Source organism: Nomascus leucogenys, chromosome 5 (genome assembly GCF_006542625.1).
Source record: "Nomascus leucogenys isolate Asia chromosome 5, Asia_NLE_v1, whole genome shotgun sequence".
Taxonomy (NCBI): Eukaryota; Metazoa; Chordata; class Mammalia; order Primates; family Hylobatidae; genus Nomascus; species Nomascus leucogenys.
The window spans coordinates 108,717,892-108,789,980 of NC_044385.1; positions in this window are offsets into that span (position 1 = coordinate 108,717,892).

Genomic DNA, 72,089 nt, shown 5'->3' on the forward strand with positions numbered 1-72,089 from the left:
GACTTTCATGTATAAGTATAACAGGTTCATTTTGTATATTTAAATGCAATACTTTATATTTATATGTCATAATAAAATAATTTGCATAGATTTAGGGGATTTATTTCAATTGGTAAAATTTTCATACCTTACAAGATTCAGTACTTGCTATTTCCACCACTAAACATCTGAGAGTGCTTTCCAATGTCCTTGGTATTGTATTAAGTATTGTATAAATTAACATTATAAATGCTTCAATAACTGTCCACGAAAATAATGCAGTTATAGTTAAAGCTTTTTGTTTAACCTTATATAACAACTTAGAAAGTTAATCCTATGATGTGGAAATTTACCAGTCTATTTCTATACTTATCTTGGCCACCCTTAGGTAAATACAATTTTCATTGTCTCTTTCTTTCTACCAGATAAACTAAGAATCTTTGAAAGCCTTAACTCTATTCACACCCTTGTGTTTTACTGTCTACTCTTTCCAGTTTTTAAAATCTACTTTTACTTAAAATTTTATGACTCTCATTGCAGGCATTTCAATTGTGCTTCAATTTACCTGCATAATTGACAATACCTTTTCTAACTGTTACTGTTAGCAGTTTATTCTTTTAAATTTAATTTCTTTCTTTCTGAAGTATGAACTTTATAATCTTTTTTGTTAAGGGCATGCTTTTTAAAAATTATCTCTCATTATTTTATCTAAAAATGTTTTTTCCCCAATATGCAGTCATACTTAAGTGAATAAAAAGTTTGTGTTGCAGATTTTTCTTCCAATATTTTAAAGATATTATGCTGTATGAATTGTTTATTTGAAGCATCTGCTTTCAGTATACTAATTACTTTTCTTTACAACTTCCTTTAACACATTCAATTTGTCATTGGAGTTATGTTTCCTTATTACTTTAGGAATTTGTTTGAATTCTTAAATCTAAGTTCATTTCTTTGCTAAATTTTGCAAAAATTCTTGGTCATTATGACTTCATTATTTCCCCCATTCTTTACTTTTCTTACCTTCTAGGAGTCCTATGATCTATCATTTTGTCCTATTCTGTATGTCTCTTATACTCCATTATATTTTTATATCATTCTCATATATATATATATATACACATATATATATAAAATCTCAGAGGAATTATATATAATTTTAAAGATATACTTCAGTACACAAATTCTATTAGCAGCTGTGTTAATTTGTTTTATACCCATCACTGAGCTTAGGTTTTAATTAAATTAGTGTTCATTCTAATTGCTAGAATTTCCATTTTTCCAATTTTGCCTTTCTTAAATACATCTGATAGGACTTTGTTCATTTGAGATTATACCACTGTAACTTAATCAAGGTAAATATGCTTATATTCTTTTATCCTGTATTTTAAATAATTAAACTTCCTGTAAGCCTACCTTTGCCACTTACTCTCTCTGCTGATTTTCATGATAGATTATTTCCTTTTGAGTATTATAATTTATAATTAACGTTTATATTCAGTAGGGCTTTATCTGTGGAAATCTTTATGCCTGATATAAGGGTGTGTCCCTCCAAAGACATTTTTGTCTCAGTTTCTGTTTGATTACCTAGGTGTTATCAACAAAAATTGGCATTAGTATATATTTTGTTGCTTGGAATTAACCGAACCATTTATCTTTAAAATGAAAACCTCAAAACTACCTGTATTAGTCTGTTCTCATGTTGCTGCTAAAGACATACCCAAGACTTGGTAATTTATAAAGGAAAAAGGCTTAATTGACTCGCAGTTCTACATGGCCGGGGAGGCCCAGCAATCACGGTAGAAGGTGAAGAAACAGCAAAGTCACATCTTACATGGTGACAGGCAATAGAGTGTGTGCAGGGGACCTGCCTTTATAAAACCATCAGATCTCATGAGATTTATTCACTATCATGATAACAGCATGGGAAAAACCTGCCCCCATGATTCAATTACCTCTCACAGGGTCCCTCCCATGACACGTGGGGATTATGGGAACTACAATTCAAGATGAGATTTTAGTGAGGGTACAGCCAAACTATTTCACCCCCTAAAGTGTGAATAGGATATATTAATTCTCATATAGATTTGTTTTAGTCACCCAGACAAGCATTCATGTTTTCCTCATTGAAAGTGGGTATGTTTTTTGTAATTCCCAATTTTATAAGTGATATAATTTTGTGTCTTTCTACATATTTTAGTTAAGTTGCAGATTTTTTTGTGACAAATATTGGCAAATATAGAGCAAATATATACAGGCATACTTCAGATGTATTGTGAGTTCAATTTTAACCCATTGCAATAAAGTGAATATAGCAATAAAAGGAGTAAAATGATTTTTTTTGGTTTCACAATGTACATAAAAGTTACATTTACAGTATACTGTAGTCCATTAAAAGTGCAATAGCATTAAAGTAAAAAAAAAAAAAAAGCAATGCCCAAACCTCAGTTAAAAAATACTAAAAAGTAGCTAAAAATACTGATGATTATCTGAGCCTTAGTCCTATACTTTCTGCTGGTGAATGGTCTTGGTCTTGCCTTGATGTTCAGGAGATGGTTGCTGAAGGTTAGAGTAGCCATGGCAATTTCTTAAGACAAGACAACAATAAAGTTTGCTCTATCAATTGACTCTTCTTTTCACAAAAGATTGCCCTGTGCATGCTATGCTGCTTGATAGCATTTTATCCACAGTAAAACCTCTTTCTAAATTGGACTTGATCCTCTCAAACTCTGCCACTGCTTCATCTACTAAGTTTATGTAATATTCTAAATTATTTGTTGTAATTTCAACAATATTCACAGAATTTTCACCAAGTGTAGATTCCATCTAAAGACAGCACTTTATTTGCTCATTCATGATGAGCAACTCCTCATTCATTCATGAATTTTTATTAGATTGAAGCAATTCACTCCCATCTTCAGGCTCCACTTTTAATTCTAGTTCTCTTGCTATGTTCACCTCATCTGTCATTATTTCTTTCACTGAAGTCTTGAATCCCTCAAAGTCATCCATGAGGCTGGTAATCAACTTCTTCAAAACACCTGTTCATATTGTCATTTTGATCTCTTCCCATGAATCATGAACGTTCTTAATGGCATTTGAAATAATGAATTCTTTCCAGAACGTTTTCAATTTATTTTGCTGATATCTGTCAAAGGAATCACTATACATGGTATCTATAGCCTTACAAAATGTGTTTTTTAAATAATAAAACTTGAAAGTTGAAATTACTTCTTGATCCATGGACAACAGAATGAATATTGTGAAGGCAGGCAGGAAAGTAATGTTAATCATTTTGTACATCTCCATCAGAGTTTTTGAGTGACAAGTGCATTGATAATAGCAGTAATATTATAAAATAAATATATTTTTTTTCTGAGCAGTAGATCTCAACAGTGGGCTTAAAATATTGAGTAAACTACATTGTAAGCAGATATTATGTCATCCAGGCCTCATTCCATTTATAGAGCACAGGCAGAGTAGATTTAGCATCATTTATAAGAAACACAGTATTTCAAAATGGTAAATGAGCATTGGCTATAACTTAAGGTCACTAGCTGCATTAGCCACCGTGTACCCAGAAAGTCTGAGATAGGTCTCAGTTAATTTAGAAAGTTTATTTTGCCAAGGTTGAGGACATGCACCTGTGACACAGCCTTAGGAAGCCCTAATGACATGTGCTGAAGGTGGTCGGGGCACAGCTTGGTTTTATACATTTTAGGGAGACATGAGACATCAATCAATATATGTAAGGAATATATTGGTTCGATCTAGAAAGGCAGAACAACTTGAAACAATGGCAGAAAGACTTGACGTGGGGAGGGAGCTGTCAGATCACAGATAGGTGAGATATGATCACTTGCATTCTTTTGAGTTTCCTCATTAGCCTTTCCAAAGGAGGGAATCAGATATGCATTTATCTCAGTGAGCAGAGGAATAATTTTGAATAGAATGGTAGGCAGGTTTGGCCTAAGCAGTTCTCAGTTTGAATTTTCCCTTGCCTTAGTGATTTTGGGGTCTCAAGAAATTTCCTTTCGTATCTCCAACAAGAATCAGATTATCCTTTGAAGCTTTGAAGTTTTGAAGGCAGCCATTAACTTCCTCTATGTTGCCAGGAAAGTCCTAGATTTCATCTTCTTTCAATATAAAACTTTTTCATCTACACTAAAATCTGCTTAGTGTAGCCTTTATTAATTATTTAAGCTAGATCTTCTGAATAACTTGCTGCAGCTTTTACATTGACACTTGCTGCTTAACTTTGCACTTTCATGTTATGGAGACAGCTTCTTTCCTTAAGCCTTATGAACCAACCTGTGCTTTCTCCAAACTTTTCTTCTACTTCTTACCTCTTTCCACATTGATAGAACTGAAGAGAATTAGGGTGTTGTTCTATATTAGCCTTTGGGTTAGGGGAATACTGTGGCTGGATTGTTTTTCCATTCAAATCAAGAACATGTTTTCCATATTAGCAATAAATCTCTTTCATTTTCACATTGCTTGTGTATTCAATGTAATTGCACTTTTAATTTCCTTCAAGAACTTTTCCTCTACATCTACAACAACCTTTTAGCATAGAAGCTTAGTTTTCAGACTACCCCAGCTTTCAATACGCCTTCCTCACTAAGTTTAGCCATTTTTAGTATTTGATATAAAGACATGAGAGACATGAGATTCTTCACTTGAACACCTAGATGCCATTTTAGGGTTATAAATTGGCCTAATTTTAATATTTTTGTGTCTAGGAGAACATGGTTGCCTGTGGTGAGGTGAGAGACACAAGAATAGCTGGTGGGTGCATCAGTCAGAACACACACTTATTGATTCTATTTGCCTGTACTATATGGGTGTGGTTTGTGGTGCCACAGCACAATTAGAATTGTAACATGAAAGATCACTGATTTCAGATCACTATAAGAAGTAACAGTATTAAAAAAGTTTAAGACATTACAATAGTTGATAAAATGGCATTTAGAATGGTAAATTCTTTCCATAAAATTTTCAATTTACTTTGCTCATGTCTATCAGAGGAATCACTATACATGACAGCTATAGCCTTATTAAATGTATTTCTTAAATAATAAAATTTGAAAGTTGAAATTGGTTTTTGATCAATGGGCTATGGAATTAATGTTCTGTGTCTCCATACTGAGACATGCTCGCCCATGTGGTTGAAAAACCAATGTTGATAGACTTGCTCAACATGGGGTTGCCACAAATCTTCAATATGTAAAAAGTGCAGTATCTGTGAAGTGCAATAAAACAAAGATCAATATAATAAGGCTTGCCTGTATATTTTTCTGTTTTTCAGCTATCTTTTAAAATTTGGACATTCGGTATTTCCCTGAAATTTTGGTGATTTTAGCTTTTTATTTAAGAATTTATCTTTTTATTAAATGTGTTTTGAGTGAAGATTTTCAGAAAAGTTAGTCTATAAAATTCTTAAAAAGGGGTTTATTTAACTTTAGTAAACTTGATAACCATTCAGTCATTAGCAAACTTGCATTCATCACTTTTGTATACAGCACTGTGAAAAATTTTGAAAATATAAAATGTAGTTAAAAGTGAGTAACCAAACAACTATACCATGTAACAACTCACAATATCTGATACAATGGTTGATATAAACTATATTATTTATCTCTATGTATACTTAGATTGATATTGACAGAGCAAGAGCATTGCCATCTTGGACAAGCACTGCCATTCTAAAGTTCACCTTGATCAAAAACTGCCTAAATCCAAAGGGCATCAGCCTAATGGCTAAGTCAGCATGACCATAAACCACAAATGAAATCTTAGACCAGAAAGATTCCAAACTCCTCCCCAACCAGAGACATGCCAGCCCCAAGATAACCTCCCCTCTGGCCGTAGAGATGTCAGCCCGAAAATAACCTCCCCTCCTACCAGAGACATTCCAACCCAGCCATAAACTTCTCCCCCACATGGAAACATTTCAAGCTGTCTTATCAATAAATACTCTTAGTCTGTAAGAAAAAGCACTCCTGGCCAAAATCGGCCAGGACCCCCTCTCAGGTTTATTTTCCAAAATAAACCTGTCTGACTGTTAAGCCGCTTTTCATGTTTCATTCCTTTCTTTAACTCTTACAGATATAAATGTATATATGTGTATTTTGAGTATTTATGTTTATTTACATATTAGAATTTATGTTTCATGCATACAAAAACACATAAACACAAAGAGAGAGGATAATCCAAAGATGATATTCTCTCTGAATATGAGATTTAAATGTGATGGGACATCTTACACATTGTCATTTATTTTAGCTATTCTTGCTTTCTTCTATCAAAACTATAGCTGTTGCCTAATATTAATTTTGTTTTACATTGTTTAATATTTTTACTCACTTATTTTACTTACCTTAAGACAGACCTTAAATTCAGACTATAATCTGAAGTTTAAACTTTGACAGTAGAAAGTACGTATATTCTGAGTAATAGTAACAAAAATTTATACTGATATTAATCATAATTATATTAAATAAATAACAATACTATGATAAGTTAACCTTCTAATACAGTAATAATTACAACATTTTCAGGGAATATGTGACTTTTGTTTCTGTTATTTGACAACCAGTATTGTTTGTTACAATAAAACTGTCAAGCATCAGGAATCATCTCTGGGTGAAGGATTAAGTAAAGTTAATCAATCAGAGTGACAGTGAAACCTGGCTATATGTGGATTTTACCTGACTGATGGTCAGATAATAACTTATTTTCTATCCTAAGGAAAAAAAATGCTGCTATGCTGTCAATAACCCGCAGTTAATTCCAGTTCCCACTGCCATATCAGAATGTATTTGACCAATTTAGACTTTGTTAGCTGGATTGTATTCACATAATAAGATGAACAGCATCAGAAAATGATACCTTGGTAAGAGGACTCTGGCCTTGCTACTCTTAATATGTCTGTTATTTGCAGAAATGCACAAATATATTTATATATGCAGTTGCATTGTTTTTTCTATAATACTGTAGCGCACAGCACTGTGCTTGGTTTCAAATATCAGGAAAGGACTCCAACTACATAGAAGATAGCAACATCATTATTATCCCAGCCACCAGAAAGAGCAGTCCAAACACTTTTGCTTACTGTACTGTGGTATTGGAGTTATCAAGAAAAACAAAACAATCACCATGTGAAACAATGCTTTTCTCACATAGAGAAGAAACAGCACAAAATCAGTTGCAATAGCATCAGTCCCCCAGGGCTAGCAGGTAACCTCCCACTTCGCTCTCTTACACGTACCTCCCTCATTCTGCAATAGAAGTAGTCTGGCCATTCCCCTGTGGGGTCTAAAACAATAAAAACTGGGGGTATGCCTCAAGGCCATTGATGACATGCTTAAGACAACAAAGGAGCACACCGTACCTGAAACAGGGAAAGATATTCTCACACAAGTCGATAAGGCATGTGCAGGCTGTGTGCATGCTGTCATTCTTGTTAAGGAAGTGTTCCAGGCCCAAGGTCTATTCTTACATCATTAAGCAGGGTTGAAACACTGCTGCATGAAGCTGCCTTTCCCAACAAATACGCTTAATAAGTAGCAGGAACACGATCTGAAATACAACACAACAAGAGCTGTTAAACTCAAGGGTGAGAGATCAGGATACTTACTAGAAACATCAGGAGAAAAAAATCAGTATGGGTCCCAAAATGACTTTAGCAAAATAATAAAACAAAATAATTTTTTCTAGTATTTCTCTAGTAAAAAGAATTATAATTTTCTCTAATTTGAGCAAATAAATTGAGAGTTATAAGCATGCTTTACCAATGAGTCAAGCACAAACTTATGTTGAAATAGTGAATCCCAGAAAGGCAGAAGCAAGTTAGCATAAACTGTAGCATTATGTGGCATTTAGGAAGAGATTATCAAAGCATTGTAAGGTAAATGATGGATACACACAAATCTAGAAATATGTAATTAGTAAGTAGGATGTTTACCAGTTTTAGATACATGATGATAGATTCTGGTAAAAACAAAGCAAATAATATAAAAATTTCTGTGGAAAAATCAGATTATCCAGATAATCTCAGCAGGATTATAAAAGGCAAATTATTTAAACCTAGCCTGATACCAAGAATCAAATTGTATGATGAAATTAATATAAATATTAAATGACACAGAGGATGGTTATTATTATTGATATATGAAATTTTAGAGGTGTAAGACCCATTTGCCATGCTATTCAATTTCTCCACAGTGATCAAGAAAAAACTGAATTATAGAAACTAAAAATGACAGAGTTTACTTGTAAAACAATGAGGAACAAAGTACAGAATGTTGCACACATTTTCATCAGGTAGTTTTACTATCACCTATTATTTATTGAAAGGATTGCAGTGCTCTCACTTGTGTTCACTTCGGAGATAAGAAGAATGTGTATATGACCCTAAATAGTTTCTATGTGTTTATTGGTCTTTGGAAGAGCTTAATCAAACACATGACTCAGAAGATAACAGAAACAGCCTTATGTTCAATTCATTCCAAGTGGGAAAAAGTTACCAGCTCCATTTCAGCAATCATAAAGATATATTAATAATATTTTGAGTCAACCTTCATTAACCTTCTGCAAATCCAGTCACCAATTCCAATTTCTAACCATCAGGAAATGAATATTAAAGCAGACAGTTTGTGCAGTGAAGTCTAAAAACAAAAGAGAAGCAGAACAAATTCTTCTGTGCCTTCAAGGAATTTTAATCCACTAAGAGAGCTAAAATATACTCCAATTTAATTGCTAGAGAAAACAAGCTGAAATGTAGAATTTATGTTTTAACTGAGCACAGAGAACTGTTGAGTGGACATTAAGGTAATCCAAGAAACAAATTATAGTGGACTCCTCTATGACGTGAATTTACACCTGTATATTAAAGAAAAGAGGGACTCAAATAGAGAAATAAAAATATTTCAATAGGGAGAATTTTATATGCTAAGACTCAAAGTGAAATACACAATTTCATAAAGTTGGTAAAAAGAAAGTAACCCCCTAATTTGACATTAAAGGGGAGATGGTTAACACAGAAAATATTGAATTTTTAAAATAAAGTTGATGGATTATGTTCACACTTACATATCATAAATCTTAGTCATCTTATACAAATGCAGGCATAACTTTTAAAGTTATGCCTGTATTTGTATTTGCATTTACAGTATTCCCCTTTTATAGTCACTCAAGATCTAAAAGTATTCAACGGGAAATTCCAGAAATAAACAATTCATGACTTTAAATTGTGCAACGTTGTAAGTCGAGTGAGGAAATCTTGCAGTCCTGCTCTATCCCATTTGGGATGTGACTCATTCCTTCATCCAGGTCGTCCACACTGTATAAAATACCCCTTAGACATTGATATAGTTACTCCTGACATGCAGCCGTATGCATCTTCATGGCTGGATAATTTAGAAGCAAATGATCCCCCATACTTACCTAATGCTAAATCACAATGCCTACCATCATTCACCTCACTTCATGTCATCACATAGGCACCTTATTATCTCACATCATCACAAGAAGTAGAAAGATGATTACAGTGAAATATGTCGAGGAGAGAAATGTCATATTACATAACTTTATTATGGTATATATTTATAATTGTTCCATGTTCTATTTTATTATTAGTTGTTAATTTCATGGTGTCTAATTTATAAATTAAACTTTATCATAGGTATGTATGTACAGGAAAAAAAAAAATGTATAGGGTTCTGAACTACCTGAAGTATTAGAGAGACACTGCTGGTTTGGAAACCTATTGCTCCCCATACTCCCTCAGATAAGGATGAACTACTGTAGACTTACCTGGATTTTGGCTTTATGAGCACTAGAATTTTGATTTTAATATTTATTATCAGCCGGGCGTGGTGGCTCACGCTTGTAATCCCAGCACTTTGGGAGGCCGAGGCGGGCGGATCACGAGGTCAGGAGATTGAGACCACAGTGAAACCCAGTCTCTACTAAAAATACAAAAAAATTAGCCGGGCGTGGTGGCGGGCGCCTGTAGTCCCAGCTACTCAGAGAGGCTGAGACAGGAGAATGGCGTGAACCCAGGAGGCGGAGCTTGCAGTGAGCCGAGATCGCGCCACTGCACTCCAGCCTGGGTGACAGAGCGAGACTCCGTCTCAAAAAAAAAAAAAAAAAAAAAATTATTATCTAAATTTTTCAGTTAACTATGAATTTTGTTGCTTTTTAAAAAGAATTTCGACCTTCATTTTAGATATGGGGGTATGCATGCACATTTGTTATGCTGGAATATTGTGTGGGGTTCAGACCCTGTCATACAGTTAGTGAGCATAGTACTCAATAGGTAGTTTTATTAACCCACTTCCCTTCCCTCCACACACAGTGTCTATTGTTCCCATATTTATGTCCATGTGTATTCAATGTTGATATGGTTTGGCTCTGTGTCCTCACCCAAATCTCATGTTGAATTTTGATATTTAATATTGGAAAAGGGCTTGGTGGGCAGTGATTGGATTATGAGGGTGATATCCCCCTTGCTGTTTTGATAGTGAGTGAGTTCTCATGAGACCTGATGGTTTAAAAGTGTCTGGCACTTCCTCCATTGCTTTCCTTCTTTTCTGTCACCATGTAAAGGTGTACTTGCTTCCCCCTCTTCACTTCCCACCATGGTTTTCAGTTTCTTAAGGCCTCCCCAACCAATCCTCCTATACAGCCTGTGGAAATGTGAGTCAATTAAACCTCTTTTCTTTATAAACTACACAGTCTCAGTCAGTTCTTTATAGCAATGTGAGAACAGACAAATACAGACAATTGTTACCAGGAGGTGGTTATTGCCATAAAGATACCTGGCAATGTGGAAGCGACTTTGTAACTGGATAATAGGCAGAGGTTGGAACAGTTTGGAGAGCTCAGAAGAAGACAGGAAGATGAGGGAAAGTTTGGAACTTCCTAGAGATGTGTTAAATGGATGTGACCAAAATGCTGATAGTGATATGGACAGTCAAGTCCCATCTGAGAAGGTCTCAGATGAAGATGAGGAAGTTATTGGGAACCAGAGCTAAGTTCACTCTTGCTATGCTTTAGCAAAGAGACTGGTGGTGGCCCTGCTCTAGAGATCTGTAGAACTTTAAACTTGAGAATGCTGATTTTGGATATCTAATTGGAAAAGTTTCTAAGCAGCAAAGCATTCCAGATGTAGCCTGGCTGATTCTAAAAGCTTACACTCATTTGCATAAACAAAGAAAGGACCTGAAACTAAATCATATTTAAAAGGAAAGCAGAGCATAAAAGTTAAAAAAAATTTGCAGCCTGACCATATGGTAAACAAACAAACAAATAAAAACATTTTCTGGGGAGGATCTCAAGCCTGCTGCAGAAATTTGCGTAAGTAAAGAGGAGCTAAATGTAAATACTCAAGTCAATGGGAAAAATGCCTCCAAGACATTTCAGAGACCTACTCAGTAACCCCTCCCATCACAGGCCTGGAGGCCTAGGAGGAAGAAACAATTATATGGGCCAGGCACAAGGCCCCATTGCTCTGTGCAGCCTTGAGACATGGTTCCCTGCATCCCAGCCACTCCAGCTTTAGCTGTGGCTAAAAGAGGCCAAGATACAGCTGAAGACATTGCTTCAGAGGGTGAAAGCCCAAAGCCTTGGTGGCTTCCATATAGTCTTGGGCCTGAAGGTTCACAGAAGGCAAGAGTTGAGGTTTGGGAACCTCCACCTAGATTTCAGAGGATGTACTGAAATGCCTGGATGTTCTGGAAAAAGTTGGCTATGGGGTAAAGCCCTTATGGGGAACCTCTACTAGGGCAGTGCAGACAGGAAATGTGGGATTGAAACCTCCACATAGAGTCCCCACTTAGGCACTGCCTAGTGGAGCTTTGAGAAGAGGGCCACCATCCTCTAGACCCCAGATTGGTAGATCCAACAGCTTGCACCATGCACCTGGAAAAGCCACTGGCATTCAATGCCAGCCCATGAAAGAAGCTGCAAGTGCTGTATTCTGGAGACTTATGGGGGTGGAGCTGCTCAAGGCCTTGGGAGCCCATCTCTTCCATCAGTGTGCCCTGGATGTGAGACATGAAGTCAAAGAAGGTTATAGCAGAGATTTAAGATTTAATGACTGCCCTGCTAGGTTTTGGACTTGCATGCAGCCTGTGGTTTCTTTATTTTGGCCAATTTCTCTCATTTGGAACAGGAGCATTTATCCAATGTATGTACTCCCATTGTATCTTGGAACTAACTTGTTTTTTTGTTTTTTGTTTTTTTTTTTTTTTTCATTTTACAGGCTCATAGGCAGAAGAGACTTCCCGTGTCTTAGATGAGACTTTGGACATGGATATTCAAATTAATGCTGAAATGAGTTAAGACTTTGAGAAACTTTTGGGAAGGCATGATTCTGTTCTGAAATGTGAGAACATGAAATTTGGGAGGGGTCAAGGATGGAATGATATGGTTTGGTCCTGTGTTCCCACCCAAATCTCGTGTTGAGTTATGATCTTAAGTGTTAGAAGAGGGACTTGGTGGAAGGTGACTGGATCATGGGGGCAGATTTTCCCTTGATCTTCTCATGATAGTGAGTGAGCTCACATGAGATCTGATGATTGAAAAGTGTGTGGCACTTCTACCTTCACTCTCTGTCTCTCCTCTCACATGTGAAGATGTGCTTGCTTCCCCTTTGCCTTCTGCCATTTTTGTAAGTTTCGTCAAGCCTCCCCAGCCATGCCTCCCGCACAGCCTGCAGAACGTGAGTCAAATAAACCTATTTTCTGTGTAAACTACACCTTCTCAGGTAGTTTTTTTTATAGCAATGTGAAAGTGAACTAGTATAAATGTTCAGCTCCCACTTATAAGTTAGAACGTGTAGTATTTAGTTTTGTTGCTGAATTAATTTGTTTAGGATTATGGCCTCTGGCCCCATCTGTGTTGCTGCACAAAAACATGATTTTATTCTTTTTCATGACAGTGTAGTATTCCATGGTGTATCTGTGCCACATTTTCTTTATCCAATTTATGACTGATGGACAACTGATTTGATTCCATGTATTTGCTATTTTGAATAGCACAGTAATGAACATACAAGTGTATGTGTCTTTATGGTAGAACAATTTATTTTATTTTGGGTATATGCTCAGTAATGAGGTTTCTGGGTCTACTAGTAGCTCTGTTTAAGTTATTTGGAAAATCTCCAGACTGCTTTCCACAGTGGCTGGACTATTTTACATTCCCACCAACAGTGCTAAAGGATTCCCTTTTCTCCACAGCTTCACTAGCATCTGTTGTTTTTTGACTTCTTAATAATGACCACTCTGACTGCTGTGTAATGTTATCTGATTCTGGGTTTGATTTGCATTTCTCTAATAATTAGTGATGCTGAGCATTTTCTAGTGTTTTTTTCTTGACCACTTGTATATCTTCTTTTGAGAATTGTCTGTTTTTGTCTTTTGCCCATTTTTTGATAGGGTTAGTTGTTTTTTGTTTGTTGATTTGCTACGTTCCCATATAAATTCTGTATATTAGGTCTTTATCAAGTGCATAACTTGCAAATATCTCCCTTCATTCTGTATGTTGCCTAATTGCTCTACTGGTAGTTTATTTTACTCTGCAGTGGCTCTTCAGTTTATTTGGATCCCGCTTGTGTATTTTTGATTTTGTTATAATTGCTTTTGGAAACTTAGCCAAAATCCTTTGCCAAGGCTGATGTTGAGAAGTATATTTCCTAGGTTATTTTCCGGGATTTTTATTTTATGAGGTCTTAACATTTAAATCTTTAATCCATTTTGAGTTTATTGTATGTAACAAAAAACAGAGGTCTAGCTTCAATCATCTGCGTATGGCTAGCCAGTTATTCCAGCACCATTTATCGAATAGGAAGTCCTTCCCACATTGCCTTTTTCTGTTGGCCTTGTCAAAGATCAGATTGTTATACGTGTACGGCTTTACAAGGAGAACTACACAACACTGCTGAAAAAATAAAAGCAGACATGAATGGAAGAATATTCCATACTCATGGATTGGAAGAATCAATATATAAATGACCATACAGCCCAAAGCAATTTACAGATTTGATGCCACTCCTATCAAACTACCAATTTCATTCTTCACATATCTAGAAAAAACTATTCCAAAATTTGTATGGAAGCAAAAAAATCCCAAAGAGCCAAAGCAAAAAGAACAAAGCTAGAGGCATCACACTACTCGACTGCATACTGTACAATAACACCACAGACATGAAAACAGCATGGTACTAGTACAGAAACAAACACATAGACCAGTTAAACAGAATAGAAAAGTCAGAAATACAGCTGCATAAACATTTTGCATTTGTTTAAGGAGAAATGTGTGGGAACAAAAAGGATTTGGCTGATAATTGTGTCAGTCACATTTTGCATTGATAGCCAGTTTTAAATGATCTTACCCTACATTATTTTATTTCATTCCACATGAAATTTTTTGGAGAAATTGGTGCTAATCATATCATATTGTGTACATTTTATGACCCAGTAGTTAACAAATTTAGACAAAAGTTGCAGACCTTGAGAAGCTTATGCCTTAGTGGAAAGAGACAAAGAGTAAATTTACCAGAGTAAGTGAGTAAATAATGGTGACAGGGCTATGTAAAAGAAAGTGGGAGATCATGATTGAGTCCCAGGGCTTTCAATTATAACCAGGGTTTTCAGAGTTGGCTCTGATCTACTTCTTCTGCCTTTGCTCGGATGTTTGAAGAGAAATTATAATTGCCTTCATTGCTGCAAAATGCCTTATTTTCTTCTAGTATATTTTACAAAATATTACCTTTTTGCTGAACTAGATCTGAAAATAGTGCATGTTGCTAAAGTTCTTTAGCAAATTGTTCTCTTCACTATGCTCAATAAGCAGTTTATAGAAAAATTACATAATTTTCTCAAATAATACATTTTTCTAACTCCAATTATCCATTTATTCGTAAATGTCTGACATTCATTCTTCTATTGTCTGGATAACAAACTATTGTAATATTTTAATTACATTATATTTGTTTTTATGTGTCATCTAAACTTAGTTATTAATGGCATGCCTCTGTTTATAGAAACAAATGTATGCAGCATCACACATTTATTATTAACATTATATGTTAATGATATTGAGCCTACACAAACTTAAATGTATTAGACCACAGTGATTCTTTTTAAAACATCGTGTTTGCTGTGTTTTTCTATCTGTACTTATGGTTTTTTAAATTATTTTTCTATGTGTGGTTTGGGGCTGCCTGTCTGTGATCTGAAGAATTTACTGAGAATGTATTCTCAAAGCCAAAGCCAGCAGAAAATCATCTGCTGTACTCTCTGACCTTTGCTTCATTCTCTTCTCTCTCCCTTTGACCCTCTGTTTTGATCCTCTGACCTACATTTATAAGGGCCTTGTGAATAAATTGAACACACTTGGGTAATCAGTTTAATGTCATTTAAGTTTGACTAGCAAACTTAAATTCTTTCTTCAGAGCCAGCAATGACAGGTGAAGTCTTTCTCAAATCCCCTCACTTTTTCTCCATTTCATCTTCACATCTTGTTCTTTGATTCTCTTTTTTTCTGCCATCCTCTTCCACGTTTCAGGACTTTGTTATTATATTGGCCCCACCTTGAAATTCCAGGTTAATTTCTCTACTTTAAGATTAGCTGATTAATAATCTTAATTATAACTTCAACCTTAATAACTCTTTACTATGCCACCCAACATGTTCACATGTTCTGAGAATTAAAACATGAACACTTTTGGGAGGCATTATTCCAATTACCACATGGTTACAACAAAAGTATGGAAACTTATAAATAGTTGTTAAGCACAGTATTTTTCAGAATTGTAAAGAAATATTATTTTAAAATTTTCCATATGGTTTTCTTCTTAATGCATGAGTGATTCTACAGCATTCTTGACATATGGCTTTCCTGAGAGGAACATTTTGCAAATATTCTTATCCATCTTGTTAACACTATTTTGATAAAATTAAAATCTGTATTTTAAATTTCATAAAATATCTCTTTCACCTCTCTTCTTAGTTTGTATAAATTCCTTGTGCTTTATTCCCTCTGCCACCATTTCTTGTTTTTTTCAAATTATTTCAGCAGAATATTTATTTATTTCAGAAATATTTATTTATTTGAGTAGATCTATATAATAGTTAATCCATTAAAAATCCAGTGTAATTTTCTTATTGTCAAACTTTCTTCTGTGAAATATTTTTCTATTAGAAGTCTTACAGTTTTCCATGTTCAAAGATATCTGACCTGCAAGAAGCCAGGGATGGTCCCATTCAGATAGATCTCTAGGCCTCATTACGTATGATCCTGCCAAATAGGCCCAAGTTGATTAGAGATGTGGCCTCCCAATGTTATCAATCTATAATCTGCTTATTGTCACTTATGAGAAAAAGAATTCTGCTCAAAGAGTTTGCCTATACACTATACGGTAGTGATTACCTACCCAAATCAATCCTGTCTCCTGGGCACTTATAATTAGAAACACAGATAGAGATGGAGACTATGTTGATTAAAGAGATGGAGCAAACAAAAAGAAGTGGTAATAAAGAAAAACTGAATCAAGGGTGACAGAATTCACAGTATACAGCTAAATTGACATGTTACAATAACAACTTGTCTACACAGCCTGAAAATGAACCACCCTTAACTGTTAAAACTCAGTATTTTTCTCCTTACCAACAAAATGAGTTAAATTTACTTATATTTATAGAAAGATAAAAGTTAAAGTGTTCAAAAAATGGGGACAGGGGTTATATAGTCCATAAATGATGAATGGATAAAGATGTGGTACATATACACAATGGAACATTATTCAACCATAAACAATAATGAAATTTTGTCATTTGCAACAACATAGATGGAACTGAAACACATTATGTTAAGTGAAATAAGTCAGGCACAGAAAGACAAATTTTGCATATTCTGATTATGTGGGAGATAAAAATTTTAAAAAACTCAATGATATGGAGACTAGAATGATGATTAGCAGAGGTTGGGAAGGTAGTGAGGAAAGAGGGTAAAGTGAGAATGATTAACGTGTATAAAAATAAAATTGGATAGAATAAATAAGATCTAGTACTTAGTAGTGCAGTGGGGTGGCTATAGTTAACAATACTTTATTATGTATTTTTAAATAACTAAAAGACTGGAATGGGAATGTTTCTAACACAAAGAAATGATCAGTGCTTGAGGTGATACATACTCTAATTTCCCTGAATTGGTTATAACACATTGTATTTCTATATCAGAACATCACATGTAGCCGATAATTATATACAACCATGGGGTATGTATAATAATTTAAAACTAAGAAATGTGGAGCAATGGCTTGAAAAAATTTTAAAACCAAAGAATATCTAATTCAGTAAAATTGAATGAATATTTATAGTGTGCTAATTCATCTTCTACAAGTGTTCATATACATCAAACTTTATTCCTACAAAAACCTTTGAGATAGGCTATAAGAACATACTTCAGTTTCTCAGTTTTAGGCAATATAATATATACTTTAGAGTTATACAGAGGCAGAATTTGAAAATAACCTCTTCATTTCTAATTCCATGTTCTTTATACATTTTAAATGTTATACATATTTCTTCAACTGGAAAAAATAAGAACAACAAAATTTTAGATGAAAAACAAGAGACTCTTTCTAACTTTCTAACATGATCACCAACTAAGCATATGCAAAATAAAAGAGAAGGCTATAGAGGAAAACTATCTGTAAGTGCTCTAACAATTACTATCTTTTTAATTCAGTATCTTTTTTTTCAGTATCAGGAAAGAAATAAATCATGGAGTAGTTTGCATTAGAGAGCTGTCATGGTTACTTTTACATGTAAAAGTGACTGGGCTATGGGGTGCCTAGGTATTTGGTTAAATAGGCTGTGTGTGTCTGTGAGAATGTTTCTAGATGAGATTAATACTTGATTTGGTAGAGTGAGTAAAGAAAAATTGCCCTCCCTAATGTCAGTGGGCCTCATCAAATTCATTGAAGGATTGAACAGAACAAAAAAGCTGAGTTAGGAAGATTGCCTCTCTCTCTCTCTCTCTAATGACTGTCTTTTAGTAGGACCTCAGTCTTCTCCTACCTTTAGTTTGAGACTCAGATTGGGCCTTATACACATACACAATCAGCTTTCCTGCTTCACACTCAGGTTGAAACTATACCATACGTTTCCCTGTGTCTGAAAACCATGTAAACTGCAAATCACGGGGCTTCTCAACTTCCATAATCACATAATCCACACAATCTTATTCCTTATAATTTCTCTCTCTCTTTCTTTCTCTCTCTCTCTCAATCCTTAATTTTTTTTCTCTGAAGAAGCCAGACTATTACAGGGAACTAGTTAGAAAATATCCAGTGTCTGTCCAGACACTGTGGCTCATGCCTTAAACCCAACACTTTCCTAGACAAAAGCAAGAGGATCACCTGAAGCCAAGAGTGGAAGACTATCCTGAACAGCAGAGTGAGTCTTTGACTCTACAAATAAAAAAAATTAAACAGTCATGGGACACGTGCCTGTAGTCCCAACTACTTGAGAGGCTGAGTTGGGAGGATTGCTTGAGGCCAAGAAGTAAAGGCTGCAGTAATCTATGATGGCATCACTACACTACAATCCGGGCAACAGAGCAAGATAGAAAGAAAAAAGAAAAGAAAAGAGAGAAAGAAGGGAGAGAAAGGAAGGAAGAAGGGAGGGAGGGAACGAAGGAAGGAAGGAAGGAAGGAAGGAAGGAGAGACAAAGAAAGAAAGAAAAAGAAAGAAAGAAAGAAAGAAAGAAAGAAAGAAAGAAAGGAAAGAGAGAGAAAGGAAGAAGAGAGAGAAAAGGAAAGAAAGGAGAGAGAGAAAGAAAGAAAAAGAAAGAGAAAGAAAGGAAGAAAGAACAAAGAGAAAGAAAGAGAAAGAAAGAAAGAAAGAAAGAAAGAAAGAAAGAAAGAAAAGAAAGAAAGAAAGAAAGGGAAAGAAAGAAAGAGAGAGAGAGAGAAGGAGGGAGGAAGGAAGGAAGGAAAAAAGAAAGAAAAGAGAAAATATTCATTATCCAAGAAATCCAAAGAAATATCCAACAAATGGGTTCTCTTTAATTAAAAGCAGTTTAATTCTAAAGCTTGTAGCAAGAGATTAACGTGAATTTTTAATTCAAAGAATAACAGAAAATTTCTCAATTGTTCATGACTTGAAAAGACCTCTGTTTCACTGGCCAGACTTCATATACTGAAGTACTTATCTTGGAGCAGCTAATTATAGATCAAATTCCCATTAGCTCATTAATTAATCTACCCAAATCAATCTCATTAATATTTAGAAATATGTTCTCTGAACTCCATCTCTACTAGTTCAGGTATTTATCATTTGTTTCCTAGGTTACTACAAAAATTTCCCATATTTTCTTTATTCTATTTCCACCCTGTACAAATCGTCATCTACATTATCGTCAGAAAGAGAAACCAAAAATCTGAATCAAAACATTTAATTGACAAATTTAACAACTTTCAATGAGTGCTGTAAATACAGGATAAAATTCAATATCTTTTCATGGCATTCATAATCTTCTATGCTTTTTATTTTTATCTTCATTTCTATATAATTTTACCTCATAGTTTACTCTTTAACAAGTTTTTTTAGATATTGAAAGAACAATTCTTTTCCATATTCAATGCTCTGTTACCTGTATTTAAACATATTCCTATTAATACTTAATTTAAATTTTATGTTTTCATATCTCTCACTATAGACTTTCAACTTACCTAGAAGCATAACCCATGTCTTATATACCTTTCCTCTTTTGTCCTGCACCTAAAACAATGCCTGGCATATGGTTGGTGAACAACGTTTACTAGAATAACAGACTTGTGCACCCCCAAAATGTTTTCAAATAAATGCACATATCTTAGTTGTCATGTTAGAGTTCTTCAGAGAAACAGAACAAATATGACAAATATATGCATATTATGTATATATATATCTCTCTGTATACATCATATTTTCTTTATTAATTCATCATTAGATGGGCATTGAGTTTGATTCCATATCTTCGCTATTGTCAATAGCAGTGTAATAAACATGGGCATGCAGATGTCTCGTTTGACATACTGGTTTCATTTCCTTTGGACATATATACACATATTCAGTAACACGGTTAAATGTTATAAAAGCTTAAGTATAAAAGCTAAATGTTATATATTATCTTAAGCAAGTTAGCCTTTGTAAGATCTTTTTTTTTTTGCTTTATCTAGTATCTGATGATATTTAATCTTTCTCATAAATTTTTCACAAATACTAGCGCTTGGTGCCTTCTAATGACCTTAAATAAATACTACATACAACAAATGATTTACACATTTTCAAGTGCTGTACTTCTTTTTTAATGTAATTAAACAATTTATAGTTGACATGTAATAATTACATCTATTTCTGTGGGATACAATATGATGTTTCAATACATGTCTACATAGTATAATAATAAAATTTGGGTAATTAATATATCCACCACTTTAAACATTATCATTTCTTTGTGGTGACAACATCCAAAATCTTATTTTCCAGCTATCTTGAAAAGTACAGTACATTGCTATTTGCTATAGTGACTGTACTATGTAATAGAACACCAAAATTTATTCTTCCTGTCTAACTGTAATTTTACACCCATTGACCAACATCTCCACTGTATAAAACAGTATGGAGGTTTCTCTAAAAATTTAAATGAAAATATCATATAATCCAACAATCCCATTACTGGATATGGAAAGTTACACTTATTCCTACTCAAAGTAGAAGCAAGACAACTTTTTGGAAATGTTGAGTAAACCATCATTAAATTTTGCTGAAAAGTTGACAGTATTCACTTAACATGCCATTAAATATTTAATAAATGTTTGACATATTTTGACTCGTTTTAGAGAATTTAGATATTTGTCAATTTTAGAAATGTTTTCACATCAATATCACTTGATACATCACAAATAGAAGAAGGATTTGTTATCACAAAGTATCCATAAGGACATGGCTATGTCCTTAGATAGCCATGAAGCTTTTTGTTGCCATTCCCTTTTTGCTGTTCTATAATTTTGTCACAAAACAGGAAAACTGAGGTCAAGAGGAACCTTTTGGCAGACAATGAATCTGGTGTTTCGTATAATACAGATGTCATTCCATTCTAACAAAATGGTTTAGCTGCCTGATTTCTTTTGTATATTTACTATGTGCTCAACTATATAGAAATGCCATTACAATTGCTTATCTCTATGTGCATGTTTCTCTTTATCATAAATGACCTTGCAGGAACATTTTTCTAAACAAAATGTACATGGCTGTTTCTGTGTATACCAAGAGTGTGGATTCCAATAGTCTTTAATGAATGCTAGCTAATAATAGGTTCTAGCTAATTATGGTTTATAGTAATAGTTACTTTTCTGCTGCAAATATTGTTTGTTGCCTCAATTCATTTCAAGGTCCTATGATTTGGGAATTTCTGTACAAACTTGTATCCTGGGAATAAAATAAAATTATAGTTTTATTTATTTATATGATGTTTTATTTTAACTGAATTTAAAATTTTTTCCAGAAATATACATTATGACATGGTCAGTCATGGTGACTCATGCCTGTAATCCCAGCACTTTGGGATGCCAAGGCTGGAGGATCACTTGAGGTCAGTTCAAGACCAGCCTGGCCAACAAGGTGAAACCCAATCTCTACTAAAAAAATACAAAAATTACCCGGGTTTGGTGGTGGAATCCTATAGTCTCAGCCACTCTGGAGATTGAGGCAGAAGAATGGTTTGAACCCAGGAGACAGAGCTTGCAGAGAGGGTGCCACTGCACTGCAGACTGGAGCAAGATGCCATATAAAATATATATATATATATAATATATATATATTATATATGTACACACTAGCACACACATTATGACAAAAATAAACTAAAATAAAATGTCATAGGTCAAAAATGAAGATGAAAGTATAATAAAAATTTAAAATTAGATAAAGTCAGCAATGAAATTAGCATTCCAAATGTACTCTCTGTCATTTTTCTAGAGCTGATGGACCATTTAGTCTTTTTCAGAAGCCTCATGTAGAAGAAGCATGTTTCACACAGTGCTCGACATCTAAGTGTAATCAACATTAAATAATTGTTTTTAATGTTTATCTATTGATTTGCATACATACTGATGCAGGTTGAGCTTTATAAAGAAGAGGAAGAACAAAGGCAAGGATAAAATTTAACTGTTTTAGAATAAATTGTCATATACAATTAGAATGACTTGTCCCAAACAGAATTATTTAGATAATGTCAATGTTCCTATTTCATAATGTACTAAAAATAATCCTTACAAAATAATTAAAAGAGAAGTATATAAACATATAAAGGTGATACAATCCTAACCGATTCCTAATTTGTTACTAATAAAAGCAAATATATAAATCTTTCTTTTGTCAGTTTATATTTTGCATAAATCATGCGTTCTTCTTAGAATCAATAAAAAAATTGAGTGGTCATTTGACCCTTAAGAATTTAAATTCATTTGTCTTTTATTCACCCCATGAGTTCCCTTTTGGAGAATAAATGATCAAAAATATCAGAGTGTGACAAGACTGACCAATACCAAATAGAATATTTTGGGATGAGTTTAAGGCATGAGGCTGGCATCGTGGCATCAGATTCACTGTGGAGACTGAGGATATGACTTAGGTCTCCTCCTACAGTAACTAATTGTAAAACCTCATACATATGGCAAGTTATAATGGGCATATACTACCTATAATCTTTTCCTCAATTGAAAGAAGATTCTTTTATATATATTTTTGAGTTATCTACATCTTAACAGCCTCAATTAAAATCAACAAACAAAAATATCTCTGTATATCTTTGATAACATGAGTATTTTTGTGCAAAGGTAATTGTGGTTTTTCTCATTACTTTTAATGGAAAAAAACGCACTTACTTTTGCACTAGCCTAATATAGAATAATTAGATCATAACCCTGAACATTCTTAAGTCTTTTACTACATTCTGAGAAATTAACTCTGAACTGATAAGGGAGAAAACAATGCTATACACTTTAAGACTAATTAACAGTATATTTAATGGGTACATAAAATAAAACCTGCTTTCAAGTTCTCTATGAAACAATGCTCAAAGTTATTTGTGACCTTATTAAAATGTATGCATTAAAAATGAACTTATCCTTAAATATGTCAAGTAGGAAATTCACATTTGGATAAATGTGAACCGAGGCTGGATTTACTTCCCTCTATGTAAAATACACATGCCAAATTCACATTTGGATAAAGGTGAATTTATTTATTTATTATTTATTTATTCTACGTAGGGCAAAGTAAATCCAGCCTAGATTCACATTCATCCAAATGTGAATTCCCTACTAGACGTATTTAAGGATAAGTTTATTTTAAATGCATGTAATTTAAATTCACGTGAATTTGGAGAAATGTGAACGTGTGGATGTGTATTCCACATAGGGCAAAATAAATCCAGCCTAGGTTCGATTGATCAAGCCACATGTTTTGCTCTGCCAGGAAGAAAGAATAATTGTAATGCAACAAAAATATCTTATGCACGATGATTTGTCCCACTAGATTTATAACACTCAAGGGAGGGCCCTTTGTAACTCACCACCTTAGAGATGATATTTTTCTCTAATCTGCACAAAGACAAAAGTTAGCTTTGACCTAGGCTTAAATACAAGCAGCCTCATATGCCTAGAAAATGTGTATATTCCTCTCACACATTCTTTATGAGACAGTGAAACCTTCCTAGTTCTTATGAGAAAAATCTTTAAGCTCCATTATATACAAGGAGGGGATTCATCCTGTCTATATACTTTTTCCCCAAAGGATAAGAAGATGCCTTTTTAAGGGAATAAATCTATACGATCTCAATTTTTCTACAGTCTTAGAAAGACTTGGCAAACAGCCTGAGAACTGCCGTAAAACAAAACATTCCAGGGACTGACTTACTAGTCTATAGATCACCTTAAACTGCTCTGGAACTTTCAAGATTAAAGCAGGTCCTTAGAATGTCACCTATAAAAGTTTGTAACCTTCAGGCTGAGCCTGGAAAAGACCTACTGCTAGTAAAAGTCTAGGAATAAAGGCAGGGTTACATTGGTGCACTTACCGATCTTAGATGTTTCACTCTGAATTTCAAGTCTGGTTTATTGCTTTCTATCATTTTCGTCATGAGTGGGGAATTAAGAAGAGTCAAAGACACAGGAGATTGAGAGCATCCTGGCCAACACAGTGAAACCCCGTCTCCACTAAAAATTACAAAAAGTTAGCGGGGCGTAGCGGCGGGTGCCTGGAGTCCCAGCTACTCGGGAGGCTGAGGCAGACGCTGAGGCGAGAGAATGGCGGGAACCCGGGAGGCGGAGCTTGCAGTGAGCGGCTATCGCGCCACTTCACTCCAGCTTGGGCTACAGAGCGAGACTCCATCTCAAACACACACACACACACACACACACACACACACACACACACACACACACACACACAGAATTGGCTTCAGATATACGATAGTTTTAGAATCCCATTTACCAATTTATTGAAAAATAGTATTAACAAAATCGTAGCTGTGGTTACTGATAAAAACTACTAAAAGTGGCTAAAAACAATGGATATTCCCTTTCCTTTTGTGAGTTTGGTTGGTCATTTAAATATGAGCAGATTGTGAAAAACAATGAAACACATAAATAATGTCCAGAAAACTATACAACCTCTAAATGTATACATGCATTGAAATATCACATTGTATCTCATAAATATGTGCAATTATATATTAATTATAAATTTAAAAAATAAATGAAATTATATAGCCTCTGAATAAAGAAAATTATATAATTACACGGTCAGCCCTCCGTATTTGTTGATTGAGCATCCTAGGAGTCAACCAATCAGGATTGAAAATACAGTATTTAGGGAATTCATAGACCTGCAGATGTGGAGAGTGGACTTTTGGTATTCACGGGTTCTGAATTTGAGGGTTGAGCATCTGCAGATTTTGGTGGGTACACAGGGAAGTGACCTGGAACCAGTACCTCACAGATGGCAAGGGATGACTGTGTATTTATTATATAACAACATATAATGTATTATAATTGACTATCAAATATTAATAGTTAAATTTCAAACTAGATTATTACAAGCAGATATTTACTTGGGTCCTAACAAACCAATGTGAGCTCATGAAATTTGCATAAATAAAATAGCAAATACATCAGTAGAAAATGAGATTTTATTAAAAGTACAATGTACGCATTTACTTTGAATTCTCTGTTATGATAATATATATCTATTGCTTAATTAAAATCACCTCTTTATTTCATATTTTGGACATCTAATTAAATGTATAAATTACAAAAATCATGAAAGGTTTTAAAAAGTAAAATAACATTCCTTTTACTTACTTCTTAGGCAGTAACACTTTAAATTACATCGTTTTATTTCATGTAGAAGTCTCACATGCATATTGATACAAATTTAACAAAATAGGTATTTCCAAGCCCTGATATATTTTGTCATAAGTATTTAGAATAGTAAATATTTTTAAAACCAGGACATTGCTGCTAAAAGTACCGACTGTGATTTACTGAGAAGCAATTCAGAAAAATTATCTCCTAGAACAATTGCTATGAAGTAAACTTGGTCAAATAAATAAGTCATAAGCACATATTAATTAAAGTAGAAGAAACAAAATAGAATTTTGGACATAGAAATAAAGTATAGAGAGGAGAAAACTAAGGTTCACATTAAAAAAGATCAAGCAATAATCATCTGTTTAACAAGTAGGCTATTTTTTAGCATGATACCTATCAGCGTGTTTTTTTATGCAAAACATCGAAGTTTTCAGTGACTAAATATTACTTAAGGGTGAAATCCTCAAATACTTTTAATTACCTCTTTTAAAATAATAACCTCAATTAATCTTGTCAGTATATGCGTTTCTTTCACATAGTACTTATACATCAAAATATTGTTAAAGCTTGATGTACATAATTTGCAGGGCTCTGTCAAGAATGAATCCAGCTTGATTATATATGTTATTTTATGTAAACAGAACATGAAAAATTGCTTATTTTTAACCTTGTACTTCAGATAAAGGGTTGACTAAAATTTTCCTTGCAATGGATAGAAATGCAAAGAAATGACGGAAGAGATAACAAGTTCAAGCATCTTTAATCTTTGATCACTGTCTTGCAATATCCACCCTTATCTTAAGTGTAAAAGAGCATTAGAAAGGAAAAGAAGGAGGAGGAGGAAAAAAGGGAGAAGTGATGGCAAAAAAAGAGATTAAAAAAAAACAGAATGTAAATTCCAACCTCAGTGAGATCCCCTATATAATGTCAGCTAGATGACATGATCAGGACTATTTTTCCCTTGTCAGTAGGCTGTGGAGTCAGAGGCAGACAGACAGTATCTTACATCTTTTCCTCCAAAACCAAACCAACGTCTTCCCTCTTGCCATTCAATTGACGTGGAAAGGCTAGCCTAGCGAGAAACTAGCAAAATAAGACATAAGCTAGTGACTGAGAGCTTGCTCCAGCCACAGAAAAAAGCAGGCCTAGCACCAATTCCCAAATGAAAGCAGTCTCCAGACTGAACATGGCTGAAATGATAGAGTGACCAATGAACCTTCTCCGCCAAGCTGTATGTCCCAGCATCCAAAAAGTCACATTGCTCAGACCCAGATTCATCTATGCTGCTTGGCTGAGTCTTCAATCTCAACTGTAACAGTGTTTTGAATTTCACTAATCTGTAACAGTGTTTTGAATTTCACAAATCTAGAGCAGTTTTTTGGGGGCCTTGGAGTAGAAAAATAATGTGATAGAAATATTTACCAACATCGAGATTGCTTTCCCTAGAATTCATTGCAGTAAGGGAGAATATTATCCTGACAGTTTTAGCAGTATCTCAAAAAAGGGAAATCAGAGGGAGGTTTTTATAGGATTTGGAGATTTAAGTTTAAATGGTTTAATTTGGATCTTTCAGTGGAGGGTTAGCCAGTTTTGACAATAGTTTGGCATGGTGGATTAGAGTAGTGATGGTCTTGAAATAAATGTTGGTAAGTAAATTATTGTGTGATAAGTGAACTCCTTGTCCAGCCCAGCAGACTACTCTGCATGAGATGCCTGAAACAAAAAATAAAGTTATGTGTACGTTTATAAAGTATTATCTTTTCTGGACAAAGGGCATAGGAAATGAACTAAATCATATTGATAAAAGTGGTCTCTATTCTTAATCTTAATAAGTGCGATGTTCTGGTGTAGTTTTTCACAGTTTTCAGATGAAACTAATGTTTTGGTTTTGGATTATAAGATTGATAACGGACAATTCTCAAACCAAATGATTTTCATTGTAGAAAAAATTTTAATTAAAAATACTGAACTTGCTCCTGATAATGTTTTAAATCCTAATGTGATATCTTAAGTGTGATTTTGTGAACTCCTGAAATTATATCACAGCAGGAAAACTGCTTAACCCACTGAAATATGATGCATAAATTGTTCTCCCTTATTATAAATTTCTTATCATTATATAATGTTTTAATAAATGTAATGCTTATCAGAAGTATTTTAATTTATTAGAGTATGTGTAACTTTTAAAAGTCATTTAAAAGTTAATAATTAAAATACAGTACATGTGACCATTTAAATTATGCTTAGAGATATTGTTAGCAGAGAAGAAGATTTATTGCATTCTATAAAAAGTCAATAGCAGAACTCAGATAGACCACAATCTACGTAAGGAGCACATATATACAACATACATGCACAAATAGATGATAAATTGTTTTGAGCAAGTAAGTAATGTATCTTCTAGTAAAAGCTTAACAATTCTTTTCTCCCTTCCTTCAGGAACTAGAGTTCACTAGGAAGTAGATAAGACATTATAGTGTTTCTGCATATTGAATAGTTTTAATTATCCATTATTAGTAAAGCCCTTAGTTAAGTACTTCTACTTTGTTGATATAATTTGGCTTTGTCCCCATCCAAATCTCAACTTGAATTTTATCTCCCAGAATTCCCACGTGTTATCGGAGGGACTTAGAGGGAGGTAATTGAATCATGGAGGCAAGTCTTTCCTGTGCTATTCCCATGATAGTGAATAAGTCTCATGAGATCTAATGGATTTATCAGGGGTTTCCACTTTTGCATATTCTTAATTTTCTCTTGCCACCACCATGTAAAGAAGTGCCTTTCATCTCCCACCATGATTCTGAGGCCTCCCCAGCCATGTGGAATTGTAAGTCCAATTAAACCTCTTTTTCTTCCCAGTCTCAGGTTTGTCTTTATCAGCAGCATGAAAACTAATAGTAAATTGGAACCAGTAGAGTGGGGCACTGCTGAAAAGATATCTGAAATGTGGAAGTGACTTTGGGACTGTGTAGGAGCAGAGGTTGGAACAGTTTGGAGGGCTCAGGAGAAGACAGGAAAATGTGGGAAAGTTTGGGACTCCTAGAGACTTGTTGAATGGCTTTGCTCATAATGCTAATAGTGATATTGACAGTAAGGTCCAGGTTGAGCTGATCTCAGATGGAGATGAGGAATTTGTTGGGAACAGGAGCAGAGGTGACTCTTGTTAGGTTTTAGCAAACAGACTGGTGGCATTTTGCCCCTGCCCTAGAGATTTTTAGAACTTTGAACTTGAGAGAGATGATTTAGGGTATCTAGTGGAAGAAATTTCTAAGCAGCAAAGCATTCAATAGGTGACTTGGGTGCCGTTAAAGGCATTCAGTTTTGTAAGGGAAATAGAGCAGGAAAGTTCAGAAAATGTGCAGTCTGACAATGCAGTAGAAAAGAAAAGCCCTTTTGTTTTTTTTTTTTTTGAGGATAAATTCATAAATTCAAGCTGTCTCCTGAAATTTACATAAGTAACAAGGAGCCTAATGTTAATCCACAAGACCATGGGGAAATGTCTCTAGGCCATGTCAGACCTTCAGGGCAGCCCCTCCCATTACAGGCCTGGGAGCCCAGAGGAAAAAGTTGTTTTGTGGGCCGGGCCCAGGGTCCTCGTGCTCTATGCATCCTCAGGACTTGGTGCCCTGTGTCCCAGCCACTCCAGCCATGGCTGAAAGGGGCCAAGGTAGAATTCAGGCTGTGGCTTCAGAGGGTGAAAGCCCCAAGCCTTGGCAGCTTCCATGTGGTATTGAGCCTGCAGGTGCACAGAAGTCAAGAATAGAGGTTTGGGGATCTCCGCTTAGATTTCAGAAGATATATGGAAATACCTGGATGCCTAGGCAAAAGTTTGCTGGAGGGGCAGGGCCCTCATGGAGAACCTCTATTAGGGCAGTGCAGAAGGGAAATGTGGGGTCGGAGCTCCGACACAGAGTCCCTAATTGGGCACTGCCTAGTGGAGCTGTGAGAAGAAGGCCACCATTCTCCAGACCCCAGAAAGGTAGATCCACTGGCAGCTTGCATCGTGTGCCTGGAAAAGCCACAAACACTCAACACCAGCCTGTGAAAACAGTGAGGAGAGAGGCTGTTTCTTGCAAAGCCAAAGGGGCGGAGCTGCCCAAGACCATGGGAACTCACCTTTTCATCAGCGTGACCTGCATGTGAGACCTGAAGTCAAAGAAGATCATTTTGGAGCTTTAAAATTTGACCGCCCCACTGGATTTCAGACTTGTATGGGCCCCGTACCCAATTTGTTTTGGCCGGTTTCTCCCATTTGCAATGGCTGTTTTACCCAATTTCTGTACCCCCATTGTATCTAGGAAGTAACTAACTTGCTTTTGATTTGACAGGCTCATAGACTGAAGGGACTTGCCTTGTCTCAGATGAGACTTTGGACTGTGGACTTTTGGGTTAATGCTGAAATGAGTTAAGACTTTGGGGGACTATTGGGAAGGCATGATTGGTTTTGAAATGTGAGAACATGAAATTTGGAGGGGCTGGGGCGCAATGATATGGTTTGGCTTTGTCCACACCCAAATCTCAACTTGAGTTGTATCTCCCAGAATTCCCACATGTTGTGCAAGGGCCCCAGGGGGAGGTAATTGAATCATGGGGGCCAGTCTTTCCCATGCTATTCTCATGATAATGAATAAGTCTCCCAAGATCTGATAGTTTCATCAGGGATTTCTGCTTTTGCATCTTCCTCATTTTCTCTTGCCACTGCCATTTAAGAAGCACTCTTTGCCTCCTGTCATGATTCTGAGGCCTCCCCAGCTATGTGGAACTGTAAGTCCAGTTAAACCACATTTTATTCCCAGTCTCGGGTATGTCTTTATCAGCAGCATGAAACTGGACTAAGACATTTGTTAAGTATGAATTGAACTCATCATTGAGGACAACTTCTTAAATCCAGTGTTTATTCAAGTGTTTATAAGAAATCTGACTTGATAAATGTATACTGAGTGCCTACTACATATGGATCAAGCAATATTCCAGGCACTATGAACAATCAAAAACAAACTAAAAAATAGAAAAACCCATGTTCTCATAGAGTTTACCATTAAACAAGAAGACATATAAAATAAACAAATAAATAAGTTCTGTGGGATTTCAGATGATGGTACACACAAAACAGAAAAATAGAACAGTGAAGGGGAATACTCTGAATATACCAGAAATTGTGAACAAAGCAGTATCAAACCAAAGGGCAAAAGTTGGTTCTTGGAGGCCAGAAATATTACATAGCACAATATTTTGTGGTTCTCCAAAACTCAAAAACATCTGAAAAAAAATCTTATTCTAGTATTTAATTATCTCATTAGTTTTATTTTTATCTTTCTTTACAGGACACAATGGAAGACAAAATTGTGTAAAGACATTAAGATATACTGTTTCATACTGAGGCTACTTACTAAATTCAAACAAATATTTATGTATGGTGAGGAATCACATTTTTGGACCGTTGTAAAGCCTCTATTATGTTAAAAATTTTTCAAGTAGAAGATAGTAACTCATATTTTTCAGATATTTTCATGAACAAATGAGTTTTATTTGACAATTAGTACCTTACATTGTTAATCTGCTTGAAAAGGCAAATGTCTAAAATTAAAATTAAATGAAAAATGATTTTTTTATTCAGCACGCATAAATATAAGTTTAGAAAATGATTTATCATTTCGTAAAGTAGAAAACTATCTAAATTGCGCTTTCCAATCATATTTTTGTCTATATCAAACTGTAACAAAGTATATACGAAAAATATTATTTTCAAAAGAATAAAATGTTAAGAAAACACCGAAAGACCTAATTTTCTGTAAGCTTCAGATTAAATTTACTTATGGATAGATATGTTCATAAACTTTTATAAATTTTATTTTGAATATGAATTTCCAGCTCCTTTGTTTGCAAGTGTGTGAACAAGTTTACCAGTACAAAAAGCAAACATAAAATGTCCTTCCTTATATATATGTGAATGTGTTTTTCTTTTCCTGATGTTAACAAACCAATTGCAGCAATTATTTAGGATGATATAAAATGAAGGTCCAGTTTCAAATATTGGATCAGTTGAAGAAACTTCATTTTTCTCCTTGGTGTACCTTATAAGAAGTGATTATTCCAAAATTGTATTCAAAACATATATGCTCCAATAAAATGTGTTCCACTGTCTTTGATATTTAAGCATTTAGGTATTTAAGTAGAAACTTGCTGCTTTCAAAAAGCAAACAGAACATAACCAAGCTGCAACAAAAATAATAAACTTAAATGAATAACACTATTCAAATAATAATAACCAAACAGAAAGTAAGGAAATGACACAGCAATTCATTATTTCTTTAAGATGAAAGAAAAATGCAAGACCTAGAGAATAAAGAATAACAAAACATTTAAAATACATGAAAATCCTTTGATTTTTTTTGAATAAAATGCTTTGAAGAACACTTGTGGTTTTGTTTCCTGTTCATGTGCTTTGGTTTTCTGATTCCTAAGTTCTGCAAATGACATTTATTGTTAGTAATAACTTAATAAGAATTTATGCATATATTGTTTTATTTCTATGTTAATAAGTATGCCTTCTATTAAAGCAGTATTTTTATATTTTTGTGTGTAATCTATAATTAAAATTTAGATTTAGTCAAGGACATTTTTTAAAAAAGTAAATTTAGAAGATTATATATGAGAATGGACAACTCTCTCATAAAGGCTATTTTATATAATTTAAAAGAGTTTTAAAATAAACATATAAACAGTTTTAAAATAAACATAAATAATACAATCTTCATTTTATATTGAAATGAGTTATGGTGGTACTGGTTATTTAAAGGTTTTGATGAATGTATATGTAAATGCATTATATCTAGTATTGTATACATGGCAACTATAGCCATTCCCCTGAAAGCTAAAGTATAAAATTAACTAATTCCCTGACCTCAGTCTCTTTTACAGTGGTGATCAAGTAAGAATAGTGCACCATTACAGTGAAAGACAAACACAAAATGCATTCTCTTTCAAATTTTTTAACACTCTACAATTGCTGGAAAGTGAATTGTCCTCATGAGAAAAAGCACTTACTATCAAACCGTTATGTTGAAATGAATTCTAAAATGTATTTTTTGCTTATTAATGATTACATTAGAATGGATTCACAAACTTTTGAAAACCAGAGACCTGCTGTGTTTTCAAAAAATAATATAGTTTGAAATCCACTTAACAGGTGTACCACTAGCTAATAAATCTAGGATTAAAAAAAATTTGATCATTTACTTTTATATCAAATTCTATAAACATAAATTATGCACTCCTACCTTACTGAGTATAATTGAAAAGGAGACAGAATTCAGAAAAAAAATTATTTCAGATTTGTTTTTAACTGTGAATGCACTACATCATTTCAGCAGCCTGTCTTAGTTAATGTATTTGTAAAAGGACAATAAAAATTTAGATAATTAACACATTCTTACCAACAAATATTATAATCTTAATGTGGTGATTGCCTAAACAGTTTTCATGGCCTTAGAATTGACTCAGGGCTTCTTGTGAACTTGAAAATAAATCTATTCTAATTCAATCATAAAAATAAACTCTCTACATTGAAATCACATCTCAATGTTATGATATAAAGACATTCACTACATTGGCATATTTGTTTGGGGGAATGACAAAGTAGGTACTAGGTATAATTTGAAATGGAGTAAAATGTCTTATATTATGTCGCAAGTTCCAAAGATTCATCATTAAATTCATTTTATCACTGATTCTTCATGAGAAAACAGATATTTGGCAAAGTTGATATTTTAAAAGATAAATTTACAACACGTTTTTATTTTGCTGAGGAAATGGCGGTGTTCTAGGTAATGAAAGTTTGCATAGTACACTTAGTTGCCCTGCAAATTGATATATTGGAATATTTAGCAACTTGGGAGATAACAAAGAATTAGAGCACTCTTTGGGAGACAGATACAGAAGTTGAAAGTTATAGGAAAAAAGTGGGAAAAAGTAAAAATCAATGCATTCAACGTATTTTGTCAACAATCATTTATGGAGATATTTCTATTTGCTAGAATTATGGTTCTGGTAATATTACAAAACATGTTAAAAATCCAGGCCAATGAGATCATAATCAATTGGCTAGTTTAAAGTTTACTAGCATAGGATAAACAAAACACAAAACAGAAATATAAAAAGTCATATTGTAAAGTGAAGATAAATAACTATGGTTATTTTTAAAGAAATGATATACTCTCTGTGAATTAGATATTTTGCCCTTCTAAAGAACAGTCTATACCCATAAATAGGTTATCTAACTAAAAGCAGACATGTGCTGATACAAATTTTTCCAATCATATATCATAATATTATCAGACAGCAAAGTACTCAAAACAATTGACAACTAATTGCAATATTACATTCTGAATATAAATGTTAATATAAAATGTGACTATTTGGAATACTATTTGATGTATATTGAACATCTACAGCACAATGTTAAACAGAATATACATTGATGATATGGCTATCTTAATTTTTCTTATCTTGAGTGAATATTCTGTATGTGTTTATACAGATGATTTGTAATTTTTTTCTTCCGTCTGACAACTATTTATTGGCCTAAGTGAAAACTTCAATGAGACCAGAAGTTATTTTGTAGATTGCATTAATTAAATAGGTACTATTATAAATAAAATAATTTAATTCAGTAGAAAACATTACTGTATGTAATAACAACTAATAAGAAAGGAGTGTTTTTGGTTGATCCAAGCATTATAATTACTGTCAATAATGTAATTTATTTATCTCTCTCTGAATTTAAAGTACTTTGCTATTAGGGCCTTAGACTAAACTAAGATGTATTATGTAAATAGAATTTCAATAAATAATATGAATAGGACGTAAATAGGAAGGACAAAAGGAAAAGTAAAGAAGAGCATAAATCAGACTATTCTTCCATTTTATATAATATTGGGGATTTTAGAGTTTAACAATTTCCAAGTTACTTCATAAGCAAAAAAATATATATATAGTTACCAGATAATATACCATGATTCATTTCCCAAAATATACCTAACACAGGCAACTTTAATGCTATTATTAAGTAAATAACAAGTAGCCTATAATCCCAGCACTTTTGGAAGCCGAGGTGGGTGGATCACTTGAGGTCAGGAGTTCGAGACAAGTGTGGCCAGCATGGTGAAACCCCATCTCTACTAAAAATATAAAAATCAGCCAGGTATGGTGGTGGGTGCCCATAATCTCAGCTACTCAAGAGGCTAAGGCAGGAGAATCGCTTGAACCTGGGAGGCAGAGGTTGCAGTGAACCCAGATCACGCCACTGCACTCCAGCCTGGGTGACAGAGTGAGATGTCTCAAAAAAAAATTAAAGGTTATCTGTAGGCAATAATTAAAGGAATTATTACCTGTAGGAATTTATTTTCCTATTTAATATCCTCATGGCAAACACCCTCATTTGTTTCTAATAATTTTACATATTATCTGCCTTTGGGGCCTAGCTTAACTAGACTATTTACTTACATATTTTATAATTGACAAATCAAATTTTATATATTTGCCATGTAGAACTTTACTTTGAAGCTTATTTCTATTGTGGAGTGACTAAATCTAGCTAATAAACATACGTTTTCTCATATAATTATCATTTTTGTGGTGAGAATACTTTACACCCATCCTCTTATCATTTTTAAAAAATATATTTTTAACAATAGTCACCATGCTGTACAAAAGATCACTTGAACTTTTTCCTTGTATCTAACTGAAATTTTGTGTCCTTTGTTCAACATCGCCCCCAAACACTCACTCAATCACTCCAGTCCCTGGCAATCAACATTCTACTCTATTTCTCTAAAGTATAGTTTTTTAGATTTCACGCATGAGTGATATCATGCGGTATTTGTCTTTCTGTGTCTGGTTTATTGCAATTTACATTATGCCTCCTAGGTTTATCTATGCTGTTGCAAATGTCAGGATTTAATTATTTTTAAAAGCTAAAGAGTATTTCAATGTGTATATGGACCACATTTTCTTTATCCATTCATTCAGTGAATGGATTGAATGTGAGGAACTGTGAGGAATATGAGAGTGCAAATACCTCTTTAGGCACTGATTACATTTCCTTTGGATATACACCCAGTAGTGGGATTATGGGATCATAGGCTAGTACTATTTTTAATTTTTTGAGGAAACTCCATATATTTTTTCATAATGGCTATACTAATTTACATTTCTACCAACAGTCTGCAAGGATTCCCTTTTCTGTACATCTCTGCCAATACTTGTCATTCACCTATTTGATTACAGCCATTCTAACCTGTGTGCGATGTTATATCATTGTGGCTTTAATTTACATTTCCTTGATTATTAGTGATGTTGATTAGCGTATTTTTTAATGTACCTTCTGATCGTTAGTGTGCCTTACTTTGAGAATCTTTCATTCACATCATTTCTCTATTTTTAAATTGGTTTATTTGTTTCATTACAAGTGAGTTGTTTGCGTCTCTCATATATTTTGGATATTAACCTCTTATCAGATGAATAATGTGTGTATATTTTCCCCCACTATTTACCTTGTCTTTTCACTCTGTCAATTGTTTGCTATGCAGAAGCTTTTAGTATGACGTAATCCCATTTATTTTTGTTTCTGTTGCCTGTACTTTTGGGGGCATATCCAATAAAACACTACCCAGATCAATGTCATGGAGATTTTTTCTTGTTTTATTTTAGTAGTTTCATAGGTACAGGGCATATACTGTTTTTCATCTATTCGGATTTGATTTTTTTATATGGTATGAAATACATGTCTAATTTTATCCCTCTGTATGATGATATCCAGTTTTACCAATAACATTTATTGGGTGGGGCGTGGTGGTTCGTGCCTATAATCCCAGAACTTTTGGAGGCTGAGGTGGGTGGATCACCTGAGGTCAGGAGTTCAAGATGAGCTTGGCCTCATCTCTACCAAATGGTAAAACCTCGTCTCTACTAAAAAAGTACAAAAAAATTAGCCAGGCGTGGTGGCATGTGTCTGTAGTCCCAGGTACTTGGAAGGCTGAGGCAGGATAATCACTTCAACCTGAGGGGCTGAGGTTGGAGTGAGCCGAGATCACGCCACCGCACTCCAGACTGGGCAACAGGGTAAGACTCTGTCTCAAAAATAATAACAATAATAATAACATTTGATTGTATAAGTGTAGATTCATATCTAAGTTCCTTATTCTTTTCCACAAGCCTGTGTGTCTATTTTTATGCTGGTGTCATTCTGCTTTGCTTACTATAGCCTATGACACCTTTTTAAGCCTGGTAGTGTGATACCTCTAGCTTTATTCTTTTTTTTTTTTTTTTTTTTTTTGAGACGGAGTCTCGCTCTGTCACCCAGGCTGGAGTGCAGTGGCGCAATCTCGGCTCACTGCAAGCTCCGCCTCCCGGGTTCACGCCATTCTCCTGCCTCAGCCTCTCCGAGGAGCTGGGACTACAGGCGCCCGCCACCACGCCCAGCTAATTTTTTTGTATTTTTAGTAGAGACGGGGTTTCACCGTGGTCTCGATCTCCTGACCTCGTGATCCGCCCGCCTCGGCCTCCCAAAGTGCTGGGATTACAAGCGTGAGCCACCGCGCCCGGCACCTCTAGCTTTATTCTTTCAGTGTAAGATTGCTTTAGGTATTTGTGGTCTTATTCGGTTCATACACATTTTAGCATTGCTTCTTATATTTCTATGAAGATTATCTTGGTATTTTGATAGAAATTGCATTGGATTTTTCATCATTTTGGGTAGTATAAACATTTTAACATTAATTCTTTCAATAAGTGAACATATAATATCTTTACATTTATTTGTGTCTCAACTTCTTTGATGAATGTTTTATTTTTCAGCACACAGATCTTTGACTTTCTTGGTTAAATTTATTCCCAAATACTTAATTTTCATTGTGGTTGTAAATAGAATTGTTTTCTTAATATAACTTTCAGATAATTTGCTGTTAGTGTATAGGAACACTATTGATTGTTGTATGCTGGTTTTGTTTCCTCCAAATAAGCCTTTGGAGAATATGGCTCAGAAAATATTGAGAAAACACTACTAGGCCATAGTCCTGATTTCTACATGGCAGAAAACACTGCAAAATGATGTGACGAGAAGATGACTGACTCCTCTTTAAAGAAACTGAATGATGAACTCATACATAATGCATCTAGAACATGGTATACATGGGACTCCAATTAGTGAATCATATTTTAGAAAGTCTTACCTCTACAGCAAATGATTTATGAAGAAATTTAAATAAATTATGAATAGTGACCATCTTTACCAATCAATCGTTGATTAGTAATTATTTCTTATAAATATCTATTGATGGTCATAATTAAAAATTTATATTAATAATACATAAATTTAAATAAAAAATTAAGTTAATCACTGAGTATTTAAATAGATTCATACTTCTATGCCAGTAAATGATTAATAATAGTGTTTTAGAACTATAACATAAAGGAAGTTTTAAATTTCAGATATGAAAGTTAGTTGTACAGGTGATTACATTAAAAATATTTATTGAGAGTCTACTGTGAGCTAGGCACTATTCTGGACACTGAGATACAGAGTAGATAGATAGGTAGATAGATAGATAGCTAGACAGACAGACAGATAGATAGATATAGATAGATGCTAAAGACAAACAGTAAAAACTCGAATATGTAAATTATTCATTCTGTAGGTCCATTTTCACTCTGTTCTTTGCTTCCTTTGTCGTGCAGAAGCATTTTAGTTTGATTTTAAGTACTAGTTTTTTCTTGAAAACACACAGAGCCTGTATTATTTATATTTTGTTTTCACTACTAAGTCAATCATTATAAGGCTATCCAAAATGTTAAGAAGCGTGGCTGAATATTGTCTGTCAATTCTAAGACAAAGGGTCATGTCAGGATTAAGAAAATAAAAATTATATTGATATAAATTATTAATAGAAAAATAATGATGTGTCATTACTATTTTTACTCTTTTGTTTGTGAGTAGATTAATTTTAAACATAGCTCTAGGAGCTAAAATGCTAATATACTCATTACTTTCCATGTCTTCAATTAAGCATTGCATTTCTAAAGTTTTATGACTTCTGTTGTCTTAATATTGATATGTCAAATTTATCTCAAAGGCTTTTTATATTATACGTTTAAAATATTTCAGATACTTTTTATTAATATTAGATTTTATTTTTAAACTATTATTCATAAATCCAAATATAATTGATTCAAATAGTAGTAAGATCTTAGTTTTCCATTACCATACAGAGCTTGTACATAAATGAAAGCAAATTAATTTTTCTCCACGAATTTTGCTATGTTAAGAACACATTTTTGTTCTTAACATAGCAAAAGATTTTAAAACAGTTTTTCTTGGAAGAAATTTAGTAAGAGGCAATGCTTCTAGCTTGTGTAAATCTCTAAACTCTATTATGTCTGTGCCCAATTTTGATATAAATTGAAAGCACTCAAATCAAATTTCTAAAATATCTAGAATTTTAAATGAAACTTTAAACAGAGAAAACATTTCAAATAAAAGGTAGATTCCGGAACAAAGTTGTAATGAGCATTTAAAATATCTTCATTTGAATACTCACCATGTTTCAAAGTTTAGGTATTTTTGCTTTGAGCCGTGGAGAAATGCTTTTTCTTTAGTAATTTAACTACATTCGAAGCCACTGTTCTCAGTGATATGAAGCGGCAAAAGACACGAATAATTATTTTGAAAGTGGATGCAAAAGCACCCCTCCCGTAACTTCTACACATAAGAATAGACATTTCTCCCTTCTCTGGAATTCTGTCTGTTGAATTTTAAACATAGACCTTCTTCTGTGGAGGTAAATGACTTTCTACAAATGGGGAACATTTAATAACCTACTCAGTTAATAACTTACTAGGCTACTCCTGCATTTATTATGAGAAAATGTTTTACTCATCTATTGCCACTTCTTTTAGTGATCGGTGTGTTTCAGAAGCCTTTGTTCTTCTCCTGAGACAAAACTCTCTCTACTTTGTTTTCTTTATTCTCATGGCCCTTAGATCGTAACACTGTCCACTCATCTCTGATTGATAGACCTCGGAGACTCTGTCAAGGCTGCTGGTCCCCAATGCCATTAAACTGTCATTCATCTTCCCAGCTTCACAACTCTAAAAAGAGTTTTCCATTACTATTAACTCACCTGGAGAGTGTGTTCTCTTTCTGTAGTGCTTGGGTCTTTTATTCTAAAGGTGGCTTTATCTTTGATATAGTCAAATGTGTTTTAACAAAAATAACTTTGAGATATATGTGTGTGTATATGTATATATAAATTGATAAAATTGTATATGTTTGTGGTGTATGACATAATGTTTTGATAAATGTATACGTTGTGAAGTGGCTAAGTTAAGCTAATTAGTTTATTCATTATCTTACCACTTTTGAGATAAAAATGCTTAAAATCTACTATCTTAGCAATATTCAGGTATATAATATACTGTTATAAACTACTGTTACCTTATGAGGTACAATAAGTCTCTTGAACTTATTCTTCATGTTTAACCAAAATTTTGTATCATTTCATCCACATCTCCCAAACCTCTAACTTTGGGTTACTGCCATTTTGTTCTCTGTTTCTATAGGTTTAATTTTAAGATTCCACTCACAAGTCAAATTTTATGATATTTACCTTTCTGAACCTGGCTTATTTTACTTAATGTCCTCCAGGTTAATCTATATTGTCAATAAAATGACAGGAATTACTTCTATATATGGCTGAATAGTATTCCCTTGTGTATATGCATATATCATATTTTCTTTATTTCTTTATCCACTTATGGACATCTGGGTTGATTCATATTTTGGCTATTGTTAATAATGCTGTAGGGAACATAAAAGTTCAGATATCTCTTTGACGTATGTATTTCATTTCTTTAGGATATATACCCAGTAGTGGATGGTGGATCACATGATAATTCAATAAAGATTTTTGATTTAAATTTTTCTTATTGAAATTTACATGTTTTTCAAAGTACATGTATAACAAATAGCAAGACTATTAGAGAAATAAGTATCATTATTTAAATAGTTGGTTTACAGTACAATTCCTTATCTTATTTTTTGACATTTTCCAGGTGTCTCAGTCCATTAGTGCTGCTCTAACAAAATACTTCAGACTGGGTCATTTACAAATAATATAAATTTATTTCTCATAGTTTTTTAAGCTGAAAAGTCTAAGGTTCAGATGCCAGTAGATTCAGTGTCTGGCATAGCCTTGCTTTCCACTTTCAAGATGGTGCCTCTTGCTGTGTCCTCACATGCCAGTGTTTGTTTGTATCTTGATTGTCTAAATATCTGCGCATTTGTTGTGGGTAGTTCTGTTTTACACATGATACGGATTACTTCTCAATTAGAGTACAATCTCTTATGAAAACTGTGGGTTTGTGCTTTGAACAGTAATATAATAGCATCATGGACTGTTCACTTTCTCATTATTTAATTTTGCTATAATCAAACTTCTAAAATTTAAAATACTGGCTTCTAATTTTTCATGAGAATTATTCCAAAGCTTGTGAGACTGCATATCCTAAGGACTCAGTTGTCAAAATTTCAATAAAGAAGTCTTTTAAGGAAGGAGTATCGGGGTGCTTTGAAATTGTGTGCAGACTAATATGCATACAATCTGGGAGGGCTGTTAGAAGAAAAAGCAAACAAATTTACAAATACAAATTTAAAACCATGGAAGATACTCATTCAAGTGAGAGTCCATACAGCTTAAAGTTTATTAGCTTCATGGTAAATCCAATTTTACTAAAGAATATATATCTCAAAAAACTTCCCAGGTGATTCAAAGGTATGAATTCTATAAACCACGCTTTTGAATTTTTTTCTTCTAACTTCGCATGATCACATTCAGATAGTTGCTATAAGTTTTTACACATGTATATGTATACACATGGTTTGGACATGGGAGAAATTATTCAAAAATAGTTATTTCTGGATACAAAACTTGACTTCTCATTTTATGTTAAATACTACATCTCCAAATTTAAATAAAGAGCTCCATTAAATGTTATTTCATGGGAATGCCATATGTTTGGTAGGTAATACACATTAATCAATCTATTCATAAATATTTGAAAATATTTTTAAGTAGAACTATTCAAACCTAAGTTAATACATGAATATTAAATATATGGCTCCAGATTTGTAAGGCAGACAATTCTGATAAGAGCTTTCTGTCAACATAATTATTTTTCTTTTTTAAGTTTTCTGAATTTAAATTGACAAATAAATGAAAGAAGATTTTGTAAGTATTTATTAAGTGAAAATTTTCATGTCAAAGTCCACTCTGTCTTATCATCATCAGCCAAAAATTATTGAGAGCTTGAAAAATATTTTATTTTATAAGTACCAACACTATTTATTAGTCACTGTCATTAAGTTTGTATTTCACACAGAAATAAATGATTGTGTATATAAATGGCTGCTTTTTTTCTCTTCCATATATCAGAATAGCATAATTCACTTTCAAGTAAGTATAATCTCACTTTCAGGAGGTACTTCAAAACCTTCATTTGTATTAAATAATTCCAAGTGTTCTTGTATACATTTGAGCTCCATTTAGCAGTGGGACTCAGCTTTCTCTGAGTTCTCAAGTAACTGCCTTACTTAAGCAAAAGTAAAATATAAAATAGTCTCAATGTTAATTGAGACTATTAATGACTCTTTTTCAAAATATGACGTCTTAATAGAGTGAATATCAATATTTAAACACACAACCTCTTTACAGATAAATAATGGTTTGTCCCTTAAATTCTATCTGATACAATTATTTTTCATTCAATTAGCTAATTGCTTTTATAGATTACATAGACATACATATATACATATGTATATATATTTAGTCTTTTCATAGTAGTTTTACACTTGGCTTATATGATGTAACTTTAATCACAAGATAAATTCTTAAGTTGAAAGTGATACCAATATTGTAAAACAGCTTCAAGCTCCAGAGTTGTGCATTTGAAATATCAAATGTGATTCATAATTTAGTAGACATTGAATCTTTTTACATTTTTCATAAGAAATTGAATGAGTTTTCCTAAAAGTAGTACATTGTGGTATGTTGTACAGATGGTATATTATACATTTTGGGAACATTAGTAGATTTTTGTAAAAACTAACTTTTTTCTACTTAAAGAGAAAAAAGGCAACTTGGGTAATTTCTGATTCAAACTAGGTGACATAAAACAGTTTTTTCCTGGCTTCTCCTCGCTAACAACCATGATCATCCCTGAAAATGGTAGTAAAGATAATCAAAAGAGGACTCTGAAATGTGGTAAGAAAAAGGCAAGCTGATTTGAGATCTCAGGACTGGACAAAAAGCACAGAGACAGGGCATCTTAGGTCTTACTTCTCAAAGAAGGCAATTTCGATCCTACATTGCAACAAAATTTGTTTAGAAATACATGTATTTAGTCTCTAATCCCAGTACCTGACACAGAGCTTCTAAATCCCTCAGAATCTCCTGCACTTGGGATCCTTCTGGACCTTGCCCTAGGTATCTCTTCATCTGGCTATTCATTTGTATGCTTTATAATATCCTTTATAAGAAACCATTAATAGAAAGTAACTTGTAATCCCTGAATGCTGTGAGCTATTCTAGCAAGCTGTAGAACCAAGAAGGAAGTCATGGGATCTCTCCACTTGTCAGTCTGTCAGAAATACAGGAGGTCTAGACTTGTGATCGGCATTTGAAGTGGGGGTTGTCTTGTATGACTGAGGCCTTAATCTGCAGATTCTGTGTTAACTCTTGAGTAGTTCGTGTCTCAGTTGAATTAAGCTGTAGAACATCCAGTTGATGTGTACAGAAAACTGGAGCACAGCTTGATGTGGAAAACCTACACATTTGATGTCTGAAGGGTTTTGAGTAGAGAAATGGCTTGTCTCTTAGTTGGTGTCAGAGAAGTGAGATGTGGTAACACAGCCTGTGACATAATTTGTGAAGAGAAAGAATGAAAAGGTAGAGAGCTGAGGAACTTTGATCTCTGGATAGATACTTAGTCACCTGTGGTATGAAACTGCAGCTGTGCTGTCATGAGTTACTAAAGGTAAAAGTTACCACCACAAATTAGAATTGGTGGTAGACCCAATTCTCAAGAAGTCAGCTCATTAGATAACTAAGGAAATGCAAAATAATAAGAAACGTGCTAAACATACAATCCCTTGGTTATTGTTTTTTGTAATGGCTAAAATGAAACAAGGTTCTGGGTCAGGCCTTGATGCTCAAGTAAGCTTAGACTTCTGTTAGTCCGAGCTTCATCCAGTAGCATTAAAGCTGCCTACAAAAGAAGCATTTATGCCATAACAACAGAAAGTACCTCTAAGGCTTCTAGTGACCAAGAAGATGATCCACATGAAGGGAGGGAAAATCTAAACTAAGAAACTACTGAAACCAGTTAAAAGAGTTGTCCCATATTGTAGGTCAGTATCATCAGCTTCCTGAAGAACCTTTACTGAAATCGATTTTGAGAGTGACTAATTTGGAAGTAGTGTATTTGATTTCAAATGCTGCAGCGTGGAAGAGCATATTTGGGCTGACACAAGACCCTCAGTTCACTAGCATAATTACACATAGCTCTGTGTGATCCAGACACACAGGAAGTTATTCCCAAGGGAACAACCAGCCTAGTGGACCATATAAAAGGGACTTCCCAACTTCATCTGTAAATGTCAAATGAGACACTGCAGATAAAGCAGTTAGTATACTTTCTATGCAAGCTAAGTGGGATAACGGCTGGGATGTTCACCCACTGAATATGCCTGTTCCTCACTGTCTTGCTGCATTTGGGTTGCTGTAACTGAATACCTTAGACTGGGTTGCTTACAGGCAACTAACATTTACTTCCCAGAGCCAAATGCACTGTGATTCTGAAAACTGCTAGTGAAGTTTTAATGGGGACTAAGGTTAGTTTGGGAGGCTATGGTGATGCAATGATTAATGAGATTAGAGAAAAAGGTTGGATAGTTTTTGTCACATAAAAAGGTTGTGAGTTTTTGTCACATATCCTTTGCCTGAACGTACTATTGAAATAGATATTATGTTTCACTGGGTATTTCTTTTCCTACCTAATACTATAAAATATAAAGTGTGAAAATCCTCACTCAGACTAGTTTTAATTGAACAAGTTATCCAGGAACCAGCAGGTTCCTGCCTGAGCCCATAGAAATTGTTAATTTAAAACAACGTAGAATACCTAGATACCTTTTTAATTAATGACATGAGTGATGGTTACTTTTATGTGCAACTTGACTAGGTTGAGGCATACCTAGGCCCTGGTAAAATGTTATTTCTAGGTGCATATGTGAGTGTATTTCTGGAAGAAATTAGCTTTTCAATCAGTTACTGAATAAAGAAAATTGGCCAGGCACGGTGGCTCATGCCTGTAATCCCAGCACTTTGGGAGGCCAAAGTGGGTGGATCACGAGGTAAGGAGATCGAAACAATCCTGGCTAACACTGTGAAACCCCGTCTCCACTAAACATACAAAAATTAGCCGGGCATCGTGGCAGGCACCTGTAGTCCCAGCTACTCGGGAGGCAGAGGCAGGAGAATGGCATGAACCCAGGAGGCAGAGGTTGCAGTGAGCTGAGATCATGCCACTGCACTCCAGCCTGGGCGACAAGGCAAGACTCTGTCTCAAAAAAAAAAAAAAAAAAAAAAAGAAAAAAGAAAAAAGAAAATCCTCTCTCACCAATGTGAGCAAGCATCATTCAAATCATTCAATTCCCTGAGGGCCTGGATAAAACAAAAAGTAAGAGAGAGGGTAAATGTGCTTTCTTTATGGAGCTGGGAAATTGTATTTTCTCCGGCCCTCAGATATGAGATCTTCTCTGGTTCTAAGGCCTTTCCACACAGACTGAACCACACCATCAACTTTCCTGGCTCTCTAGTTTGCAGATAGCATCCTGTGGGCCTTCTCAGGCTCCGTAACAACACAAGCCAATTCTCATAGTAAATCCACTCTTATGTATCTATGTATACATTATATATCTATACAGAGTTCTCTAGTGAACCCTGACTGATACAACATGCTACAAGCCGAAATGCTGGTAACAACACATTTTCTGCAAAATAGCCCTTGTATGGCCCATAAAAAAAAATGAATGTCTCATGGAGACTAACAGGCTAGTGATGCTTAAATTAAGTTGCATCTGACATAGCCTCATCAGTCCCAGACATGGTTTCCATAATGCAATAACTACAAAATGTTAAAAAAGACTGGTGCTTAGTGACTGATTTCACAAATGCTTTCCTTCTATGCCTCAATCCTTGAAAAGTACCAACGGTAGTTTCATGTGTGACAGAGGCCAATTTACATTTACTCTACTGCCACAGGGTTTATCTAAACTCACCAGTTTACTGTCATAATTAGGTCAGAAGAGATTTGGACTTAATGCAGGTGTATCCATGGAGACCCAAACTGTTGTGCTGTTGCTTCAAACAACACAAATTTATGATTTTACCGTTCTGAAAATCTGAATTCCAAAATATGTCTTATGGGGACAAAAATCGAGTTGTTGGCAGTGCTGAATGCCTTCTGGAAACTCTAGTGCTTTTTCTAACTTCTAGGTTTCCCTCATTCATTGGCTCATGGCCCCCTTGCATCTTCAAAGCCAGCAGTCTCATGGTTCAAAACTCTGCTTCCTTCATCATAGCTCCTCTGCCTCCTCTGACCCCCTTACATCTTCTAAGGACCTTGTGATTATGGTAAATCTATCTGGATAATCCAGGAAAATCACCTTCTTTTAAGATATTTAATCATATTTGCAAAGCCTACTTTTCCAAGAAAGAATATATAGTCATGATTTAGGAGATTAACATGCAGACTTATCTGGATTCCATTATTCTGTCTACCACAGGTGACATGCAATGGTGATATAATGTATTAATATTTTTGATATGATGTGATGAGAATGGCATTTTGCCGCTATCTTCCTCCCCAAAACAAATAACAATGGCCAAATCATGAGAACGAACAAAAGATAAATCCCAAATAAGGACATTTTACAAAATATCTAAGTAGCAGTCCTCAAAAGTTTCAAGGATATCACAAATTAGGAACATCTGAGAAATGCTACAGCTAAGAGGAACCCAAGGAGGCATGATGAGTAAATGTAATCTAGTATACAGTATGCCATCCTACAACAGAGAATGGATATTAGGCAAAAACTAGGAAAATTTTAGGAAAGTGTGAAATTTAATAATGTATCAACATTGGCTTGCTAATTTTGACAAGTGTACCATAATAATGTTAATCATAGGAGAAACTGTGGCAAACCCTTTGTACTTTTTTGAGTGTATACAATTTCTTTGTAAAACTAAACTGTTCTAAATTTTAAAAGTTTATTTTAAGAAGAAAAGAACAAATAGCACTATGATAAAAATTAAACAAGTGCCTGGAAATCTCTAGGCCAAGATGATTTTACTGGAGAATTCCATCAATCATTTACATAATTAACATAAACTTTACACATCTTTTTCTCCAAATAGAAGAGGATGAAACACTTTCCAATTCATTTTTTGAGTATTGTGCTGATATCAAAATGTGATGAGAATATAAAAAATAAAAACTATAGGCTAATACACTTTATAAAATTATATGCTAAAAACAAAACACTCAACAATATATTGGCAAACAGAATCAGAAAACTCATAAAGATTGATCTTTGACAAATACGTCCACTAAATTTGATAAAAGAAGAATAAGCTTCTTAACAAATGTTTCTATAACAATTTGATATTCACATAAAAAAACTTGACATCAATGAAAATTTCACACTTTACATAAAAGATAGCTAAGGATAGATTATGGACTTAAATGTAAAACATAAACTGTAATTTAAAAAAAAACATAGTACAAAATGTTCCATAGGCAAAGTGTTCCTAGACTTGGCACTAAAACACAATACATGAATGAAAACCCTGATAATTTTAACCTTATCAAAATTAAAACAGGATAAAATTGTTTTTTGAATGCCCATGTAAAGCCATTGAAAGATCAGCTACAAACTTGAAGAAAACAGCCTCAAACCACTTATCCAAAAATGAATGGTATCTAGAATATATGAGGAATTCTTAAATCTCAAAACAACTACAATACGTTGAAAATATGTTAACAGACATTTCAGTGAATAGGACATACAGGTAAAAAAAAAAGCAATGAGAAAGTAATTATCATCGACATTAGGTAAAATAAAGGAAAAGCAAAGCGAAATATCACTACCTACTTATTAAGATGAGAAAATAAAATGATGCATATCATATTTAAGTTTTTATTTCTCAATTAAATTAATACATTTTAAAATTTAGTGACAGCAGCAAATTCAAGGCAAGAAGGGTGAAGCTGGATCTCTCATACTTTACCGGTGGAAATGTAAAATGGTACAGACACTCTGAGAAACAGTTTGGCAATTTCTTATCAGAATAAACATACAATTACCATATGACCCAGAAATTGCACCCTTGGGAATCTATCTCAGAGAAAAAACAAACACAATGTTCATGGCAGCTGTATTTATAATAGCAAAGAATTGGAATCAGTTCAGATGTCCTTCAACAGGTGACATGATTAAGTCATCTTTGTTACGTATATATTATGAAATGCTAAACAATAACAAGGAGCACATGAACACATGCAGAGATCTAAATATATATTTGTATTTGTGCATTATATATGTAATTTATCTTTGCCAATAATTAAATTTATAATAAAAATAAAATAAAAATAGTTGAGAAAGAAAAGTAAGTGACATGCAATTAGTATAAAAACTTAAATGTGATCTAATGGAGAAATGGCTTCAACTAATCACAAAAGTCATTATAATAGAATTAGGTGTTGAGATAGGACTTAAAAAATGGAAACAAAAATCAGAGAACAGACATTGATTCTTAATGAATTTGTTTTCCCAGGATCACTTTGCCCAGTAATTGAAGGCTTACAATTTTCTCCTTTTTTAATTGAAATCTGTATTAAAAATAATCTGAAAGGTCGTATTCTGAATGGTATAGAGGAAAGCAACTGTAGCTGGTGCATCCATGAAAGACTACATTACAAACCTTTACAGCCAATAGCAATGATTGTGCACCTACTCTGGATCAGTCATTGGTCCTGCTTTTAGGGACAGGAAATAAATGTGATGATATTTCCCTGCTATCATAATTTTACAGATGAGATTAAAAGATATGTACTGCAATATATAAATTGCAAGACATAGTGGCTATGACCTATGTTCCTGAACAAAGACATAAAATAATACACCACAATTAGGTTTCTAACAATTAACCCTCTGTATTGGATGACAAAATAAATTAGAATATTGTGGATTTCTCTCTGTCTCTCTCTGAATCTCTCTCTCTGTCTCAGTGTGTATATATACACATAGATATACATATCTCTGTGTGTATATGTACGTATATACACTGTATACAAACATATATATATACTGAGTATATACACAGTATATATATACACAGATACAGAGACATACAGATAGTGTATCTCTCTTAGTGTATATATATATGTACAATGTATGTGTGTGTATATGTGTGTTATGTATGTGTATATGTATATGTGTGTATGTATATATGTATACCAGTTTTACCCCATATATATATATCCATTCTTTAAAGTTTATTTTTCTATTTCATCATTATGCAAGTGTTCTCCCTCATCCAAACTAAACCCAATTCTTAACACTTCATGTGTTCCAAAGTCCTGAACTTCACTGATGTCCCTTTTTCCTGGTTTTCCAATTTCTTTCGATAAGTTTGTCCTTACCAGTGTCATTTGAACACATGATAAACATAGTAACTTTGTCTTTATCCCTTCTTACCCTGTAGTTAATTATCTTTCTTTCTACCCATTCATCACCATTCTTTGTGAACTTTTTTTTCCACTTTGGGCCCATTACAAAATTTATTGAAACATGGCTTTGACCCTTACAATTCCATTCAATCAATTCTGCTAAAATTATTAATAACTTTAAAAAATAATCAGGTTTCACCAATCAATTTTCTTGTACTCAGCTGTTTTTGACATGGTTGAATCTGTATGATGCATTATTTTGCATAGGTATTTCTCCTACTTTGGGGGCCACTCATCTTCCATTTTTTGTAGCTGTGCTTTTATTATAATACCTTAAATATTTTTTCTACCATATCTACATTTGAATAAATAGCCCCCACCACCATCCCATCAGTAGCAGAAGCCAAATTGGCTTTACTGACGAGACCAACCTAACTGGTATCTGTTTATGTGTCTATCTGTTCATCTAGCTGTCTACCCAAACACACACAAACACATATACACACATGCACATGCACACGCACACACAGAGATGGGGTGGAGAGAGAAAGAAAGACAGAGAGAGAGATCTTTTAATATATGACGATTTCAGAAAACAATATGAATCCAAAATACGTTTGTGCTGGTTAATTACCAACTATAAGAAAAATTATTCTGATTTATTGGGTTTATCTTCTTTAGGTGGTAGTTTGAGACTGCGACTGAGCATTTGGAGCTAAAATTGGAGACATTTTTCTATGATTTCTGTAATCACCTTGGGAAAGAGAAACAAGTGGGAAGCGATATTACTTGGCTGGAAATGAAATTGAGAGAAGGAAAAACTTTGAAAGATCTGAATCTGGATACACTTGGGGATTTTGTGGTTAGAATTTTGCCTGTTGGTTAGGATCTCACCTGCTCATTTGATTCTCCTTAAGATGAAAAAGAGTGTTGCCTCCAAAGCTGAGCTAGAGCAAGGGACTGACAAGCACTGAGAATGTGATGTGTCAGAGGCCATGCAAACTGCATTAGTAGACGTGCCTGAAAAAATGCTTCACGTCTTTCCACCCAGGATGGTGTTAAATTAAAAAGCCAAGTTTTCTGTACCCAAAAAAGGCACAGGGATTGGCAAACAAACAAAAAACCGTCCAACAGGTCTGAGGGATCTCATACTCATCACAGAGAAAGTGTTGTAATTCTCCAGCTTTGGGACAGAAAAACTCTAGATCTTGTGATTGTATGATATACGCAGGGCTCAGACAGAGGGGGTACTATGTCAGAGAAACCAACACATACATAAAGTCAATATGGGACCAAACATCTTCTATCATTTTTTCATTACAAAAAAGCCAACTAGGCATCTCCTGAACATAGAGACCGACCAGTAAGATGAAAGAGGAGAGAAACACACACTATTTGAACTGATTTCAAACATGACATGACTGCAAAAATACACAGCTTGACAGAATGTACTACTTGGAAGTGCATAGATGAACATTTCTGTCATCATTTTGGAGTTACTGGTATCCTTGATAAGAATATATTTAATAGGACTGTATCCAGACTGCAGTGGTCTAAAGATTGAAGAGCTCGTGTAGAAAGGATCAGGTCTTAGTTAATTTCACTGAATTGTTTCTATTAAAGCCAGACACTGTCCTGGGGTAGAAGTGTTATTATTCCATTTTTAAAGGTGAAAAAATGTAATTTTACTGAATATACCTAGTCTTTAATCATGCAGCTATTAGTTGATGATGTCACAATTTGAACTTCTAATTTCCTGAATTAACTGTATGCATACTTATTGAGTTATATATGCATTAAAATAATATTTGATTGACTAATTTACTAATACTTAGTAAATTAATTGTTCAATAATTCTCACTCATAATGTCACTAAATTGATTTTAATTTTATTAAGATCTCAAAATATTTGGCATATTGATCTGCATCATGTAAAATATAGCTCAGGATCAAGTGGCATTATCTTTCTAGCCTGAGATCCTGTAACATGCCCAAATGCATATGCACTGCAGGAATGCTGAACTTCCGGCATAATTAGATACTTTCTAATTTCAACTGCATGATGTTTCTCTTGAATAAAACATACTTTTTGTCCCTTTGTCAACAGAGAACAGTTTATTGTCAAAAGAACCCAGGTTTGCAAATATTAATTTTTTGAAGATAATTCTAGCATTCCAAGAAGACTTGAGAAATTTCTCCTCTGATTTTTCATGTGTATACTGCCATTAGAGACTTGTCTTATTTTGTATGCATAAAATCATTTATCTATTCCCTATGGTATATTGTTCAGAAGGGTATCTATAATCTTTGTGGCACTAGTACCTATTATAATGACACAATTGATAAATATATAATCATTTAATAGCCAGATATACAATTAAAGTAAATCTCTGAGTGTTCTAAAGAATCATTCATTGTTTTGTTAAAAAAGCATGCTCTCCTGAAAGTCAAATCCATCCTTATATAATATTATTTTCTACCATGTTGATGCCATCTGTTACTTAAATCTACCCAATTTGTTTTGCACTCTCTTTCTATACCTTGATAATTTCCCACACCGCAAGTTCTACCTCCTCAAACAGAATCCAGAAAGCATCCATGTTCAAGATCCCTTCTAAGTAGGCTACAAGCATTTAATTCAGGTTTCTCCAGTGAAATGCAACCAAGCAAGTCTTGGATATAGCAGTGATCAACATCTAACAGAAGATCAGTTTTTTTGTCAACCACTCTGATAAGGGTGTTCTGTTTCTTGAGGGTAGCAATGGCAGAATTGCTGTTACCAATTCTTGAATGCCTTAGAAGTCAACAAATAATGGCAATCATTTCAAGTCAGAAAAATATGATGTGTAGGGCATTGTTGCTGCCTTTGCCTGGCTCTTTGGCTTTAGCAGAGATTTTTTAAGTTTCCAATGAAACCTACATGAATTAACATTTCTGTTTAAGTAACTCAGAGAGGATTCTGTTTTGAGGAACCAGGAATTCTGAACAATAAAAACTGATGTTACAGTACATGCTTGTTCATAGAAAGTTATTTTGATAATGATAATATACTACAAAGTTTTACATACATCTTTCTAATTTTTAGCATATATGCTGCAATAGGAAAATTAGCAAATTGGGACAATTTCATTTCTTTTTGAGCCTACTGTATGATTCTGTTGTGAGGCATAGATTTGCTTTCCCTATACAGTTTTCATTAAGCAAACTGCCAGCAGCTCAAGAAAAGAGGGTTGACTATTTCCACTTGACTTCATCAAGCAGACAAACATATTTGTCTTAGACTTAGACTAGCCATAAAGATAGATTCCTGCGAAGAGTGTGAGTAAATAATGTTAATTGTCTGAGTCAATCTGGAAGTTCGAATAGTGTGAGTGCTCAGGTGAGGTTTGCACCTGTTTTCAATATCTGTGACAAATGCACATGGAAAATTCCATTTCTTTCCAGCTGGAACTCCATAAGCAGCTAGAAAGTAATAAGTGCCTATGCAAATAAAGGAGAAAAATATTTATGCTTGCATAAAGCAAATACAATATTCATTGTTATTTAATAAATTAAAATTAAAATTCCATAAATATGTATTTTAAGTAACATGATTATTTGCCATAAATTTTATTTCTATATTAATGACTTTTGTAACTCTCCACAATCATAATTTTACAATCAGTTTACTTAAACAAATGCTAATTGGAGAGCTACAATATACTATAAAGTGTATGGTGAACTATATATGATATGAATGCAAAGATTTAATAAAACACAGCCTAGGCCTTGATAAAATACCACTGCAGAAACAAAATGAATAAAATGAAAGAAATGTCATTTTACTTGTACTTCATGCTGTGGAATGTGTAGGAATTTTCGCCAGTGTTTTACTTAGTGCTCATCACAGGCCTATAATTGAGATTTCAAAAACATTAAATAATCTGTTCACGTGTACATAGATAGTAGGTTTTGTTGTGGTTTAGGGAGAAGCATAGATTCGGCTCATGTTTTGCTGATTTCCAGAACTTAGTCCTTTTTTCTTCATCAGTAGTTTTTATCCTTTTGTTTGTTACAAGTATAGAACATTATGAGGTCTCAAAATTTTAAATGTATTTTAACATTTATATAGTATTAAATTACATCACTGATCATAGAGAGGGCAAATATGTGGAATATTATTACAACAGTCCAGAGAGAATAAATGAGGTTATTGCTAGAAATGAGCTTGAAGCATAACACAGTGACAGGCTGTAAAGTCTAGGTTAGAAAGGTAACCAAAAATGCACAGAGACAGACAAAAACATGAGTAAATATAAAAATAATAATATCTATCATTTACTAATAATTCATATATTTTACTCCTGTTAAGAGTTCTCCATGGATTGGCTTATTTAATTATTATCCTATAACTTCATGTACAGATAAAGTCTCTTTTATTTTAGTTATTTATTTAGAAACAGGGTCACGTGTTGTTGTCCCTAGAGTGCAGTGGTACATTCTAGCTCAGTATATACTTACACTCTTGGGCTCAAGTGACCTTCCCACCTTAGTCTCCCAAGTAGCTAGAACTAGAGGTGCATTCCACCATGCCTGGCTAATTTTTATTTTTTGTAGACAGGGTCTCCATAAGCTGCCCAGGCTGGTCTAGAACTCCTGGCCTCAAGGGATTCCCACCACTGCCAGCCTATACATAAAGTCTGTAAGGCAAAGGAGTTCAATACTTTACCCCCAAATAACTTAGCAAGTAGGGTTGGATCCAGAATTATAACCCCGGAGTCTAGCTTCAAGTTGATGTTCTTATACCCTATATTAAACAAAAACTTACCTGATGTATCTTAAATATAATGTTTGCATAAACAGTTCTCTCTGGCACTATTCACAGTAGCAAAGACATAGAATCAACTTAGATGTCCATCAACAGTGGACTGGTTAAAGAAAATGTGGTACATATACACTATGGAAAACTATGCAGCCATTAAAAAGAATGAAATAACACCCTTTTCAGCAAAATAGATGCAGCTGGAGGTCATTATCATAAGCAAATGATGGCAAGAACAAAAAACCAAATACTGCATGTTCTCACCTATAAGTAGAAGCTAAATATTGAGTACACATGGACATAAAGATAGAAACAATAGACACGGAGGACCACTGGAGGTGGTAGGATGGGAGCGGAGTGAAGGTTAAAAACTATCTATTTAGTACTATACTCACTCACTGGGTGACAGATTCATTCTCATGCTAAACCTAACTGACATGCAATTTACCCATGTGACAAACCTGCACATGTACCCCCGAAACTAAAATAAAAATTGAAAAACAAAAACAAGAATGCACATAAGGATGACCTTGAGGGCTCATGTAAAAAGCAATAACAATAAATTCAAGGACAGATATAAGCAAAGGACACCATTTTTAATTTTAGCATAAAAGAAAGGACTCAGCAGAATTTCCATAAAACTAAATACTTAAAAAGAAAGAGAAATTGAAATGAAACAAAATAAAAATCAGCGTCTTCATCTTATCCATTACAGATTTTCTTTAACAAATTAGAAATAAAGATTTGGGCATTAAAGTGACAAATTCACATTATTTACCCTCTGAAGAAAAGGCCATGTTGGTTATATGAAGCCCACAAACATAAAATCATCTAAATTAGAAATATAAATGCATTTCCAAAGTATAATTTTAAACATCAGTTCTAACTCTATCTCTACATTCTAACCAAACAGATATCTTTGCCCGAGAGATATCACCACTTTCATTTGCATTTCTTCTAGCTAGCCAGAATTAAACAGTTCCTTCTGTCCATTTATTTACAGTTTTAGAAAGTCGAAACCAATGCAAAAATAATCCATTAATTACATGGCTGGTAGCAAAATTTTGGCTTTTACCAGACATCCTGAGAGCTAAATTTTGCTAATAATGCTTCTGAGAGTGATTTCTGATATCCACAACAAATGCAGGATTAGCTCTTTCCATCTGCTCAGGTGTTCTCTACTATAATGCAACACAATTTTACTTTCACATCTTTTCTTCTCATCTTACACAGATGAAATTCTGACTTATTGGTGGGAGTTGAACAATGAGAACACATGGACACAAGGAGGGGAACAACACACACTGGGGCCTGTCAGGGGAGGGCGGGGTGGGGGGTGTGAAAACATCAGGAAAAATAGCTGATGCATGCTGGGCTTAATACCTAGGTGATGGGTTGATAAGTGCAGCAAACCACCATGGCACACGTTTACTTGTGTAACAAACATTCACATCCCGCACATGTAACCTGGAACTTAAAATAATAATAATAATAAAAAGAAATCGGTTTTCTTCCTCTTTTAGTTTATTTCTGATAGTAGTTTGGGTACTTCAAGTGATAACCTTAAATATAAAGTAATGAAAATTACCAGTAGATAATAAGGATGCTAGAACCACTTTTACTGAAATGGCTTTCAGAACCTCTTCACATGTTTTACTTAAGGGAAAAATAGCCGTGAATATGATACAACCCAAAGAAAGAAATATTATGGGTATAAAAAGCAACAGCCTTATTTTAAAGCACTTTAATGTATTCCACATAAATATAAAGTTACTTAAAGTCATTATGTGTTACTTAAAAAACTTATTCGACCGGGCGTGGTGGCTCATGCCTATAATCCCAGCACTTTGGGAGTCCAAGGTGGGTGGATCACGAGGTCAGGAGATCGAGACCATCCTGGCTAATAAGATGAAACCCCGTCTCTACTAAACATACAGAAATTAGCCGGGCATGGTGGCAGGCGCCTGTAGTCCCAGCTACTCGGGAGGCTGAGGCAGGAGAATGGCGTGAACCCAGGAGGTGGAGCTTGCAGTGAGTCGTGATCACACCACTGCACTCCAGTCTGGGCAACAGAGCAAGACTCTGTCACAAAACAAAACAAAACAAAACAAAACAAAACGTATGTATTTGATATAATGTAACTATAATTCTATCTGGAATTGAAACTTGTTTAAATGTCTTACAGGTAAATTACTTCAGTTATTGAAATGAAGCAATTGTGAAAATTTTCTTTGAGATTATTACTAATTTTACTTTAGTCAATATTTTGTTTTAATATATCAATTTTCATTATTTATATAAAAATAGCATCTATCCAAATTTTTGCTATCAAAACCAGAAATAATTGTATCAATAATATGTAATTTTTAAGAGCTTCATTATTAAATCAGGGAAAGTTATAACAAATAAAGAGTGCATATAGATAAAAATAATGTATTACTTCTTATGTGCATTTCAGACAAACAACCAAATAACACTTCAAATCATATAGGACTAAGACTGATTTCAATATTAAAATTGATTACATTTGAATTAACTAAAAACAACAGTTACATCTTATTTTCATATCAAACATAACATTTCACTGAATATAAAGAGCTTTCTCTCTCCTTCCCTCCTCCTTTCACTCCCACTCTTTCTCTACCTCTGAATTTGACTGAAATAAACATTAAGAAGTACCAAACAAATGCTATATTAAGCTATAGTAAAAAGCAAATGATGTATTTCATAAGACAGATATAACCAGCGCAAGTTGAGAATACACCCATACATCCAATTATTCTTCCGTCTCTTCTTAACAGAAAGGGAAACACTATCTCGATACTCAACATGTTAGTTTAATTTTGACTTTTTAAAGATAAATATAAAAGGTGCCGAAGACTACATACTTATTTCAATATTGTGTTGGTAAAATTTTCTGCAATTGTCTTCTGTAGCTGTTGTTCATTAATTTATATGACAATTTAGTATATTTTCACTCCACTGTTAATGGGAACTTGGACTATTTCCCATTATTGACTATTAAAAACTATTAACACTTTTATAAATATATATTGGTGCAGGTGATGTAAAAATTTGTAATACATTTTAATAAAACTATCAATATGTTTCTGTCCAAATTTTACATAATTACACATTCACGTATGAACAAGTTAAACTTACTCAACATTATTGCATAAACTTATAAATAATATTCAATTATATTTATAACATAAAATATAATTATTAATATCATATATGTAATATGATACAATGTTAGGCAGTGCAATACAATTTAATATGGCACACCTATTCTTCTAAGTTTACAATGATTTGCATTTCCTGAGCTAATAATTTTGAATATTCTTTTGTAACGTTATTGATCATTTTCACAAGATTTTTTAACAAAGAAATTGTATTGTTTTTTGCCTATATGTTTCCAAATAGTTTTCTCTCTTTTTATTATTGATTTGCAGGGGTTTTTTTTCAAATATTGTCTTAATAAAAGCTCTTTGTTAATAATGTGTTGCAAATTTTGTATTCTGTGTCTTACATTGTAACTTTTTTTTTTTTTTTGAGATGGAGTCTCACTATGTTGCCCAGGCTGGAGTGCAGTGGCACGATCTCGGCTCACTGCAAGCTCCGTCTCCCGGGTTCATGCTACTCTCCTGCCTCAGCCTCCCTAGTAGCTGGGACTATAGGCACCCGTCACCATGCCTGGCTAATTTTTTGTATTTTTAGTAGAGACGGGGTTTCACCATGTTAGCCAGAATGGTCTTGATCTCCTGACCTCGTGATCTGCCCACCTCGGCCTCCCAAAGTGCTGGGATTACAGACATATTTTAACTTTTTGAATGTTATTTTTGAATAAAAATAAATTTGAAATTTTGATTTAGTTAAATATAGATATATATTTCCCTTGTATGTAATGCTTTCTGTGTCCCAATAAAGAAATCTATCCTCAAACCAAATTAACACATTATTTCTTCTCACACCTGTAATCCCAGCACTTTGGGAGGCGGAGGAGGACGGATCACGAAGTCAGGAGATCAAGACCATCCTGGCTAACACAGTGAAACCCCGTCTCTACTAAAAATACAAAAAAAAAAAAAAAAAAAATTAGTTGGGTGTGGTGGCACGCACCTGCAGTCCCAGCTAGTAGGGAGGCTGAGGCAGGAGGAGAATGGCTTGAACCCGGGAGGCATAGTTTGCAGTGAGTCGAGATCTTGCCATTGAACTCCAGCCTGGGCAACAGACAAAGACCCTGTCTCAAAAAATAAAAAAATAAAAAAAGATATTGTATCTTAATGTCAATGAATTTCAACACTTTTCTATTACATCATGAAAAAAGAATCTAGCCTCATTTATTTCCATTTAAAGTCCAATTTACTCAATAGGAATTTACTGGATTGGGGGAAAGTAATACTGCTACAGAGCAGAAAGTTTGTGGCTCACGCCCGTAATCCCACCAATTTGGGAGGCCGAGGCGGGCGGATCACTTGAGGTCAGGAGTTTCAGACCAGCCTATCCAACATGGCGAAACCCCGTCTCTACTAAAAATGTAAAAATTAGCCCGGCGTGGTGGCGCGTGCCCTTAGTTCCAGCTATTCAGGAGGCTGAGGCAAAGACAATGGCTTGAACCCGGGAGGCGGAGGTTGCAGTGATCTAAGATAGCGCCACTGCACTCCAGCCTGGGTGACAGAGTGAGTATCTGTCTCAAAAAAAAAAAAAAAATTATTTGTAGATCTGTTTCTGGACTCTGTTCTACTCTGTTTGCCTATTTGTTTGTACTGATGGCCAAACTACACTATATTGGTTACTGTTGCTTTCCTCTAAATTTTGGTATCTGGTATAGAAAGTACACTCTTTTTGCTTTTCTCTGTGGCCATTCTTAACTCATCCCTCATCTCATAGAGAAAGCTGTATTTTTTTTCTGTAGGTTTCATTTAGGTATACTCTACCAAATTGATGAACGGATGATATTAATTAAATGTCTTTTCTAAGTCTATAAAGCTGATTATTAAATAGTATGTTTTATCTACATGTAACATAGATGATATATTTGGTTGGTGCAAAGTAATAACATTGTGTATTATATTTTGGTCACTAGGCCTAATTATGTAATTATTTTTTATTACTAAACTAATTTTGTTTTTTGTAATAAATGGAATTCATTTTGGTGTATTTTTCATATGCCTGCATTAGGTTTAATAATTTATTTTGGAATTTACATATGTAGACATAATGTTACTGGCATTTAATTTTTTCTCATAATGCTCTTACTATTATGAGTTCATACTAGTCTGACAAAATCAATTGTGAAGTGACCGTACTTCTCCTCCTTAGGAGAATTTAGGTACAATGGATATAATTTCTTTTTTAAACATTCAGTTGAATTTGCTAGAAAAGATATCTGGACCTAGGGTGCTTGTTCTGGGAAAGTAATCTGCTTACTTGTTTCAAGTTTCAAATTTTATCTTTCATATTAGCTATTAAATGTGTTATTGAAGTAAAATACACATAATAGAAGCTAAACATAGACAGCATAAATGTACAGCCTATTGTATCAAAAGAATGTATTCATACAGCAAGCTTCTCCATCAAGAAACAGTGTTTTCAGCACCCCTGGAGACCTTTCTGTGCTTCCTTCCAGTCACTTGACCCCTAGGAATACCTTCATCCTTCTAACAGAATAGGTTATTTTTGCCCACTTTTTAAGTTTTATATAAATGAAATCATGCAGTTTGTACTTTTTGCTGCCTAGATTCTTTCAGTCAATATTATATTTGTGAGATACATTAACATTGTTATGTAGAATTGTAGATTCTTTACTTTTTCTTGCTATATAGTATTCCACTGTATAAATCATACCACCAACTATTTAGTAATTTCATTGGTGTTAGTGGGCATTTGGGAGCTGTTGCAAGTTGTGTTACTGTGTACATTACGGTACACATGTTTTCATAAAAATATGTGTTCATTTTGGAAGGTACCTATACCTAGGAGTAGAATGTGAGTTCATAGAGCATTCCCATGTCTGTTTTAGCACATATGGCCAAATATTCTGCAAAAATGATTCCACCAACTGATAGCCTCAGTGCCATCAATACGAGTTATGACTGTATCACATACTCACCAGAAGTTAATGTCTCCAATTTTTAAAATTCCTTATTTGGTATGTGGAATTGGAAAAGTTGGAAAACATATGTTTTGGTTTAATTTGCATGTTGATAATGAATAATGATATTTTTCAACTTTTGAATGCTTGTTTTTTGGATATCCTTTTGTGTGAAGTGTTTGTTCATATTTTTAAGAACAAATTTTTTTATTGCTTCTTTGACTTTAATTTTGGGTTTGAAAACAGGTGAGATTTATGTCTACTTGAAAAGCAGATTTGATTGTAACCAAATTGTAGATATCTATGGAAATTTGAGCAACTCCATATTGAAAATTACATTTTAAGTTTGAAGTTGTTATGAAAAACTGCTAATAAAGAGGATTTACCCATTCTTCAATGGGATTAGAATTTAAAGGATGAGAACTGAAAATAAATATATAAAAATGTCCTAAATCGTACCAAGCTTTTTTTGGCTGCCTGAAATGAAATAGGTTCTGATGATGATTTACACAATACTCCACCATTATTGATAACAAAATAAATCTTGGTTGATTTTTTTAATACAATTCATATTAAAACACACTGTTACTTGAAACATTTAGAATTTCAATAAAACATGGCAAATTTGTGTTGGACTTAAATCAAACAAGATTTAATCGTAATATTAAGCTTTTAAACTAAGGTATTAGAATTCCATTTAGAATACTTAAAAATAATCTTTAGTAAACTAATCTGATCTATCTGTAGCTGAAATATAACACATCTATTTAATCAAAAGCATTTTTGTGTGTGTTATACACAAAAATGTTATATGGATGTGTTACAGTGTAAAAAGTTATATTTGATACTACTTTTTAAAATTACCCTGAATAAGAAAAAAAATCTCTGAAAGTCTTTTGCCTTTCGAATATTGATAACCATAGTATAGTTGAGAAGGAAATATTCTCTAATAGTATAATTTAAAAACATAATATATGATTGATAAAGAAATTTGAACACTTAATTTTGTAAAATGTTAACTTAGAAACATTTATATTTCTTTGTGTGTATGTGTTTATATTAGAATTATTAGTGGAATATCATCTAATCAGTTAAAAAGAATATATGGGTACACATATATTTATACACATTTATATATGCACACATGATATATATTTAATACACCTATATACATATAAATACACTCCACATGAACACATACAAATGCACACAAACACTTTAACAATATAGTCAACTTTTCAAATACTGACATTTTTCAAGGTCATTGCAACATTTATCTTAAACTAAAAAAAGATTTGCTTAATTCTTGTTTGCTTATAAAAACATTAAAATTAAACATGCAAGTGAAAGAACTTTCTTATTTTCTCATATTTGTGCCTGTTAAAATTGACATTAAAAGAATATCATAGCTTAGAAGTATTCATATAAGTTTAATGAATCAAAAAGTATAATCCTAACTCAACTCTGCAAATATATTAGGGTATCATATATTTACATAAGAAGATATTTAAATCTTACCCTCTGTATTTGAATAAAATATTTTTTGTTTAATAAATTGTGGATCACTTTTTGCATTTTAGTTTCCTTTGTAATTTGTGTTTCATGAAGTCAATATTTCTACAGATATAAATAAGAACATGTATACATAAACATATAAGTAATACAAAAAGCAATTTCCTTCTTGTTTAGTTGAGGTTGGAATAGAAACTCTATTTGTAAGTGACTAAACTTAGCAATACAAAAAATATAAGACATTAGTTTATTGTGGTGAAAACAAAGACACATATTGGCTCCAGAGACCATAAATACACTATCAGGGATACAATGAATTAGAAAATAAATAGAACGCTTATGTCAATCAACTTTTATAATGGAAGGGATAGCTGTTTTTAAAACAATTTTAACAATCATGCTTTTCAGTTTTCCATACATACTTTTAAGCCCTAAGAATACAATTTTATTTATCATTAAACTTGATAAATAGTGTGATGCAATAGAGTTGCAAAACTTATTTTCCACTATAATGCTGATGTGCCTAGAAAGCATAATTTTTAAATTACTCTATAATTAACCTTACATAACAAAAGGGTCTATGTAAGGATGAGAAAGAAAAATAAACTCTGTTCTAATTAGTCAAAAACTACATGACTCATGATTTTTATTTTTAAAATTTTTATAGATACGTAACAGTTGTACATATTTATGGAGTACATGTGACATTTTGAGATAAACATACAATATATGTTGATCAAATCAAGGTAAGTGGAATATCCATCACCTCAAGCATTGATTATTTCTTTGTGTTAGGAATATTCCAGTTCCATTCTTCTAGTTCTTTTGAAATACTCAATAAATTATTGTTAAACATAGTCGCTGAATTGTGCTACCCAAAACTGAATCACATTCCTTGTAGCTAACTGCATTTTTGTACCCACCAACCATTCCCTTTTTATCCCCTGCCACTACCCTTCTGAGCCTCTGTTAACCACGATTGATTCTTACTATCTCCAGAAGATGTTTTATGTTTTTTTAATCTCCATGCAAAGTTTATTTTTCTGTGCCTGCCTTATTTCATTTACCATAATGTCTTCCGGTTCATTTTATGTTATGGTTGCAAATAACAGGATATCATTCTTTTTATGTCTGAATAAAATTCCACTGTGTGTATGTACCACATTTTCTTTATCCATTTATATCTTGATGGGCACTGACTTAGGTTGATTCAAAATCTTGGCTATTGTGAATAATGCTGCAATAGACATGGGAGTGCAGTTCTTTTTGATCTGCTGAGTTTCTTCCTTTGTATATAAATCCAGCAGTCATATTCCTGGATCCAGTCATTTTTTACAAACACAATAAGAACATAAATTGAAGAAAGGACAGATTATTTAATAATGGTGCTGGGGAAACTGGATACCCTTGTGCAGAAGAAAGAAACTAGACCCTGTCTCTTACCATATGCAAAACCCAAATAAGAATGGATTAAATACTTAAATATAAAACCTGAAATATGAAGCTACAAGAAGATAATTTTGCAGAAACACCCAGGACATGGGTCTAGACATAGATTTGTTGAGGAAGACCTCAAACACACAGGCAACCTAAGCAAAAAAGAACAAATGAACCCATATCAAGTTAAAAAGCCTTTGCACAGTAAAGAAAAAAAAGAAACAGAATAAAGAGACAAACTACAGAATGGGAGAAAATATTTGCAAACTACGTATCTGATGAAGAATTAATAACCAGACTACATAAGGAGCTCAAACGATAGCAAAAATCAAATAACCCAATTCAATAATAGCCAAAGATCTGAACAGACATTTCTCAAAAGAAGATATACAAATGGCCAACAGGAATATGAAAAATATTCAACATCAGTAATCATCAGAGAAATATACCTAAAAACTACAATGAGATGTCATCTTATCCCAGTTGAAATGGTTTTTATCAAAAAGACAGTTAATAACGAATGCTGGCAAGAATTTGAAGGGCAAATCCTCAATCACTGTTGGTGGAAAAGTATATTACAGCAGCCACTATGGAGAACGATATGGAGGTTCCTCAGAAAACTAAAACTAGAGTTACCATATCGTACAATGTTTTTGATAGTCCCTTTTTTAAATAGTGTAAATAACATCTTGATAAAATTGTATCATCACTCAGTATCCTTTTTCTCTTTTTCTATACCTTCAATGGCAAATTTCTTGGAGAATGTCAACTATCTATGTTGGTCATCTGACTTACTGTCCAATCTGGAATACTTGGACAATGAAAAGAACTGCTGTACTCTTTCAAGAGTTACTTCCAAATTTTATAACTAAAAAAATTATTTTAGTTGACAAAATAATTATGCATCTTTATGGTGTGCAGTGTAATATTTCAATACTGTATATAATATGTAATAATCAAATTAGAATAATTAGCATACCATCCCTCAGACATTTATAATTTCTTTATGATGAGAACGTTCAAAATCCTCTCTTCTATGTAATTTAAAATATATTATTGTTAACAATAATCACCATAATGTGCAATGGAACACTGGAATGTATTCTTCTAACTGGAACTTTGTACCCAGTGACCATCCTCTCCTCATCCAACCCCCACCCTCCCCAGCCTTTGGTACTCACTTTTCTACTCTCTACTTTTATGAGATCAACTTTGTTTTGGTTCCACGTATGGGTAAGATCATGTGGTATTTGTCTTTCTGTGCTTGGTTTATTTCACTTAACAAAATGTCCTCCGTGTTCATCCACTTGTTCAGTGTTTTTTGGTTTTTAATTACAGCTCTGTCAATGTCGGTCATAGTGCTGGTTCACTGGTTCTTAATTCTAAATCCAAGGGTTCTGGGAGGCTTATGGTTCCTTCTTCCTAAATACACGGAGTTCACAGTGTTCTATGGTGATATCTATGCACCAATATTATTTTAGTTAGTTTAGTTTAGTCTTCATTTTGAGTTCCAGGAACACGTGCAGGATACGCAGGTTTGTTACACAGGTAAACGTGTGCCATGGTGGTATGCTGCACCTGTCAAGCCATCACCTAGGTATTAAGCCCAGCATGCATTAACTACAAGCCTTCTGGGTAGCCACTCCCTGATTTTCACATGGAAGAAAAGGTCAGCACCTCCTATTTCTGCCCTCCTAGTGCCTTCCCTGTTGTAACCTAAATTTCCCTATTTGAGTCTAAGGCTATGTAGAGGGAAAATAGAACTCACATTCAAATCTCATATTCATTCCCTCTCTCTTTCTCTCTCTTTTTCTTCTCATCCATCTAATCCCACCAGACCAGAAAATAATGCTTCTTTTCTACCAAAAATTAACATAGTAAAAACGTGTAGATGATGCCTACCCTGCATCTCATGGAGAATATTGTTATCTGTTTCCTGCCAATTTACTATTGATGTACTAACACGAAAGGTTGCAGAAAATCCGAAAATCCTCTCATTATAATAAACTGACTGAGGACATTATACTCTCTAAAATATAATTTTCCACAGAAACAAATAAACATTCAATATTAGCAGCAGTAGCAATTATAACAGAAGATCAAGATATTTTTGTACCTTCAAATATAATGCCGTAAAAGGAGATAAAGTAGAAATTTTCAGATTAAAGTTTCTATTATTAAGCATACAATTAATATTAACACTGATAATGCTGAACATTTCAAGTAGGAAAATTATGCTTCATATGAAGATAGTACAAAAGTGATTAGATATTAAGAACAAAATAATTTTTGCTGTTAAAATAACCAAGTTATAAATAACATTTTGGACTTTTTTGCTGAAGGGGACATTTAATATTCAGAGTTAGCCTTGTAAGAGAATAATTTATGTGTTTATTTTGCAATATGCGCAGTTCCAATTGTCTTTGTCACTTCCGTGATATATACCCTGCCATATAATTAATTAAAAAAATATCATATAACCCAGTGTTAGAGAAATGTTAATGCTGTTAAACTTCTAATATATGTCTTGGATGCTCCAACTGCTTCACAAATGAAATTCTTGCATGTCATTCATTGTATTTCTGCCTCAAAAACAGTTGTTTCCCATCCTGCCCTATCACTTCTTTACTTTTTCGGTGGTCAGCAAGGAACATTAATAGTAACTGAAAAAAATCATTGGCTTCACAGAAGATCTCTACTTCATTCTTCATCTTAGAAAATGTTTTGTGTGCACTTTAACAGCAAACTTCCAGTTTTAAATCCTGACTCTATCTCATTGTTAGGCCCTGAGCATGTTTAATATCTCTGAGCCTCAGTTTCTTCTTGTAAAAAGGCCAAATATTACCCATGTTATATTGTTATGCAATGTTAAAAGTTAACATAAGTAAAGTACTTATAACCTCAGATACAACATAAACAAATGTTGTTTATGTAGCTTATTGGTCAATAATTTCCACATTTATCTTAATATGTGCCTTAGTGACCAGGTTTTATAACAATAATTTTGTTTTCATATTCAAAAATTTAGATTTATATGTGTGTATAAGGGATTAAGCTTTTATTTTTCTAGATATTATATGCAATTCTATACTGTATTTCCAAAAAGGCAACCAATATTTGAAGACCACCAATTCAATAATAATTAGCCGTAGGGGAAGAATATTGTGTCCTTAGATGCATTTTAATGTGTTTGATTAATTACAATTGATTTTGCCTAAGAATTATTACAATTACAGTAATAAAATTGTTAGAAAATCATCTAAATATATAGTATGCAAGTTTGCTTGTGAAAATAAAATATGCAAGTGTGATTATTCTACAATGGAAAACCGTTAGGCAGTCTTGAAGGAAACTGAGGTATTATGTATTTACTAGAACCTAGTAAATACAAAACACTAAATGTGTTTACTATTTAAATTGGAACTATGTTAATATTTAGGAATGTAGTATGATTATAAACACACACACACACACACATGTCCACACACACATAGTCACAGTGCTCATCAATGCTCGTCATGGTTGCACATTTCCACAAAGAGGTCTTCGGAACATTCGGAAACCCACTTTTACTGAGGATGCACCAGGGCGAGCATTTCTGAGAGGTGATTACGTGGATCCAGAGCCTGCTGGGCATCCAGAGGAAGGAATTTGAGAAGTTTAAATTCGCATTTGTAATGATTGGCCAACACCAGTATAAATGAATACGAGTATGAAGTAAATTTGAAAGACTTTGAGCCACACCCTGATAGCATGTCTCATCCTCGGCCTTGGATAGGGCTCAACCACTTCAACACAGCCCCAAAGAGGAGTAGCTACACTTACTTTCTGCAGGCTATTAAAATCCATGACTGACTTCCAAGCCAACGTATTCAAGGCAAGGATGGTGTCTGCATGTGCCCCTTATCAGTCAGGGACTTTGGCGCCCATGCCCTCTAGCCAGAGTCTTCAGCAAGAGGATTTGTTGCTGATGTGAACTTTATTTTATTCAGTCTGTTCAGTCTGGTGTCTCCTTAGCTATTGACTGCCTTTTTGAGCAAAATGAAGGTGTTTCTATAAAATACACACACACACACACACACACATAGCTTTTGCGACTCCTTTTCTTTTAAATTGGTTGAATAAAAAAAGTTATTAAGAAAACATTGCATACTTTAAAAATTGACAGATATTACTAGAAATGTGAAAAATGTGATTATTCAGTAACCATAGTCATTATATAACATATTCACAGTTTTAACTGGTTAATAAAATGACCATCTCTTCCTTTGTGTTTAATAATTGCTTCTCACTCCAATATAACTAAAGGGACAACATTTTTGTGCCATTGACTACCAGTAATTTTTGGACTTTTGTCTTTTTAACCACTAAAAAAGGCTACATTTCTCAGTAATGGTCAAAAAATAGTCACATTCGAAAATGAAAAATGAAATTACTTGTTTACACTTTTCTATTAATATAATGCAGACATTATCTTTCATTTTGCCTTTTTTTCTTTAAGGCAATCTTCAGAGTGATTATTAATCTTGTAACTATCTAAATACTATACTGTGGAACAATTAATTCTAAATTTCATTTTGTTTAATAAATATCTTGCAAAAAATTATATTGGTGCTATGACAGTCTGCACTTAGTATAATTCAGTCATCACTTGTGATCAGTGACAAGGGCTAATATATATGCCACATTCATTTCAGTCATGTCATCAAATTAAAGACAATGTCACATTTTGTGGCTGAATTCATATAGAAGTGTAATTTCTCTTGATAGGTGGTGGCTGCACATATATTACAATTACCTGGAATACAAATTACCCACATTTGAAAGCTCTGAATATGTTATTAAGAAGAAAAAATAAACTGTTTCCAAGTGCAATTTTATAATATTCTACCAAACCACATAAATCCCACACCTTGAGATGGTCTTATTGCAATATTTAAAAATTAAGCTTTATAGGTTTTCAAGTAAGGAAATATTTCCATATTTCTGATAAATAAGCTCCTTCACTTGAAAATTGAACAGTGGCTGGGCATGGTGGCTCACGCCTGTAATCCCAGCACTTTGGGAGGCCGAGGCGGATGGATCACAAGGTCTGGAGTTCAAGACCAGCCTGGCCAAGATGGTGAAACCTCGTCTCTACTAAGAATACAAAAATTAGCCAAGTGCTGTGGTGGGGCGCCTGTAATCTCAGCTGTTTGAGAGGCTGAGGCAGAAGAATCGCTTGAACCCAGGAGGCGGAGGTTGCAATGAGCCAAGATTGCGCCACTGCACTCCAGGCTGGGTGACAGAGCGAGACTCTGTCTAAACAAAAAACAAAAAATAAAGAAGATCTAATGGTAACTTGTTTCCAATATCCTATTTTGAAATCACAGAGTAGTACATAAGAAATATGAGAATAGATATTTTTGTGAGTTTGCAAACATAATGTTTTTTTCAATAGTTAAATTTTGGTAAAATACACAATATAAATTTACCACCTTAACTATTTTAATTGTACAATTCAGTATTATTAAATATATTCATAAGGTGCAGTGATCACACTTATGAATGTGTGATCAGCAATAACTGAAAACATTCTTATAACTGTTTTCATTTTGTAAAATTGAAACTCTGTACTCATTAAACTATAACTCTCTATTTCCCCCTCCCACCAGCTGGTGACCACATTCTACTTTCTGTCTTTATTATTTTGATTGCACTAAGTATCTCATATAACTGGAAACATACATTATATGTCTTTTTGTGATTGGCTTATTTCACTTAGCATAATGTCCTCAAGGTTCATCCATGTTGTAGTTGTAGCATATGTTAGAAGTTTCTTCTTTTAAAGGCTGAATAATTTTTCATTGTGTGTATTTCACATTTTACTTATTCATTCATTCATTGATGGACACTTGGGTTGTTTTCACTATTGTGAAAACACTATTTTCCATGTTTTCACTATTGTGAATAATGCTACTATGGACATGGATGTACAAATATCACTTTGAGGCCCTGCTTTCAATTCTTTTGATTATATGCCCAGAATTGGAACTGTAGGATCATATGGTAATTCTAGTTTTAAGTTTTTGAGGAACTGCCATACTGTTCCCTATAGTGGCTATGCCATTTTACATTCTCACTAACAAGGGTTCCATTTTCTCCACATCCTTATCACTATCTGTTAATTTCTGATTTTTTCTATGGTAACCATCCTACTGGATGTAAGATAGTATGTCATTGTAGTTTTCATTTGCATTGGATTTTCCTAATGATTAGTGAAGTCAAACATCATTTTGTGTGCTTATTGGACATTTCATATCTCCTTTGGGGAATGTCTATATCTGATAAAGCGTTGTTATCTAGACTATATAGAGAACTCCTATATATAAAATTCAGCAATAACAACAACAACAAAACAAATAACCTAGTGCCAACAGAAATTTTTAAATGCTGTATCAACATATTGGTTACATTCAAATATTTGTGAAATTTTTCTAGAAAGAGAAGGTTGAGTCTGCTTATTCACATACAGTGTAAAAGGAGGGATGAGGATTAGCAGGTAGAGATAAAAGGAAAAACATTTGCCTTGCGAGTGACGAAGAATCTCCAATAACTAGAATTAATCAGGGACCTTACATCCATTATTGATGAGGGTATAATTATCTCTGTCTTCTGTCAGAGTTTCTACCAAAGAGCTTTGAAAAATTTTCCTGTTCATATGATTCTGTTAATAGCATCAGAACACTAAGGTTAAGGATGTCTGTAGGGGTGAGAGAAGGGTTTACTACAAATAGAGAACTCTATGTCTGTCATTTCTTGTGAACAATATGTAGCTTTATTCTAACACTCTAATGTTATTCCTTCAGAAAACTGACTTTGAAAGCAGCAATAAGTTTATAAAATGTAGCATTCAAGTTGTACAGACATGTTTCCTCTTATTTGTTTTAGAGGCCTAGTGAATAGATCTGTAATTATGCTAACAAAGAAAAGTATAAAATGATGTTTTGAGAACAAAAATACTAATTGAGAATACTAATTGAGGCATTTATTATATTTGGCTTAAAATATGTTTCCTCTTTGGCACCTGATTGCACAAGGAAGAGTAAGATGAAAGGGAAGTAATAATATGTTTTCTAAATGGAGGGTCTCTGATAATACTTTTTGAAATTTAACTTGAGGAATATTCTAGAAGTCACAGACAATATTCTCTAAGGTCAGATATGTTACTTTTGCTGGGAGATTCTAACTGAGGAAACACATTTTCTTCTGGCTGAGGTGATCATGTCAAATTAAATACTTCATTTTATGAGAGAAGCAAATGGAGTAGAGACTGTAGAAGTGGCACATCAGTGAAGTATCCACATCAGTGAAGCAGTATAATAGATGACAGGGCCAACTTGTCCTCAGATCACATATGTCAAGGGGTATTTTCATAATGTTCACTGTTAGGCTCACCAATACCTCCTAATTAAATCAAATCCTCTCACTCTTTCATAGTATTCATTTTGAACCAATATAAGAATTGGCAGAGATAACAGGGATAGATTCCACAGGGTCCCATTACAGAAGTTTCATTAAATGAAAATAATTAAATACTTTCAGTACCATGCTATTTACTCTCTCACTTGACTCTTTGATGATGTATTAAGAACTGAGTGTTAGGGTAATTGTGATCATATTTCAAATAAAATGGTTTATTTGAAACCATGAACTAATTCAATTAAAAAGTTTATTTCAAATATATGTTTTGTTTGCATGGGGCCCATTTGTCATCTTGCACTGTGATTTTGCAAAGAAGAGGTAATAAATATCTTGTGCCTCAAGGATTCTTATGCTTGATTTCTTTCTAAAGGTCTAAAGTGTGTATCTTAGAGTCTGTGTTGTAAAAATGCAAATATAATTAAAATTATATACAATACCAATACTCAAAAGAAATCAGTGTCTTATAAACTATTATTGCAAGTAGAAAAATAAATGAAAGGCAATTATTAGGAAATAAGTGATTATGCGAATAAATATTCATATATAAATACTACATATGTATATTTTTTATTCGGGCATAGTACTTTACTTTTTTAATGGAAACTTGCTCAAATTTAAGTGTTCCATATATGATGATATTGATGTCAATGATCATTAGCATTAATGTAACCTCATTGTGATTTTCTATAGAAGATGGAGTATGATACTTGTTTAGTGAATAAGCAGGTGAGAAAAATTGAAAAGTAAGATTTAATTAGGCCTATTAAGAAAAAACAGTGAATTAATCATGACACAAAGCAGAGTCTAACTCTGTCACCCAGGCTGGGGTGCAGTAGCACAATTATGGCTCAGCGCAGCCTTGAAGTGGGCTCAAGAGATCCTTCCACCCTAGCCTGCTGTATAGCTAGGATAAAGGGCCTGTGCCACCATGCAGGCTATTTTTTTTTTGTTTTAATTTATAGAGATGGGGCGGGGGCGGGGTCTCCTTATGTTGCCCAGGCTTGTCTCTAACTCGTGGCCTCAAACGGTACTCCCACTTAGGCCTCCCAAAGTGCTAGTATTACATGTGTGAGCCACCAGGCCCTTCCTTGTTTATTCTTACAATGTTTTACCACGTCAATTTAGAGAACATTTTATACATTAATTATGAATTGCCTTACTAAACTTCATAGGTTCCCTCTAGTTGTATTTAACGTATTATGCAACCTTGATATTCCCCCAAGCATTGAACGAAAGGATCAGATATGAGTATGTGCCAGTTTCGTATCCATGCAGACAATGCTATTTGTATCCATGCAGACAATGCTGTGTGTTCTCTGTTCATGTTTTCTTTCTTTACAGAGAGAACACTGATATTATTCAGTGTGTTAGCATTCAGATCAACTTAAATAATAAGTTCCAACGATTCCCATGCAGGTAAAAATGATGTGCACGATCAATGCACTTCTGTCCAGTTGAGGTATTGAATGAGGATTATTGAAAAAATATGTAAATACCCAGGCTCAGCTGGCATGCGCCTTTTGTCTTTT